Genomic DNA, 71,931 nt, shown 5'->3' with positions numbered 1-71,931 from the left:
GTATCCTGACTCACTCCCCATTGACTCCTTATCCCGACTCGCTCTCCATTGACGCCTGTATCCTGACTCACTCCCCATTGACACCTGTATCCTGACTCACTCCCCATTGACTCCTGTATCCTGACTCATTCTCCATTGACTCCTGTATCCTGACTCACTCCCCATTGACTCATGTATCCTGACTCACTCTCCATTGACTCCTGTATCCCAACTCGCTCTCCATTGATTCCTGTCTCCCGACTCGCTCTCCATTGATTCCTGTATTCTGGTTCACTCGCCATTGACTCCGGTATCCTGACTTATTCCCCATTGACTCCTGTATCCTGACTCACTCCTGCAGCCTGTTCCCATTTAACCATACCATCTGGAGCCTGGCCCTGTTCTCCATTGCTCATTATGGCTTGGCCCCGTTGCCCATCGCTGAGCTGAAAAGCAACCAGCCAGCACAGGCCATGGCCCAGAAGAAGAGAGTAGGACCCAGCATCATGTGTCCCTCTCACCAATGTAGCAAGCACCTGCACTCTGACACACATCCTGGAGGACGGAGTTATAGATCTTGGGTAGGTAGCATCAAATGAGGCAGTGTGTGTTGGTGAGCAGGAGCAAGTGCTAAGTGATCATAATGAACGTGCTGGCTTGATGGTCCCATGGATGCCATTAACGACCATTGTACTTTCCCAAATGCGCCAGTATGGTGAAATTGAGGAGCTGAATCATGCTGCTATTACTATTCAGTGAGAAAAGCGAGGCAACGGCTGCTCACAATCAATGCTGCATCCGTCGTCTGTTTGATATGAGGTAGCCAGGACATTACCTGCTAAAGCTGTGCCAACCTGGATTGAGCTGACGGCAGAATGGTTTAGGCCAGTGGCAAACTTGGCTGCCACTGGAGAGGCCTTGCCAATGTTGCAGGTTGGTTAAAGGTATCCTTGCAGTAGTCAGAATACTAAAGAATAAGGGAAGTGAGCAGAAAAGTGGGATTAGACTGGTTGGGAAATTATGAGGTATGGGGAGTGAGCAGGAGAGCGGGATTAGACTGGGTGAGATATTACAGGGTATGGGGAGTGAGCAAGAATGTGGGATTAGACTGGGTGGGATATTACGGGGTATGGGGAGTGAGCAGGAATGTGGGATTAGACTGGGTAAGATATTACGGGGTATGGGGAGTGAGCAAGAATGTGGGATTAGACTGGGTAAGATATTACGGGGTATGGGGAGTGAGCAGGAATGTGGGATTAGACTGGGTGAGATATTACGGGGTATGGGGAGTGAGCAGGAATGTGGGATTAGACTGGGTGAGATATTATGGGGTCTGGGGAGTGAGCAGGAAAGTGGGATTAGACTGGGTGGGATATTACGGGGTATGGGGAGTGAGCAGGAAAGTGGGATTAGACTGGGTGGGATATTACGGGGTATGGGGAGTGAGCAGGAAAGTGGGATTAGACTGGGTGGGATATTACGGGGTATGGGGAGTGAGCAGGAATGTGGGATTAGACTGGGTGAGATATTACAGGGTATGGGGAGTGAGCAGGAGAGCGGGATTAGACTGGGTGAGATATTACGGGGTATGGGGAGTGAGCAGGAATGTGGGATTAGACTGAGTGAGATATTACGGAGTGTGGGGAGTGAGCAGGAGAGCGGGATTAGACTGGGTGAGATATTACAGGATATGGGGAGTGAGCAGGAATTGTGGGATTAGACTGGGTGAGATATTACGGGGTATGGGGAGTGAGCAGGAGAGCGGGATTAGACTGGGTGAGATATTACGGGGTATGGGGAGTGAGCAGGAATGTGGGATTAGACTGGGTGGGATATTACGGGGTATGGGGAGTGAGCAGGAGAGTGGGATTGGACCCTCATCAACACAAATCTCACCAACTTTTTTTTTGAAGGCAAATATCTCATGCCGCAGTTATATATGGCGATTATTGATTGAAACCAATACTAAAAATTAATTGTTCGGATAAAATCTACAAATACTGGAAATCAGAAATAAAAACAGAAAATTCCGGTAATCGACAGCAGATCGATCGGCGACGGAAAGGACACAGGCATTACACTCGAGGAGTTCACCTGCCTTTTCTCTTTCGGATGCTCAACGTCCCGTTGTGTGTTTCCTCATCTTCAACTTTTATTTAAAATTATTTTGCTTAGTCTCGTCCTTTGTCCTTGGGAGGAGCTGCCTCACACACAATCACATCCGCCTCAGGCATTTTCAGAAGGTGGCGGGACGTCTTTCGATGCCTGATGGAGGTGAAATTCCACTATGCAATGAATGACCCGCTAAGAAATTATGGGGCTAATATTACTGATTGTGTGGAGCGACTCCTTGTGGGAGAATGAGATGCCAAATCGCACACGTCCATCTTGGAAATGGCCAGCTGCTCGGTCAGCATCTGGCCAGATGTGCGAGGTACCAGATGAGAGCCGATGCCTTTAGGACCATGCATGAGGGAAGATCTCAAAAAAATAAAGTTGTGGGGGGGGGTGGAAAGAGGTGGAGGGGAGCATGTTCTCTTGTACTGCAGTGAAAACGTTAGGAGAAAATTGGAGGCGGTATAAACTGTGAGGGTAAATAAATGCAATTTGCAACCAAAAAAATTGCCAGAGGAAATTAAACTGGTAAAAAACCCAGAGGGGCGAAGAGGAAAACATTTTTTTTACTCAGCCAGTTGTTGCGATCTGGAATGCACGGCCTGAAAGGGTGCTGGAAGCAGATTCAATAGTAATTTTCAAAAGGGAATTGGATATATACTTGAAAAGGAAAATAAAATGACAGGGCAATGGAGAAAGAGCAGGAGAGTGACTCTAATTGGATCGCTCTTCCCGAGATCCGGCACAGGCACGAATGGCCTCCTTCTGTGCTGTGTGATTCTATGATTCTATGAAATAGAGCCAATCTGTCAATTCAGCCTTGCTGTGGTGAACTGTTTGGTGTTGAAAGGGTAAAACAACGCACCAAAAACATATCAATATTCTGTTGCAGTAATATCAGAGTTCTTAGACGGACATTAGCATGCCGAGCTAAAACACAATCCCCGCTGGTCAGATTACTGTCAAACTCATTATTAATGTGCTTGGTTATAGTCTCTAGCAGTGAAAAATGTAGTAATTAGGACAACAGAATGGGAACCTCCTCTGGGGATGGTGTGCTTATACAGATGACCATGCGTTAGCTACCGTTCGCAACCCCATGACTTCACCCACACACCACACCACCACCCCCTCCCAGCCTAACACAAACAGTCTTCCTGGTACCTCAATTGGACACAATGGTCTTATGCAATGCAAGGTGAAAAACATTGCAGATAGTAACTTACTATTTCAATTAAAGTCGCAACCAAATGGAAATATAATCTTCTGAAGACTAAGGATTACAGTGAGCAATGTTAGCTCAGGAATGGTTAGCAACAGCAACTTGCCTTTTCACAGCACCTTGAACCTACAAAACCACCCCAAGGTCATTCATTCAAGAGTGAGTTAAAACACACCAGAGGAGATAGAGAAGGTATAAGACATAAGAAATAGGAGCAGTAGTAGGCCTTACGGCCCTTCGAGTCTGCTCCGTCATTAAATAAGATCATGGCTGATCATCGACTTCAACCCCACTTTCCCGCCCGATCTCCATATCCCTTTATTCCCTTTAGACTCCAAAAAGCCTTGAATGTATTCTGATACTCAGCATCCAAAGCACTCTGGGGCAGAGAATTCCAAATATTCACAACCCTCTGAGTGAAGAAATTCCTCCTCATCTCTATCTTAAATGGCCTACCCCTTATCCTGAGGAGAGGCAGCCTAAAGCCTGACCAATGAGGGTGGGTTCCAAGGAGGGTCTTAAAGGAGAAGAGGGAGATAGTTGACAAAGGGATTTAGGGATGCAATTCCAGTGCAAGGAGCCCAAGGGCTGAAGGGACAGCTGCCAATAGTGGTATGAAGGGAGGTGGTGCGGAGGCGAGGATACAGGCTAGAGTTAGAGCAATGAAGAGTTTTGGGTGGGGCAGGAGAGGGTGTAGCACTGGGAGAGGTTATAAATTTAGAGAGGGGCAAGGTTATGATGTGAGTTAAAGACAAAGGGGGTAATTTGAATTAACGGGTTGCTGATCTTATCGCGTTAGCTTCTTGTTAGGTGGGATGGGTTAAAATTACCCCCATGGTTGAGTATTTTAAAGTTGAGGCTTTGGGGGCCAGGAACCATTGTAGGTTGGCGAGGGTGAGGGAGATGGCAAGACTTGGTGCAGGATAGGATATGGGGAGCAGAGCTTCAGATGAGTTGAATTCTGTAGGGAGAACGGCGTTGTTCTCTTTAGAGCAGAGAAGGTTAATAGAGTATTAAATATTATGAATGATTTTGATAGAGTAAATAAGGAGAAACTGTTTCCAGTGGAAGAAGGGTTGGTAACCAGAGGACACAGATTTAAGGTGATTGACAAAAGAACCAGAGGCGACATGAGGAATCATTTTTTACACTGTGAGTGGTTATGATCTGGAATGCACTGGCTGAAAGAATAGTGAAAGCAGATTCAATAATAACTATCAAAAGGGAATTGGATAAATGCTTGAAGGGGAAAATTTTCAGGGGTATGGGGAAGAGCAGGGTAGTGGGACTAATTGGATAGCTCTTTCACAGGCACGATGGGCTGAATAGTCTCCTTCTGTGCTTTATCACTCTCTAATTCTATGACTATACAGACAGTTGCATCAAGGTCCTCAATCCACTTAATGCAGCCATTATCTTATTTAGAATAAATAACTTAAATCTTCTGCTACAGTAACAGAAGAAGGGATTTGATACCAAGCATGTTATGTCATTCACAGTGATATCCCGATAGAGATACTGGAAAAATCATTAATAACGAGGCATTATACAGGTGAAACATTTCACCAACACAATCCAGGTCTTTGAAACATATTCTACTGTGATGCTCCAGTGCAGTACTGAGGGAGTGCAACGTTGTCAGAGGTACTGTTCAATATATAAGGCATCAAACCGGGGACCTGTGTATCTGTTCAGGTAGACGTTAAACATTCCATGATGCTATTGGAAGAAGAGAAGAGCATTCTCCTGGTGTCCTGGCCAGCATTCCTCCCTTAACCAGCACCATCATTCTTCTCATTGCTGTTGTGGGATCTTGCTGTATGCAAAATGACTGCTGTGTTTGCTTGATAATAGCAATCATTGCACTTCAAAGTAATACAGTGTATGTGTAGGAGCATGCATTCAAGCACAAAGCCAGTAGGCTCGATGGGATACAAACTGGACCTCGTTGAGCCTGTTTTATGGGTGTAAAACAGGTATCATAGAAACATAGAAAATAGATGCAGGAGTAGGCCATTCGGCCCTTCGAGCCTGCACCACCATTCAATATGATTATGGCTGATCATGCAACTTCCGTACCCCATTCCTGCTTTCTCTCCATACCCCTTGACCCCTTTAGCCGTAAGGGCCACATCTAACTCCCTTTTGAATATATCCAATGAACTGGCCTCAACAACTTTCTGTGGTAGAGAATTCCACAGGTTCACAATTCTCTGAGTGAAGAAGTTTCTCCTCATCTCGGTCCTAGATGGCTTACTCCTTATCCTTAGACTGTGACCCCTGGCTCTGGACTTCCCCAACATCGGGAACATTCTTCCTGCATCTAACCTGTCCAATCCCGTCAGAATTTTATATGTTTCTATAAGATCCCCTCTCATTCTTCTAAATTCCATTGAATATGCCTAGTCGATCCAGTCTTTCTTCATATGTCAGTCCTGCCATCCTGGGCATCAGTCTGGTGAACCTTCGCTGCACTCCCTCAATGGCAAGAATGTCCTTCCTCAGATTAGGAGACCAAAACTGTACATAATATTCAAGGTGTGGCCTCACCAAGGCCCTGTACAACTGTAGTAAGACCTCCCTGCTCCTATACTCAAATCCTCTTACTATGAAGGCCAACATGCCATTTGCTTTCTTCACTGCCTGCTGTACCTGTATGCCAACTTTCCATGACTGATGTACCATGACACCCAGGTCTCATTGCACCTCCCCTTTTACTAATCTGTCACCATTCAGATTATAATCTGCCTTCCTGTTTTTACCACCAAAAGTGGATAACATCACATTTATCTACATTATACCGCATCTGCCATGTATTCGCCCAATCCCCTAAATTGTCCAAGTCACCCTGCAGCCTCTTAGCATCCTCCTCACAACTCACACTGCCACCCAGCTCAGTGTCCTCGCAAACTTGGAGATATTACATTCAATTCCTTCGTCTAAATCATTAATGTACATTGTAAATAGCTGGGGTCCCACCACTGAACCTTGCGGTACACCACTTGTCACTGCCTGCCATTCTGAAAAGGACCTGTTTATTCCTACTCTTTGCTTTCAGTCTGCCAACCAGTTCTCTATCCACTTCAGTACATTACCCACAATACCATGTGCTTTAATTTTGAACACTAATTTCTTGTGTGGGACCTTGTCAAAAGCCTTTTGAAAGTCTAAATACACCACATCCACTGGTTCTCCCTTGTCCACTCTACTAGTTACATCCTCAAAAAATTCCAGAAGATTTGTCAAGCATGATTTCCCTTTCATAAATCCATGCTGACTTGGACCGATTCTGTCACTGCTTTCCAAATGCGCTGCTATTACATCTTTAATAATTGATTCCAACATTTTCCCCACCACCGATGTCAGGCTGACAAGTCTATAATTCCCTGTTTTCTCTCTCCCTCCCTTTTTTAAAAAGTGGGGTTACATTAGCTACCCTCTAGTCCATAGAAACTGATCCAGAATCTATAGAATGTTGGAAAATGACCACCAATGCATCCACTATTTCTAGGGCCATTTCCTTAAGTACTCTGGGATGCAGACTATCAGGCCCTGTGGATTTATCAGCGTTCAATCCCATCAATTTCTCTAACACAATTTGCTGGCTAATAAGGATTTCCTTCAGTTCCTCCTTCTCGCTAGACCCTCAGTCCCCTAGTATTTCCAGAAGGTTATTTGTGTCTTCCTTCGTGAAGACAGAACCGAAGTATTTGTTCAATTGGTCTGCCATTTCTTTGTTCCCCATTATAAATTCACCTGATTCTGACTGCAAGCGATCTACATTTAAAATGCGCTAGAGGAGGACAAAGGGTTTAATTAGGAGGGGGTAATAATCTTTTTCTCTTCAAATATCTATAGAAGCTTTTGCAGTCAGTGTTTATGTTCCCTGCAAGCTTACTCTCATACTCTATTTTCCCCCTCCTAATTAAACCCTTTGTTCTCCTTTGCTGAATTCTAAATTTCTCCCAGTCCTCAGGTTTGCTGCTTTTTCTGGCCAATTTATATGCCTCTTCCTTGGATTTAACATTATCCCAAATTTCCCTTGTTAGCCACAGTTGAGCCATCTTTCCTGTTTTATTTTTATGCCAGACAGGGATGTACAATTGTTGAAGTTCATCCATGTGATCTTTAAATGTTTGCCATTGCCTATCCACCATCAACCCTTTAAGTATCATTCGCCAGTCTATCCTAGCCAATTCACGTTGCATACCATCAAAGTTACCTTTCTTTAAGTTCAGGACCCTAGTCTCTGAATTAACTGTGTCACTCTCCATCTTAATAAAGAATTCTTCCATATTATGGTGGGATCAAGGACCAATTTTGGGGATCGACATTCTGTGCCCCAAGAACAGCAGAACTGGGCCTGTTCTGCTGATCCTTCCTCAGTGACCATCAAAAGAAAATGTTTTTAATTCCCAAGGAGGCAGAAGGACCAGGAGTGATCCCCATCTCCACGAGTGTGAGAGTGTGGGTCACAGTATTTTTGGGTAGCCAAAAGAAAAAAAAAGGCTTGAGGCCCTTTGGCGAGCGTCTTAAAGAGCACTGGTTGGGCCATTTACTGCCTGTCAAATGGACAGTGCATTGGAGTTACAGTGAGCGCTATCGATGGGTTAGATTTAGATCAGAGTTGGTGTTGGATTTAGGATCAGGGTTAGAGTTACGATTAGGGTTAGAGTTGGGATTAGAGTTAGGATTAGGTTTAGATTAAATTTGGTATTGTTGGTTTCGGGTTAGGATTAAATTTGGTTAGGTTTAATAGTAAATTTGGTTAGGGTTAGGGTTTGGATTAGGATTAAATTTGGTTCGGGTTCGGGTTTGATTAGATTTGTTTAGGGTTAAGGTTTGATTAGTGTTGGTCACAGTCCCACTCCACTCACCTTACCAAAAATCAGCAACTTTGTCTCACATAAAGTAATGAAAGAAAGCAAACACACATTCAATGACAGTGGTTTGATTGTGACTTGGTCACTCCTGGATCAAAAATAACCGGGCAGGAAGTTTCTGCTGGAGCCACAATCAGCAAAGGGTGCCCAGAATGCATGAGACACAGCACCGGTTTTGACAAAGTGAAATTAACGCCCAAGTTTCCGTGCAAACTCATTAGCATAAGCCCAAACGTAAAACCTCGCATGAAATCAGTGCAATCGAGGAGCGTAATCAATCGTAATCCATTTGAAACTGGAACTATGTATTCCCCAGCAACACAGAGGAGTGGGATTGCCAGGAAATGGGTCACTCTTCAACTGACTCATTTAAGGCCTCTGGCCTGGCTTTTTAATTGGCTTCAATTAGCTGCCGGTCAGTGCTGTCTTCAATGAACTAATTATTGCAGCAAAGCAGGGAACACCTGTGTGGCTTCAATTGACTGCAGGTTCCAGGTCTTGGGTATCAAGGGCAGATCAACTGACTGAATTTAAAATAAATTAAAGTGATTGCAGCAGGAGAAACAGACCTGGGTCAGGCTTCACTTGACTCCTGGTCACTGCAGCTACAAGCGATTATATTGCTGGATTCACGTGACCCGAGAGCACAATGTGATGAACATCCCTGGATGGATGCAATCGATGGAATCTCTCCATTCTGCCCTGGGGGCGTGGCCAGTTGTATGGGCGGAGTCTGCTTCGGGACAATGAACATTTAAACCAGTGTAAAAGATCCTGGATGCTCCAGCGTAAAATGGTTGTGGGCGTAACTCACGCTTAAAATTCCACAATTTTTTCACACTATTTCCTTCGATCCCATCCAGATTACACTGATCTCTGGCAGAAATCATACAGAAACTCCAAGCATCGATTTTCAGTGTGTGATGACCCACCGAGTGTGTGGTGCTTCCACTGGGCTTTGCCAGAGCAGCAGGGCAGAGGCTTGACTATAACGTCCCATGAGGTCGTTACTGTTCTCATCCAGGTCACTGATGAGCAAAGCCTCCCCATTGAGAGCGATGGACCGGCAGACTTGGGTGCTGGCTACAGATAGCACAAAAGGAAACTAAGGGATTAAAGAGTTTACCGTCAAATACCCTCCATTCTCCACCTCTCTGCTGCCTACACTGGCCTCAGCTCCAGGCTCCAAAGTGAGACTGCTGTTTTTTTAATAGCGGGTTTATAATTTACAAAGGACTCAAGACTTGACTCTGTTCAGTACTGCAGTTGAATTTCAGATATGCCAAAGAAAATCCTCAACATTTCAGCGAGTATGTGAGTGAGAAATTGAGTGAGTGTGGGTAAGTGAGTGAATGAGTGTGTGTGAATGAATGAGTGAGTGTGAGAAGATGTATGAGCGAGTGAGTGGATGAATGGGTGAGTGAGTGACTGGATGAGTATAAGTGAGTGAATGAGCAAGTGAGTGGATGAATGGGTGAGTGAGAGTGCGTGAATGAGTGAGTGAGTGACTGGATGAGTATAAGTGAGTAAGTGAGTGGATGAGTGCGAGCACGTGACTGGATGAGTATAAGTATAAGTGCCATCAAAAACGAGCTGGTCGACTGCCTCAAGGACTCCCCCTGTGGGGTTAACGAACGCCTCATGACTCTTCAACTCACCCTATCCCGGAATCAATGCGCCCCAGTCATCAGTGTGTACGCCCCAACACTCGATGCAACAGATGAGACCAAAGAGGGTTTTTACTCCAACCTCGAAAAATCCCTGTCCCGCGTCCCCGCGGGTGACAAACTGAACCTCCTTGGTGACTTCAAAGCCAGGGTCGGCAAGGACACAGCCCTCTGGGGAGGCGTGATTGGCAGAGAGGGGGTAGGGAAAGCCAACTCCAATGGTACCCTAATCCTGACAAAATGTCTAGAACCTGAACGTGATCACCAACATCTTGTTCCGCCAGAGGGACAAATACAAGGCATCGTGGCAATACCCTCGTTCCAAACACTGGCACCTGCTCGACAATGTCATCATCGAAGCCAGGGATCGCAAGGATGTGCACATCACCCGCGCCATGACAGGAGCTGACGACTGCTGGACCGCCTAATCCGATCCATCATTGACATCAACATAGCCCCAAAGCGGAGGGGGCAGCAGAAGCAGTGCCGCAAAAAAGTCAATGCTGGAGCACTTAAAGACCCAGCTAAGAGAGTCCTATACAGCCAGTGCCTCAGAGCTAGCCTGGCGTGCCTTGATGACCCCGCGATGAAGAATGCCCACAGCGCTTGGTCTGCCCTCCAGGCCTCCATAACCAGTGCCTGGAAAGAGATGCTCGGTCACTCAACCAAGAAACACCAGGACTGGTTTGATGAGAATGATCAGGAGATCCAAGAGCTAATAGATCGCAAGCGCAAGGCATTTCTGAGCTTTAAAGAACCCAACTCGGGAGCGGAAAAGCAGCATTACAGACGGCCCAAGGCTGAGGTTCAACAAAAAACACAGGACCTAAAGAACAAGTGGTGGATGGACAAAGCACAGGAGATACAGCAGCTGGCCGACAGCCATGATGTATGAGGATTCTTCACCGCAGTCAAGGCCACCTACGGTCCAAACAGCCAAGGCCCCACCCCACTGCTGTCCAAGAACAAGGAAACACTCATCAAGGACACCGAGGCAGTCAGAGCCTGCTAGAAGGAACACTTCAAAGATCTCCTCAATCGAGACTCTGCCTTTGACTCAAGTGTTCTCGACTCCATCCCGCAACATGCTACCCGCCACCACCTCTGTTGTATATCTGTAAAGCATGCACTCCCATGTTCTGCCACCAGGGAGCGCATCCCCTGAAGTCCCAAGAGATCCCAGCATCCCTTGGGGGCACTGTATATAAGCCGGCCGCTAAGGCCTGTTCCTCACTCTGGAGTGTCTTAATAAAGACTGAGGTCACTGTTACTTTAACCTCCCTATGTGCAGTCTCATCTGTGTTAGGAACACAATAACTGGCGACGAGTATACGAATCCAATGCAAAGATGCAGCAAACTGTGGGCATCCTGGAGAAGTTCTTGGAGGGTGAGGACTGGGAAGCCTAAGTCGAACGGTTAGACCAGTACTTTATAGCCAACGAGCTGGACGGAGAAGGAAGTGCTGCAAAAAGGAGAGCAGTCCTCCTCACGGTCTGCGGGGCACTGACCGACAGCCTCATGAAGAATCTTCTGGCTCCGGTGAAACCCACAGATAAGTTGTATGAGGAGCTGTGTACACTGGTTTGGGAGCATCTTAATCTGAGGGAGAGCGTGCTGATGGCGAGGTATCGGTTCTACACGTGCCAGCGATCTGAAGGCGACTTGCAGGACAATGTGCGTTCGATGGCTACCTGTAGCAAATGCTCAGAGACTTTTTTGTACTGGGCCTTGGCCACGAGACCATCCTACGAAAACTTTTGACTGCAGAGACACCGACCCTCAGTAAGGCCATTGCGATAGCACAGGCGTTTATGTCCACCAGTGATAACACCAAACAAATCTCTCAGCACACAAGTGCTAGCAATGTTCATAAATTAACTGGAACTATGTTTGCAAGCAGAAATATACAGGGCAGAACCCATGAGTCTGCAACTGCCAGCAGACCTCAGGTGACCCAGATGACTCAGAGTCTGCAACAAAGGATGAATGCAAGGCAATTCACACCTTGTTGGTGTTGTGGAGGCTTCCATTCAGCCTATTCATGCCGCTTCAAAGGGTATGTTTGCAAGAGCTGTGGAACAAGCTGCAAGTTCTGCAAAACCTGCTAACCACCACGTGGCAGAGGAAGATCGGTCCATGGTGGATCAAAGCAATTTCGAGCCTCAGAGAGAGGAGACAGATGCTGAAGTACATGGGGTGCACACATTTTCGACAAAATGTCCACCTATAATGCTAAATGTAAATTTAATGGCTTACCCGTAGCCATGAAACTGGACACTGGCACTAGCCAATCCATCATGAGTAAAAAGACGTTTGAGAAGCTGTGGTGCAACAAGCCACTCAGACCAGCCCTGAGCCCCATCCACAAAAAACTGAGAACGTACACCAAAGAGCTCATCACTGTCCTGGACAGCGGCATGGTGCACAAACTGCCACTCTGGATTGTCCCGGGCGATGGCCCCACACTGCTTGGAAGGAGCTGGCTGGGCAAAATCTGCTGGAACTGAGATGACATCCGAGCATTATCACATGTTGATGGGACCTCATGTGCCCAGGTTCTTAAAAAATTTCCTTCCCTTTTTGAGCCAGGCATTGGAAACTTTTCCAGGGTGAAGGTGCAGATCCACTTGGTCCCAGAAGCATGACCCATTCACCACAAGGTGCGAGCGGTACCTCACATGATGAGGGACAGAGTGGAAATCAAGCTGGACAGGCTGCAACGCAAGGGCATCATCTCCCGAGTGGAATTCAGAGAGTGGGCCAGCCCGATTGTTCCAGTACTCAAAAGTGATGGCACGGTCAGGATTTGCGACGATTATAAAGTAACTATTAATCGTTTCTCGCTACAGGACCAATACCCGCTACCGAAGGCAGACGAACTATTTGCGACGCTGGCAGGAGGCAAGACGTTCACCAAGCTCGACCTGACTTCGGCCTACATGGCGCAGGAGCTGGAGCAGTCTTCGAAGGGCCTCACTTGCGTCAACACGCACAAGAGACTGTTCATCTACAACAGATGCCCGTTTGGAATTCGGTCGACTGCAGCGATCTTCCAGAGAAACATGGAGAGCCTACTCAAGTCGGTACCACGCACGGTGGTTTTTCAGGACGACATATTGGTCACGAGTCGGGACACCGTCGAGCACCTACAAAACCTGGAGGAGGTCCTCCAGCAACTAGATCACGTAGGGCTGCAGCTGAAGAGGTCGAAATGCGTCTTCATGGCAACAGAAGTGGAGTTTTTGGGGAGAAAGATCGCGGCGGAGGGCATTCGGCCCACAGACGCCAAGACAGAGGCTATGAGGAATGCGCCCAGGCCACAGAATGTCACGGAGCTGCGGTCGTTCCTGGGACTCCTCAACTATTTTGATAACTTCCTACCGAGGTTAAGCACCCTCTTAATGCCCCTACATGTGTTATTGCGTAAACTGGGTATGGGGAAAAAAGCAAGTCATTGTTTTTGAGAAAGCCAGAAACATTTTATGCTCCAACAAGCTGCTTGTATTATATAACCCGTGTAAAAGACTTGTGCTAGCATATGATGCGTCGTCGTACGGAGTCGGGTGTGTATTACAACAAGCTAACATTGCGGGGAAGTTGCAACCTGTCGCCTATGCCTCCAGGAGCTTGTCTAAGGCCGAGAGGGCCTACAGCATGATTGAGAAAGAGGCATTAGCGTGTGTGTTCGGGGTAAAGAAAATGCATCAGTACCTGTTTGGCCTCAAATTTGAGCTGGAAACTGATCACAAGCCCGTCATATCCCTGTTCGCTGAAAACAAAGGGATAAATACTAATGCCTCTGCCCGCATACAAAGGTGGGCACTCGCGCTGTCAGCGTATAACTATACCACCCGCCTCAGGCCAGGCACTGAGAACTGTGCAGATGCTCTCAGTCGGCTACCATTGCCCACCATGGGGGTAGAAATGGCGCAGCCTGCAAACTTGTTGATGGTGGCGCAGCCCGCAGACTTGTTGATGGTCATGGAAGCGTTTGAAAATGATAAATCACCTGTCACGGCCCGCCAGATTAGGACTTGGACCAGCCAAGATCCTCTGCTGTCCCTAGTTAAAAACTGTGTACTGCATGGGAGCTGGGCCAGCATCCCCGTTGAAATGCAAGAGCTAATCAAGCCGTTCCAGCGGCGAAAGGACGAGCTGTCCATTCAGGCAGACTGCCTGTTGTGGGGTAACCGCGTAGTGCTACCCAAAAAGGGCAGGGAGACGTTCATCTCGGATCTCCACAGCACACACCCGGGTGTAGTAATGATGAAAGCGATAGCCAGGTCCCACGTGTAGTGGCCCGGTATCAACTCTGACTTAGAGTCCTGTGTACAGCAATGCAGCGTGTGTGCTCAGTTGAGCAATGTGCCCAGAGAGGCACCACTAAGTTTGTGGTCCTGGCCCTCCAGACCATGGTCAAGGATCCATGTCGACTATGAGGGCCCGTTTCTCGGTAAAATGTTCCTGGTGGTGGTGGATGCGTTTTCAAAATGGATTGAATGTGAAATAATGTCGGGAAGCACTACCACCGCCTCCATTGAAAGCCTGAGGGCCATGTTTGCCACCCATGGCCTGCCTGACATACTGGTCAGTGACAACGGGCCATGTTTCACCAGTGCCGAATTTAAAGAATTCATGACCCGCAATGGGATCAAACATGTCACCTCGGCCCCGTTTAAACCAGCCTCCAATGGGCAAGCAGAGCGAGCAGTACAAACAATCAAACAGAGCCTTAAACGAGTCACAGAAGGCTCACTCCAAACCCGCCTGTCCCGAGTACTGCTCAGCTACCGCACGAGACCCCACTCACTCACAGGGGTGCCCCCAGCTGAGCTATTCCTGAAAAGAACACTTAAAACCAGACTCTCGCTGGTTCACCCCAACCTGCATGATCAGGTAGAGAGCAGGCGGCAGCAACAAAATGTAAACGATGGTCGCGCCACTGTGTCACGGGAAATTGATCTGAATGACCCTGTGTATGTGCTAAACTATGGACATGGTCCCAAGTGGATTGCGGGCACGGTGATAGCGAAAGAAGGGAGTAGGGTGTTTGTAGTCAAACTAGACAATGGACAAATTTGCAGAAAGCACCTGGACCAAACGAGGCTGGGGTTCACAGACTGCCCTGAACAACCTACAGCAGACACCACCTTTTTCGAGCCCACAACACACACCCAAAGTATCAGCGGCACCATCTCAGACCAGGAAATCGAACCCATCATGCCCAACAGCCCAGCAAGGCCAGGCTCACCCAGCAGCCCTGCAGGGCCAACAATACGCCAGCCCAGCGAGGACACAGACAACACACCAGAACAGATATTTGTACCGAGGCGGTCCACCAGGGAAAGAAAGGCTCCCGACCGCCTCACCTTGTAAATAGTTTTCACTTTGACTTTTGGGGGGGAGTGATGTTGTATATCTGTAAAGCATGCACTACCATGTTCCGCCACCAGAGAGCGCATCCCCTGAAGTCCCAAGGAATCCCAGCATCCCTTGGGAGCACTGTATATAAGCCGGCCCCTAAGGCCTGTTCCTCACTCTGGAGTGTCTTAATAAAGACTGAGGTCACTGTTACTTTAACCTCCCTGTGTGCAGTCTCATCAGTGTTAGGAACACAATAACCTCAGTCAAACCCCAACACTGCACGAGGTAGAAAAAGCCATAAGACAGCTTAAGAAAAACAAGGCTACGGGAGCAGATGGAACACCTGCTGAGGCACTGAAGTATGGCAGAGAGACACTATTGGCGTGAATACATGACCTCATTTTTCTCATCTGGATGAGGAGAGCATGCTGGGAGATCTCAGAGATACAGTGACCGTGACCATCTTAAAAAAAGGGCATAAGTCCGACTGCGGCAACTTCAGAGGAATCTCCCTGCTATCAGCCACTGGGAAAGTCGTCGCTAGAATCCTCATCAACCGTCTTCTCCCTGTGGCCGAGGAGCTCCTCCCGGAGTCACAGTGCAGATTTTGTCCCCTACGGGGCACAATGGACATGATTTTTGCAGCACAACAGCTGCAGGAAAAATGCAGGGAACAGCGCCAGTCCTTATACAAGGCCTTCTTTGACCTTACAAAGGCCATTAACACTGTCAACCGCGAGGGGCTATGGAGCGTCAACCGCGAGGGGCTATGGAGCGTCCTCCTCCGTTTTGGATGCCCCAAAAAGTTTGTCAACATTCTCCGCCTGCTCCACGACGATATGCAGGCTGTGATCCTTAACAACGGAACCATTACATAGAAACATAGAAAATAGGTGCAGGAGTAGGCCATTTGGCCCTTCGAGCCTGCACCACCATTCAATATGATCATGGCTGATCATGCACTTCAGTACCCCATTCCTGCTTTCTCTCCATATCCCTTGATGCCTTTAGCCATAAGGGCCACATCTAACTCCCTTTTGAATATATCCAACGACTGGCCTCAACAACTTTCTGTGGTAGAAAATTCCACATGCTCACAACTCTATGAGTGATGAAGTTTCGCCTCATCTCGGTCCTAAATGACTTACCCCTTATCCTTAGACTGTGACCCCTGGTTCCACAACATCGGGAACATTTTTCCTGCATCTAACCTGTCCAATCCCGTCAGAATTTTATATGTTTGTTTGAGATCCCCTCTCATTCTTCTAAATTCCATTGAATATAAGCCTAGTCGATCCAGTCTTTGTAAGTCCTGTCATCCCGGGAATCAGTCTGGTGAACCTTCGCTGCACTCCTTCAATGGCAAGAATGTCCTTCCTCAGATTAGGAGACCGAAACTGAACATAATATTGAAGGCGTGGCCTCACCAAGGCCCTGTACAACCGCAGTAAGACCTCCCTGCTCCTACATTCAAATCCTCTCGCTGTGAAGGCCAAAATGTCATTTGTCTTCTTCACCGCCTGCTGTACCTGCATGCCAACTTTCAATGACTGATGTACCATGACACCCAGGTCTCGTTGCACCTCCCCTTTTCCTAATCTGTCACCATTCAGATTATAATCTGCTTTCCTGTTTTTACCACCAAAGTGGATAACCTCACATTTATCTACATTATACCGCATCTGCCATGTATTTACCCACTCACCTAACCTGTCCAAATCACCCTGCAGCCTCTTAGCATCCTCCTCACAGCTCACACTGCCACCCAGCTCAGTGTCATCTGCAAACTTGGAGATATTACATTCAATTCCTTCATCTAAATCATTAATGTATATTGTAAATAGCTGGGGTCCCAGTGCTGAACCTTGCGGTACCCCACTAGTCATTGCCTGCCATTCTGAAAAGGACCCGTTTATTCCTACTCTTTGCTTCCTGTCTGCCAACCAGTTCTCTATCCACGTCAGTACATTACCTCCAATACCATGTGCTTTAATTTTGCCACTAATCTCTTGTGTGGGACCTTGTCAAAAGCCTTTTGAAAGTCTAAATACACCACATCTTGTCCACTCTACTGGTTACATCCTCAAAAAATTGTAGAAGATTTGTCAAGCATGATTTCCCTTTTATAAATCCATGCTAACTTGGACTGATCCTGTCACTTCTTTCCAAATGCGCTGCTATTACATCTTTAATAATTGATTCCAACATTTTCCCCACCACCGATGTCAGGCTAACCGGTCTATATTTCCCTGTTTTCTCTCTCCCTCCTTTTTTAAAAAGTGGGGTTACATTAGCTACCCTCCAGTCCATAGGAACTGATCCAGGGCCTATAGAATGTTGGAAAATGACCACCAATGCATCCACTATTTCTAGGGCAACTTACTTAAATACTCTGGGATGCAGACTATCAGGCCCTGTGGATTTATCGGCCTTCAATCCCATCAATTTCCCTAACACAATTTGCTGACTAATAAGGATTTCCTTTAGTTCCTCCTTCTCGCTAGATCCTCAGTCCCCTAGTATTTCCGGAAGGTTATTTGTGTCTTCCTTAGTGAAGACAGAACCAAAGTATTTGTTCAATTGGTCTGCCATTTCTTTGTTCCCCATTATAAATTCACCCGAATCCGACTGCAAGGGACCAACATTTGTCTTCACTAATCTTTTTCTCTTCACGTATCTTTAGAAGCTTTTGCAGTCCGTTTTTATGTTGCCTGCAAGCTTACTCTCATATTCTATTTTCCCCCTCCTAATTAAACCCTTTGTCCTCCTCTGCTGAATTCTAAATTTCTCCCAGTCCTCAGGTTTGCTGGTTTTTTTTTGGAAACTTTATATGCCTCTTCCTTGGATTTAACACTATCCCTAATTTCCCTTATAAGCCATGGTTGAGCCACCTTCCCCGTTTTATTTTTACTCCAGACAGGGATGTACAATTGTTGAAGTTCATCCATGTGATCTTTAAATGTCTGTCATTGCCTATCCACCGTTAACCCTTTATCATTCGCCAGTCTATCCTAGTCAATTCACGTCTCATACCATCGAAGTTACCTTTCTTTAAGTTCAGGACTCGAGTCTCTGAATTAACTGTGTCACTCTCCATCTTAATGAAGAATTCTACCATATTATGGTCACTCTTCCCCAAGGGTCCTCGCACAACAAGATTGCTAATTAATCCTCTCTCATTACACAACACCCAGTCTAGAATGGCCAGCTCTCTAGTTGGTTCCTTGACATATTGGTCTAGAAAACCATCCCTTATACAATCCAGGAAATCCTCCTCCACGTATTGCTACCAGTTTGTTTAGCCCAATCTATATGTAGATTAAAGTCACCCATGATAACTGGTGTACCTTTATTGCATGCATCCCTAATTTCCTGTTTGATCGCATCCCCAACCTCACCATGACTGTTTGTTGGTCTGTACACAACTCCCACTAGCGTTTTCTGCCCTTTGGTGTTCTGCAGCTCTACCCATACAGATTCCACCTCATCCACGCCAATGTCCTTCCTTACTATTGCGTTAACCTCCTTTTTAACCAGCAACGCTACCCCACCTCCTTTTCCTTTCAGTCTATCTTTCCTGAATATTGAATACCCTTAGATGTTGAGTTCCCAGCCTTGGTCACCCTGGAGCCATAATTCCAATTACATCATATCCATTTACAGCTATCTGTGCAGTTAATTCATCCACCTTATTACGAATGCTCCTCGCATTGAGACACAGAGTCTTTCGGCTTGTTTTTTTAACACTCTTTGTCCTTTTTGAATAATGTTGTAATGTGGCCCTTTTAGATTTCTGCCTTTGATTTTTCTGCCCTCCACTTCTACTTTTCCCCTTTATAGCTTTTGCTTCTTACCCCATTTCACTTCCCTCTGTCTCCCTGCATAGATTCTCATCTCCCTGCCCTATTAGTTTAAATCCTCCCCAACAGCACTAGCAAACACTCCCCCGAGGCCATCGGTTCCAGTCCTGCCCAGGTGCAGACCGTCCAGTTTGTACTGGTCCCACCTCCTCCAGAACCGGTTCCAATGTCCCAGAAATTTGAATCCCTCCCTCTTGCACCATTCTTCAAGCCACGTATTCATCCTAACTATCCTGCTTTTTCTACTCTGACTAGCACGTGGCACTGGTAGCAATCCTGAGATTACTGTCTTTGAGGTCCTATTTTTTAATTTAAATCCTAGCTCCCTAAATTCAGCTTGTAGGACCTCATTCCGCTTTTTACCTATATCATTGGTACTTATATGCACCACGATAACTGGCTGTTCACCCTCCCCCTCCAGAATGCCCTGCAGCCGCTCCGAGATATCCTTGACCCATGCACCAGGGAGGCAACATACCATCCTGGAGTCTCGTTTGTGGCCGCAGAAATGCCTATTTATTCCCGTTACAATATAATCCCCTACCACTATAGCTCTCCCACTCTTTTTCCTGTCCTCCTGCACAGCAGAGCCAGCCACGGTGCCATGAACTTGGTTGCTGCTGCCCTCCCCTGATGAGCCAACTCCCTCAACAGTACCCAAGGTGGTACAGACCCAATTTACATCCGGACCAGGGTCAAATAGGGCTGCATCATCACCCCAACCCTCTTCTCAATCTTCCTCGCTGCAATGCTCCACCTCACAGTCAACAAGCTCCCCGCTGGAGTGGAGCTAAACTACAGAACCAGTGGGAACCTGTTCAACCTTCGCCGTCTACAGGCCAGGTCCAAAACCACCCCAACCTGTGTCGTCGAGCTACAGTATGCAGACGATGACTGCGTCTGCGCACATACAGAGGCTGAACTCCAGGACATAGTCGACGTATTTACTGAGGTGTACGAAAGCATAGGCCTTATGCTAAACATCCGTAAGACAAAGGTCCTCCACCAGCCTGTCCTCACCACACAGCACTGACCCCCAGTCATCAAGATTCACGGTGCGGCCCTGGACAACGTGGACCATTTCCCATACCTTGGGAGCCTCTTATCAATAAGAGCAGACATTGACAACGAGATTCAACACTGCCTCCAGTGCACCAGTGCAGCCTTCGGCTGCCTGAGGAAAGAGTGTTTGAAGACCAGGCCCTCAAAACTGCCACCAAGCTCATGGTATAGAGGGTTGTAGTAATACCCGCCCTCCTGTATGGCTCAGACACATGGACCATGTACAGTAGACACCTCAAGTCGCTGGAGAAATACCACCAATGATATCTCTGCAACATCCTACAAATCCCCTGGGAGAACACAGATGCACCAACATTAGCGTCCTCGACCAGTCCAACATCCCCAGCATTGAAGCACTGACCACACTTGATCAGCTCCGCTGGGCAGGCCACATTGTCTGCATGCCAGACACGAGATTCCCAAAGCAAGCGCTGTACTCGGAACTCCTTCACAGCAAACAAGCCAAAGGTGGGCAGAGGAAACGTTACAAGGACACCCTCAAAGCCTCCCTGATAAAGTGCAACAGCCCCACTAACACCTGGAAGTCCCTGGCCAAGGACCACCCTAAGTGAAGGAAATTCATCCGGGAGGGCACTGAGCACCTCGAGTCTCATTGCAGAGAGCTTGCAGAAATCAAGCGCAGGCAGCGGAAAGAGCGTGCGGCAAACCTGTCCCATCACCCTTTCCCTCAACTACTATCTGTCCTACCTGTGACAGGGACTGTGGTTCTTGTATTGAACTGTTCAGCCACCTAAGGACTCATTTTAAGAGTGGAAGCAAGTCTTCCTCGATTCCGAGGGGCTACCAATGATGATGATGATGATGATGAGTATAAGTGAGTGAGTGAGTGACTGATGAGTGCAAGTGAGTGACTAGATGAGTATGAGTGAGTAAGTGAGTGACTGGATGAGTATGAGTGCGTGAGTGAGAGTGAATGAGTGAGTGAATGGATGAGTGTAAGTGAGTGAGTCAGTGGATGAGTGAGTGTGAGTGAGTGTGTGAGTGGATGAGTGAGTGTGAGTGAGTGAGTGTGAGTGAGTGTGAGTGGGTAACTGGATGAGTATGAGTGCATGAGTGATAGTGAGTTGATGAGTGAGTGAGCGAATGGATGAATGTAAGTGAGTGAGTGGATGAGTGAGTGAGTGGATGAGTGTGAGTGGGTAAGTGTGAGTGAGTGGGTGAGTGTGAGTGAGTGAGTGAGTGTGAGTGAGTGGGTGAGTGTGAGTGAGTGGGTGTGTGAGTGAGTATGTGAGTGAGTGGGAGAGTGGGCGTGTGTGAGTGAGTGAGAAAGTGAGTGAGTGAGAGTGTGGGTGAGTGGGTGAGTGAGTGGGTGTGTGAGTGAGTGGATGAGTGAGTGAGTGGGTGTGTGATTGGGTGAGTAAGTGGTGAAGTTATGGCATTTTGAAGTTTGAGGCAAGACAATGAAGGCTCGAGCTTGTAGTGTATGTGTGTGGGCGGCTGAGCGGAGAGGGGACGAGAGTTGGGCAGGGGAGAGATAACAGGAAATAAATAGTAATATAAGCTAGCAACAAGACTGAGTGACAGGGTTATGTGCCTTTTAAGTCAAGAGAAAGGCAGTTGGCAAATGCCTGCAGTCACAATAAGGCTTTGTGGAATTATTATTCGGAAAAGATTTTAAGGATGGTATTTCTTGGCCAGTTTTTGAAGTTCAGTTTATGACTATATGTCATGGCGGCAAATTGAACTTTAATTTCTGAAGCTAATAAATGGTAAAGGAAAAACTGTACGGGATAATAGACTAACAACAATGCTGTTAATGTTTTTCATTTCTGTAACTAAAAGCTGGTAACGGAATGATTGTCATGGTACAAAGGAATGAATATGATCTTTAATTGTGTTTAATGTTGAATAAATTCAATAAAGCATTTTTTAAGCATTCAACCTGGTCTGATCTGGAGAAACGAAGCAGAGTAAGCCTGATTAGTCCCTGGGAATACTGAGTGCTGTTGGCTATTGTTGCCAGCAGAGGCTGCTCACGGCTCTGCGCATTCACACTGCTGGTAATCAATACCAACTTATTTACTGCTCATTCCTGCACACTCACTCTCTGTTTCTCTCTCTTTCTGTTTCTCTCTCTGTGTCTCGGTCTCTCTCTCTCTCTCTCTCTCTCTCTGTCCCTCTCCGCCCTCTCGCTCTCTCCCCCCCCACTCGTTTCTCTCTCTCTGTCTCTCTCTCTCTCTTTGTCCCTCTCCTCTCTCACACTCTCCCCCTCTCTCTGTCTCTCTCCCCCTCCCGCTCTCATCCCCCTCTCGCTCTCTCACCCCTCCCTCTCTTTTCCCCCTCTCTCCCCCTTGCCCTCTCTCTCCCCCTCTCTTCTCTCTCTCTCTCTCTCTCCCTCTCCCTCTCTCCCCCCTCTCTCACCCTCTCTCTCCCCCTCTCTCTGTCTCTCTCCCGCTCCCGCTCTCTTCCCCCTCTCTGTCTCTCCCCCCTCTCTCCTTCTCCCCTCTCTCTCTCCCTCTCCTTCTCTAGCCCCTCTCTCTCTCCCTCTCTGCCCCCTCTCCCCTCTCAATCTCTGTCTCCCTTTCCTCTGCCCATTTCTTTGCTGCACAGTCTCCTGCTGCCAGACAAAGGGACGATGGTCGAGATACAGTAAAAAAAAAACAAAGAAAATAAGCTCAGGAAAAGCAGGCAGCCTTAAATTAAAGAGATCCAAAGCAGGCTATCACCCACTGACATGATTCTGGAGTATCCCCAATCCATCTGATCTCAGACGCTAAGCAGAGTCAGGCCTGGTTAATACTTGCTTGGGTGACCAATTGAGAATACCAGGTGCGGTACATTGTTCTGCACATTGACACTGCCTCATTTGGATATCTTTTCGCTGCTCTCTCACGCGCGCTCGCTCCCTCTGTCTCTCTCTCTCACACTCGCTCTCGCACTCTCTCTGTCCGTCCCTCACTCTCTCGCTCTTTCTATCTCTTTCGTTCTCTCTTTAATCTTTGTCGCTCTCTCTCTCTTGCTTTCTCTCTCGCTCTCATTCTCTCTCACTTTCTCTATCGCTCTTTCATTGTTGCTCTCTCATTGTCGCTCGCTCCGTCTCTATCTCTCTAACACCCTCTCTCACGCAGTCTCTCACTCACTCTCTCTCATTCTCTCCAAGTCTCGCTCTCTCGCTCTCTCTCTTGCATTCTCTCTCTTTCTCGCACGCTCTCTTCCTCTCTCTCTTACACTCGCATTCCTCAGCTCATTTGTTTGCATGTTCTCCTGCACTGGCCAAATTGGGGCCTAGGCTCCTTTTTACCCTTGAGGAAAGGCTGGCTTCTTTTTCAACAATGAGTTTTAGGTCAGAATCTAACAGATCTGTGAGCCACATTCTGGTGAAAAAAATTCAACTCCACACAAGAGTGGTGTTTACACTGCGGGGACCCTGTGCAAGTATTCAGTTTTGGGCCCTTCCATTTTACTAGACAACAATACTAAATATTGTCAGGTGCCACTAAATCTGGTGTCAAATCCACAACAAGTGTTGAGAAATGGATATTCTAATCTTTTCTGAGGATAATATTTATTTGTATTACTACATTTATAAGATGTATATGTGCATTGTTTTTTTTTTGATCTTCATACCTCTTTTCTCATTTCCTATTTAAGATTGGTTGTATTATTAGACTGAAACATAGCCTTCTATTTTTGATTATAGACCTATGTTGAATTTTTATCCAATTAAAGCAGCAATTATTTTTATTTCAGAAATTCAGTCGCCCTCTATCAGGTATTTCCTCGCTTGTGGTACATAACCAAGAACCTCAGAGGAGAAAGGCTGCAAGGCACATCCTAGATCTTTGCCAGTGATACTCTGAAGCCAAGTACTCCCCTCCCCCAATCGGCAAAATTCCCTCTTTGCAGGGAAAGGCTTCTTATAAGCACAAAATAATGTAAAGATTCTCAGGAATGGGTTCTCTATAGGTGTCAGCTGTGGCTCCTATATGGCTCATAGACATGGACCATACACAGCAGACATTTCAAAGCCCTGGAGGAATACCACTAACCCTGCCTCCGCAAGATCCTGCAAATCCCCTGGGAGGATAGACACACCAACGTCAGTGTTTTCGCTCAGGCCAACATCCCCAGCATCGAAGTACTGACCACACTCGACCAGCTCCGTTGAGCGGGCCACATCATCCGCATGCCCGACACGAGACTCCCTAAGCAAGCGTTCTACTCGGAACTCCTACATGGCAAGCGAGCCCCAGGTGGGCAGAGAAAATGTTTCAAGGACACTCTCAAATCCTCCTTGATAAAGTGCAACATCTCCACCGACACCTGGGAATCTCTGGCCAAAGACCGCCCAAAATGGAGGAAGAGCATCCGGGAGGGCGCTGAGCACCACGAGTCTCATCGGCGAGAACATGCAGAAATCAAGCGCAGACAGCGGAAGGAGCGTGCGGCAAACCAGACTCCCCACCCACCCTTTCCTCCGACCACTGTCTGCCCCACCTGTGACAGAGGTTGTAATTCCCGTATTGGACTGCACAGCCACCTGAGAACTCACTTTTAGGGTGGAAGCAAGACTTCCTCGATTTCAAGGGACTGCCTATGTTGATGATGAGCAGGTAGCAAACTCGCCTCTGAGTCAGAAGGTTGTGGGTTCAAGTCCCACTCTAGGAACTTGACACAATAATCCAGGCTAACACTGCAGTGCAGTGCTGAGGGAGTGCTGCACTGTCGGAATTGCTTTCTTTCAGATGAGATGTTAAACCGAGGCCCTATCTGTCCTCTCAGGTGGATGTAAAAGATCCCATGCCACTATTTTGAAGAAGAGCAGGGGAGTTAGCCCCAGTGTCCTGGCCAATGTTTATCCCTCAATCGACATAACAAAAAAAAACTGGTTATCTGGTCATTATCACATTGCTGTTTGTGGGAGCTTGCTGTGCGCAAATTGGATGCCGCGTTTCCCACATTCCAACAGTGACTTCATTGTACTTCATTGGCTGTAAAGTGCTTTGAGACGACTAGTTGTCGTGAAAGGTGCTATATAAATCCAAGTCTTTCTTTTTCCTCAGGAATAGGAAGAGTCCATTAGACTGGTCTCTTTTTGATTGATCTCAACCCCATCTACTTGCCTTCTCAACCATATCCCTCAATCCCTTCTCTACGAAGAAACACATCAAGATGGTTATTTAACTCTTTTGTCATCTTCAATGATCTACCCTGGTAATTTATTCAACTACTTGATTATCCCATAGATGCAAAATTTGTTCCTGATTCCACATGGGGGAGACCAAAACTAGTGGTCATGAATATAATATACAGGCAACTCTCAATTATCCGCACACGGATGTAACGGGAAACCGTTGTAACGGCATTTAAAATTCCGTGTCTGTGCGCGCTGCTGCAGCCGCTGACGTCGGAGTCCTTTCGGCCGGGGAAGGCAGTGCGCACCCAAACCCCGGAGCTAAACAATCTCCTCCTCGAGGCCGCCTCCATGCATGCTGGTAATGTCCACACTTAACTGCCTTGTTACTGTTTGGAGCTGATTGCACAGTACTTATTCATTGAAGTTTTAACTTTATAATGTCAACTCGCTCTAACGGAGAAATCGTTTACCCGGCATAGCCCAATCCTCGAGGGACCCGGATAATCGAGAGTTGCCTGTAGTAACTAATAAATCCAATACGAAATTCAAGGGAAACCTCTTTACCCAGAGAGTGGTTAGCATATAGAACTCACTTCCGCATGGTGTGGTTGAGGTGAATAGCATAGATGCATTTAAGGGGATGCTAGATAAACATATGAGGGAGAAAGGAATAGAAGGATATGTTATGGGGTGAGATAAAGTAAGGTGGGAGGAGGCTCGTGTGGTGCATAAACACCGGCATGGACCAGTTGAGTCAAATGGCCTGTTTTTGTGCTGTAAAATCTATGTAATTCTATGATTTCTGATCTCATTAACTTCCTACATTTTAATTGGTTCTCCCTGCTATTTGAACACATTGTCAATCCTTTTCAAAAATCCAGAGTAGTTTAGACAGCCATATATAGAAACCGCCATATATGAAGGTGAGCATGGATGGAGGTTGTCACACAAAGCTTACCTAAATATAAAGTACTTTGCCCACAGAAGGATTGTGAGATATTTGAGAGGTGACAGAGCGCATTGTAATTTTGATCCCTCTGTGCTGTTTTCAACCTTGTTTACTGGCCCCTCTAATGGTCATTTGCAGCAGGTTACAGGATCAAGTAGATCACAATCCAAGCAAATGCCTGCCATCTTGGCATCAGGGGAGGCCTCTTCTCTGGGCATCTTCATATATGACAGCCTTTAAATATGGCCATCTTCATTAATGGCCATATATGGCAGCCTTTATATATTGGCTCCTTATATGGGAGCCTCCATATATGACCACCTTATATGTTTCAGCCTGTATATATGGCAGGCTATGTTTATCCACACATTCTCATTTTAGGCCCTGGTCCCCTTACTCAAACCCAGATACCCGCTCAGGCTCCGTGGGTACGTGGCCTCATGCTATTCCCCTACATGATCCTTACTGTGCAGCCTCCCTCCTCTGGCCATTTGTGCCCTACCCATCAGTTGGACAGAGGGCACTTTGTGCTGGGTCCCATGCCATCTACTTTGATAGTATAGCTTGCTTTGTGTCTTCTGTTATCCCTTCACTTCTCACATAAATTGCACTCTCCACAACAGGATTGAATGCTAGTTATGAGGCAGATTAGCTAGTTCAGCAGCAATCTTTAGCACCTTTCCAATTGGTCACCCAGTTGCGCTTCTCTAGAGCACACCCTAGCGCATCTGAACAACCAGAAAATGCCGAGAATAAAGTTAATAAAGCATGTTAAAGAAAATAACTGTTTTAACTCACATTGAACACATCACCTGTACACTGAGAATAATTTCACCCTCAATGCACAGCTCATGCAGCCCAATTCAGTTTAAAACAAACCGTTCAGGATTGTTTATGGGACAAAATTGTGTAATGCAAAATGAATAGCTTATGTAAAGTTCCTTTATCTGTGACTTTAAATGTAGACACACTTAATCAACCACACTGATCCCTGGAAGGGTGGTGCTTACAATACCCACACAGATACTTTTAAAGACAGACTTTCAAACAAAAGAAATGCAATAACTTCTTAAACATTCAAGATCAGGAAACCTACTGCAATGATTTAACTTGAAGCTGTGTTCCAGAACACAGAAATTCACCAAAGCGTGGACGAAATTACTGATGATAAGGTCCATTTTAAATAGTGGCTGTAGTTTGAACTCTTGACTTCCCATTCATTTTCTCCCTCAGTCTGTCAGTTTATAACCACATCAACTCATCAATGTTTCTTGTTTATAGCCTCAGTGGGGTTCTGAGCTGTGGGCCTCAGTTTCTTCTCCTCTGTCTCGCAATACTAAAATAATTAGTTGCAGAAACAATTTCTGCTTCTTTGAATGAAAACAAAAATTAAAGGCTGCATGCATGTGAAAATATTCTAATCTCGATTTATCTGATACTTGGATGGTGATATCAAAAATGGAACCCCTCTCTCTCAGTGCAATGAGACAGTTTTACTAAAGTCAATCCCCCCCACTAAACAGAAATAAAATTTAACATCAAAAATGTTTGACCGAAACATGATGCTTAATGGAAAGTGTAATGACAAAGATGGCAGTTATTAACATTAGTAATGATTGCAGAATACATTAGGACAGTTTAGCCTTCCAGGCGTTTTAGAGTCTGATGGAAATTTTTCAGAACTCTATCCCATTTGAGACAGCCTGGGGATTATTCTAAATTGGAGGTAAGTTACTGGAAGATACTGGCAACCTTTAGAGGTCAGCGTTTTGAGTTTAAAGATTGTTTCATGTGTCACTCACTTTAATCACTTGGCATACTTTCTGCTTAGTTCTTTCACTCTTTCTCCCCTCCTCTTCTGAAGGTGCAGGTTGAAAAAAATCCTTCCTGGATTCACTCCTAGATAGCCGAGCTCTAATTTTAAGATTGAGACCTTGGTTCTGGATTTCCCCACTACATTACAACAGTGATCATGCATCAAAACTACTTGACTGACTGTAATGCGCTTTGTGACATCTTGAGGTCATGAAAGGCGCTGAATAAATGCAAGTTCTTTATTTTCTTTGATCTGCTTATTGATTATAGGATTGAGCATAGGAATTGCTAGACGATAAAAAGACCAAGGTCCATCTAGTTTGTGTCCTACCATCCTGGTAGTCTCTCCTTTATGTAATTCTTTTTACTCTCCAGTTTTATGGCTGCTGTTTGGCTCTGGAGATGCCATTTTCCCTCCATCACCACCAAGTGGCCCTGTATATGCCTAAACAATGAGTGTCAGTGAACTATTTGAACACGGGGAGGAATCGTGGACGAAGCCAATTCCTGACGACCATTCACAATAATAATAACTTTTATTTATATAGCGCCTTTAACGTAGTAAAATATCTCAAGGTGCTTCACAGCAGTGTTACAAGACAAAACAGATAAATTTGACACCGAGCCACAAAAGAAGAAATTTGAGAAGATGACCAAAAGCTTGTTTAAAGAGGTAGGTTTTAACGAGCATCTTAAAGGAGAAACGAGAGGTAAGAGAGGCAGAGAGGTTAAGGGAGGGAATTCCAGAGCTTAGGGCCCAGGCAGCTGAAAGCACGGCCACCGATGGTTGAGCAGTTATAATGAGGATTGTTCAAGAGGCCAGAATTTGAGGAGCACAGATATCTTGGGAGGTTGTGAGGCTGAAAAAGATTACAGAGATAGAGAGGGGTGGGGCCATGGAGGGATTTATAAACAAGGGTGAGAATTTTGAAACTGAAGCATTGTTTAACCAGGAGCTAATGTAGGTCAGAAAGCACAGGGGTGATTCGTGAGCGTGACTTGGTGCGAGTTAGTACACGGGCTGCTGAGTTTACGTAGTGTGGAATGTGGGAGGCTGGCCAGGAGTGAGTTGGAGTAGTCAAGTCTAGAGGTAACAAAGCCATGAATGAAGGTTCAGCAACAGAAGGGGTCATCGGATGGAGGTCAGGAGTGGGAGCCCTGGCTGGTCACTCCATTTCCCTAGCTGAACAGTCCTGCAGTCAATTCCTTACTGTTGTATAGAGTCCCTATTATTGCTCAAACTGAGAGAAGCCATCTTAACACAGACACAGCATCCAGCCTGGGGCTTTCCTGGCCCGTATGGTTCAGTACCCATTTGTGTTGCACATTCTGGTGGTTTAGTGGTTAGGATTTGATAATCTCATTTTTAGAAGGTTAGATGAAGAAGGATGGGAGGAGGCTAGTGTTGAGCATGAACACCGGGTGTTTCTGTGCTGTACTTTCTATGCAATGCTACGCAATTCATCTCCTAAGCATCCTTTTTTGATATTGTGCTTTTTTCCATTGAAAAAAGTTAACTTTAAATTGCAAAAAAGAATCACATTTGGGAAGCAGGCAGTTCCCGCACTGTGCCGAAAGAGGGCGCTGTTACGGCTCATTTCAGCGGCCGGGGCGGGCGCGGTGCACTGTGGGGGTTGTAGTCCCCCGCACACCGTGGCCAGAGCGAGGCGGGCGGTTGGAAAACCTACAACTCCCGGCGTGCCCCGCGCGGGCAGGGCGGGTTCAGCTCCGAGCGAGGAAGCGCTGCAGCGACAGGTAGGCTGCAGGTAAGCGGAGGGCAGCAGGACACCACCCCACCCCCTGGGCAGGAGGAGATTTCCTTGCAACAACTTCCAAGAATATAGTTTTGGAAAAAGTTGGCTGAAGTTTCATGGAGTTTGGGGAAACTTTAACAAGCTAAATGTTGTTTAAATATGTTTCACATATTTGACCACAATGCCGCTTGTTTTTAAAGGGGCAGTGACTTCAGCAAGGACATGTTTGGCCAAAGGTTTCATGGTTGTTTGCAAGCAAACAATAAGTGAAATAAAAAATGAAAATGCTGGAAATACTCAGCAGGTCAGAAGAGAAAAACAGCGTTAACGTTTCAGCTCGATGGCCCTTCGACAGAACCGGTGGAGACTGCTACCGAGGAAGGGGGAAGAGAGGGGAGATGGGGAAGGTAGGGTGGAGAGGGGAGAAGAGAGATTTGGTGGGTGGGGTGTGTTGATGAGAAAAGGGGAAGGAGAGCGAGCACTCATAGTCCAAACTCGGAAGAGTGGAGGGGAATGTTCGATACAGGGCTATACATTGTGTTTAAATGCATCATTGCCGTATTTATATGTTGCTCATTGTAGCAAGTATTATGCAATGGGTCTTTGTGTCCAAGTCAAAAAACAAATTTGTTTTACCGAGTGTGTTTTGTACTGATGCCCCTGAAAGAGAGTGCAATCTGTATGGAGATATACAGAGAAGCTGCAACATAGAGACAGGCCATTCAGGCCAACCTTTGTTGTCGCTTTACTGGCCACACAGGTAAACAGTTCTAATAAGTATTGGATAAATGTTTTCTTCGTGGCTGTTGTTTCAAAACACTGATGATGTTTGTCTCGAAAACATCTCTTTGCGTCATGAGAATGTTACGTTGTGCTATTGTGATGACGGTGCCTCTTTTAAAAAGAAAATGAACGTGTGAGAAGCTGCTTTTGCCCACACTCATCTCCTTATTGTTAATACCTGTATTGGCTTTTTTTAGAAACATAGAAAATAGGTGCAGGAGTAGGCCCTTCGAGCCTGCACCGCCATTCAATAAGATCATGGCTGATCATTCCCTTAGTACCCCTTTCCTGCTTTCTCTTCATACCCCTTGATCCCTTTAGCTGTAAGGGCCATATCTAACTCCCTCTTTAATATATCCAATGAACTGGCATCAAAAACTCTCTGCGGCAGGGAATTCCACAGGTTATCAACTCTCTGAGTGAAGAAGTTTCTCCTCATCTCAGTCCTAAATGGCCTACCCCTTATCCTAAGACTATGTCCCCTGGTTCTGGATTTCCCCAACATCGGGAACATTCTTCCCGGATCTAACCTGTCCAGTCTCATCAGAATCTTATACGTTTCTATGAGATCCCCTCTCATCGTTCTAAACGCCAATGAATAAAGGCCCAGTTGTTCCAGTCTCTCCTCATATGACAGTCCAGCCATCCCTGGAATCAGTTTGGTAAACCTTCGCTGCACTCCCTCAATAGCAAGAATGTCCTTCCTCAGATTAGGAGACCAAAACTGTACACAATATTCCAGGTGAGGCCTCACTAAGGCCCTGTACAACTGCAGTAAGACCTTCCTGCTCCTATGTTCAAATCCCCTAGCTATGAAAATCAAATATATTTGTATTGTATTAAAAAAATTATATTTTTCAGTATCAGGACTGGGTCCCTGCATGCCGCTGTTTCATTGGGTACTGTCGTGGTTAGAACATCAACTGCAGCCAACTGAGTGAAACATTCTTGCAACGTGCTGAGAACTCGCTGAACACTGTCTGCTCTCTGTCCATTTACTGGTACGTCAGTAATCCACCTGTTGGGATTTTCTTCAATGCTTTTCCTGCTGTACTGAGTGGCAGTTCCACACACTATAGCTCCATGTGACGTTAAGCCAATTGGAGCAGATTCTCCAAAATAAAGGAGCAAATAATTGAGCACTGCCATGAGTTGGGTTTCTGGGTTTGGTACAGTAAATATCCTCAGCACAGGGATCACAAGAACGCCTGGAGACTGAAGGGAGGAATTGGTAGCACTGTCGTCTCTGAGTCAGAAGGTTGTGGGTTCAAGTTCCACTCCAGTGATTTGAGCCCATAATCTAGGCTGATACTCCCAGTGCAACGCTGAGGGAGGGCTGCCGCTTATCGGTTGGATGTTAAACCAAGACCCTGTTTGCCCCCTCAGGTGCACATAAGATCCTAAGGCACTATTTTGAAGAAGAGGAAGGATTTTCTCCCCAGTGTCCTGGGCCAATATTTATCTCTCTACCAACATCACTAAAAACAGATTATCTGGTCTTTATCACATTGCTGTTTGTGGGAGCTTGCTTTGTGCAATTTGGCGGTGGCGTTTCCTTTATGAGTGACTACACTCCAAAAAAGTATTTAAATGTCTATAAAGGGTTTTAGGTCATCCTGAGGTCGTGAAAGGCGCTATAGAAATGCAAGTTAGTTCCTTTTTAAGATAAATATTTTTATTAACTCTGGGTTGTTGGGATGTTAAATGCCATACCAGAAACCATGGTGGGTGGGAGCAGAATCCGGAAAAGTTTTCAATGAGGGAAGTGGATAAATATTCAAAGAAAAACTTAGCAGAGTGTAGGGACTGGGTTTGTATTTGAGTATAAGAGTAAAGATGTCTTTGCACAGTTTTGGTCTTCTTACCAAAGGAAGGCTACAATCATAGAATGGTTACAGCACAGAAGGAGGCCATTTGGCCCGTTGAGCCTGTGCTGGCTCTCTATCAGAGCACTTCAGCTAGTCCCACCCCCCACACCCTTTCCCCGTAGCCCTGCACATTTGTTTCCTTTAGGTACTTATCCAATTCCCTTTTGAAAGCCACAATTGAATCTGCCTCCAGGATATGCTTGCCAGAGAGGGAGTGCAATGAAGGTTCACCAATTGATAAGAACATAAGAATTAGGAACAGGAGTAGGCCATCTAGCCCCTTGAGCCTGCTCCGCCATTCAACAAGATCATGGCTGATCTGGCCGTGGACTCAGCTCCACTTACCCGCCCGCTCCCCATAACCCTTAATTCCCTTATTGGTTAAAAATCTATCTATCTGTGATTTGAATACATTCAATGAGCTAGCCTCAACTGCTTCCTTGGGCAGAGAATTCCACAGATTCACAACCCTCTGGGAGAAGAAATTCCTTCTCAACTCGGTTTTAAATCGGCTCCCCCATATTTTGAAGCTGTGCCCCCTAGTTCTAGTCTCCCCGACCAGTGGAAACAACCTCTCTGCCTCTATCTTGTCTATCCCTTTCATTATTTTACATGTTTCTATAAGATCACCCCTCATCCTTCTGAACTCCCAACGAGTAAAGACCCAGTCTACTCAATCTATCATCATAAGGTAACCCCCCTCATCTCCGGAATCAGCCTAGTGAATCGTCTCTGTACCTCCTCCAAAGCTAGTATATCCTTCCTTAAGTGAGGTGACCAAAACTGCACGCAGTACTCCAGATGCGGCCTCACCAATACCCTGTACAGTTGCAGCAGGACCTCCCTGCTTTTGTACTCCATCCCTCTCGCAATGAAGGCCAACATTCCATTCGCCTTCCTGATTACCTGCTGCACCTGCAAACTAACTTTTTTTGGGATTCATGCACAAGGATACCATCTTGCCGTCCGGAGGAGGCGGGGGTCCCCGATGGAGGGCACTCTACGCAGGGGTCCTCCCACTATTCATCGGGGACTTGGCCTGGAGGGTGGTGCACGGAGCAGTGCCGTGCAACAAATTTTTAAGCCGGTTCACGGACTCCCAGGCCGCCTGCAATTTCTGCGGTCTGGAAGAGTCCGTGTTCCATGTTTTTATGGAATGCACGAGGTTGCAGCCCCTGTTTTATTATTTGAAGGGGCTGCTCCTGAAATTCTGGCTGCACTTCAGTCCCACTCTCCTGATCTTTGGGCACCCTGTGCGGAGGGGAGCGGGTAGGTCCGAAGGCCTCCTCGTAGGACTGCTCCTGGGCACGGCCAAGGGTGCCATCAGCCGGTCCAGGCAGCGGGCGGTCGAGGGGGTCGTTCAACCTGACTGCCTGCCTCTCTTCCGCTCTTGCATCCGGTCCAGGGTGTCCTTGGAGATGAGCACGCGGTGTCCACCGGTACGCTCGCGGCCTTCCGTGAGAGGTGGGCACCGGAGGGACTGGAGTGCATCATCACGCCCGGCAACCAAATTTTAATTTGATTTTACGTTTTAAAGTTTAATTTGTTTTAATTGCCGGTGCTTTTAGTGTCCCCTTCCCTTTTATAGGGGGCACTGGGAAAATTGTGATTTTAGTGCCCAAAAAAAAAAAGAAAAACACAAAAAAAGGAAAAAAGGGCCTTGTAAATGTCTGGTGTGTCACCCAGGTCGGGTGGCACAGTTTAATGTTTTTTGTTTTGCAGATAAACTCCAAAGAGTTTCATGCACAAGGACCCCCAGGTCCCTCTGCACCGCAGCATGTTGTAATTTCTCCCCATTCAAATAATATTCCCTTTTACTGTTTTTTTTCCAAGGTGGATGACCTCACATTTTCCGACATTGTATTCCATCTGCCAAACCTATCTAAATCTCTTTGCCGCCTCTCTCTGTCCTCTACACAACCCGCTTTCCCACTAATCTTTGTCATCTGCAAATTTTGTTTCACTACACTCCGTCTCCTCTTCCAGGTCATCTATGTATATTGTAAACAGTTGTGGTCCCAGCACCGATCCCTGTGGTATACCACTAATCACCGATTTCCAACCCGAAAAGGACCCATTTATCCCGACTCTCTTCTTTGTTAGCCAGCCAATTCTCGATCCATGCTAATACATTTCCTCTGACTCCGCGTACCTTTATCTTCTGCAGTAACCTTTTGTGTGGCACCTTATCGAATGCCTTTTGAAAATCTCTATCCACCATGCTCGTTATATCCTCAAAGAATTCCAGTAAATTAGTTAAACATGATTTCCCCTTCATGAATCCATGTTGCTTCAGTTTGATTGCACTATTCCTATCTAGATGTCCAGCTATTTCTTCCTTAATGATAGCTTCAAGCATTTTCCCCACTACAGATGTTAAACTAACCGGCCTATAGTTACCTGCCTTTTGTCTGCCCCCTTTTTTAAACAGAGGCGTTACATTAGCTGCTTTCCAATCCGATGGTACCTCCCCCGAGTCCAGAGAATTTTGGTAGATTATAACGAATGCATCTGCTATAACTTCCACCATCTCTTTTAATACCCTGGGATGCATTTCATCCGGACCAGGGGACTTGTCTACCTTGAGTCTCATTAGCCTGTCTAGCACTACCCCCCTAGTGATAGTGATTGTCTCAAGGTCCTCCCTTCCCACATTCCCGTGACCAGCAATTTTTGGCATGGTTTTTGTGTCTTCCACTGTGAAGACCGAAGCAAAATAATTGTTTAAGGTCTCAGCCATTTCCACATTTCCCACTATTAAATCCCCCTTCTCATCTTCTAAGGGACCAACATTTACTTTAGTCACTCTCTTCCGTTTTATATATCGGTAAAAGCTTTTACTATCTGTTTTTATGTTTTGCGCAATTTTACTTTTGTAATCTATCTTTCCTTTCTTTATCGCTTTCTTAGTCATTCTTTGCTGTCGTTTAAAATGTTCCCAATCTTCTAGTTTCGCACTAACCTTGGCCACTTTATACGCATTGGTTTTCAATTTGATACTCTCCTTTATTTCCTTGGTTATCCACGGCTGGTTATCCCTTCTCTTACCGTCCTTCTTTTTCACTGGAATATATTTTTGTTGAGCACTATGAAAGAGCTCCTTTAAAAGTCCTCCACTGTTCCTCAATTGTGCCACCATTTAGTCTGTGTTCCAGTCTACTTTAGCCAACTCTGCCCTCATCCCACTGTAGTCCCCTTTGTTTAAGCATAGTACGCTCGTTTGAGACACTACTTCCTCACCCTCAATCTGTATTACAAATTCAACCAAACTGTGATCACTCATTCCGAGAGGAGCTTTTACTAGGAGATCATTTATTATTCCTGTCTCATTACACAGGACCAGATCTAAGATAGCTTGCTCCCTTGTAGGTTCTGTAACATACTGTTCTAAGAAACAACCCCGTATGCATTCTATGAATTCCTCCTCAAGGCTACCCCGTGCGATTTGATTTGACCAATCGATATGTAGGTTAAAATCCCCCATGATTACTGTCGTTCCATTTTCACATGCCTCCATTATTCCCTTGATTATTGCCCGCCCCACCGTGAAGTTATTATTTGGGGGCCTAAAAACTACGCCCACCAGTGACTTTTTCCCCTATCTCTAATCTCCACCCACAATGATTCAACATTTTGTTCATTAGAGCCAATATCGTTTCTCACAACTGCCCTGATATCATCCTTTATTAACAGAGCTACCCCACCTCCTTTCCCTTCTTGTCTATCTTTCCGAATTGTCAGATACCCCTGTATGTTTAATTCCCAGTCTTGGCCACCCTGCAACCATGTTTCTGTAATGGCCACCAAATCATACCCATTTGTAATGATTTGTGCTGTCAACTCATTTACTTTATTTTGAATGCTGCGTGCGTTTAGGTAGAGTGTTTTAAAACTAGTTTTTAAACCATGATTTTTAGTTTTGACCCCTCCTGCAGCCCCTTTATATTCATACATATTGTTCCTTCCTATCATCTTGTGGTTTACACTTACCCCAGTGCTACTCTGCTCTGTTGCCTCCTGCCTTTTGCATTCTTTCTTGGGGTCCTGTTCACCTGAGCTCTCACCCACTCTAACTAGCTCAGAGCCCTCTCCTGGGTTCCGAATACTCCTCGCATCGAGCTTTCAGGCTTGCCTTTTTAATACACTTTGACCCTTTAGAATTTTGCTGTACAGTGGCCCTTTTTGTTTTTTGCCTTGGGTTTCTCTGCCCTCCACTTTTACTCATCTCCTCCTTTCTGTCTCTTGCTTTTGTCTCCATTTTGTTTCCCTCTGTCTCCCTGCAATGGTTCCCATCCCCCTGCCATATTAGTTTAACTCCTCCCCAACAGAACTAGCAAACACTCCCCCTAGGACATTCCTGCGATGTGGGGGTTGTCCTATGAGGAGAGATCAAGTAGACTAGGCCTATATTCTCTAGAGTTTAGAAGAATGAGAGGTGATCTCATTGAAACATACAACATTTTTACTAGCTTGACAGGATGGATGTTTCCCCTGGCTGGGCAGTCTAGAACCAGGGGATCAGTCTCAGAATAAGGGATTGAGATGAGGAGAAATTTCTTCACTCGGAGAGTTGTGAATCTTTGGAATTCTCTATCCCAGAGGACTGTGGATGCTCAGTCATTGAGTATATTCAAGTAAGGGATTGATAGATTTTTGGATATTAAGGGAATCAACGGATAATACTGAAAAGTGGAGTTGAGGTAGAAGATCAACCATGATCTTATTGAATGGTGGAACAGGTTTGAGGAGCTACTATTTATGTCCTTATGACTGGTTCACAAGGGCTTTCAAAACCTTTTGTAGGTGGACAGGGAAAAAATTACATGCTGCGATAGTGTCACACAATAGGAAAAAACTTGGCAGTACCGTGTCTGGAATTGTTCAATCTCTCTATCGTAGTTATTTACAACACTTGATCAACGAGGGGAAACAATAACTTTTTTTGTTGTTCAGTGCGTTCCAGGGAGTGGATCCAACGCTGCTGGATCATGGGGAGCGGGCAATCGCTAGGACTGCCTTCTGCGAAAGGACCCCATAAAGTGGGCTGCATGGACATCATGGCTGATCACACGAGGCAGGTACGGTGGAGTTTGAGCGGGGGTTTAAAATTAATAAATAATTGTGGGAATTGTACTTCTGTTGTATAGTAAATGAGTTATCGGTCGAGAAGCTGGTGCTTTCACTGCCCTTGAGGCTTTCTGTTGTGCTACTCTGGCAGCACAGGTGTAGAAATTAATGAGAATAATTTTTCATTCATTCTTCGGATGTGTCCGTCGCTAGTTGTCCTTGAGAAGGTGGTGGTGAGCCACCTTCTTGAACCGCTGCAGTATGTGTGGTGGAGGTATTCCCACAGAGCTGTTGGGGAGAGGTTTCCAGGATTTTGACCCAGCGATGTTGAAAGAATGGCAATATATTTCCAAGTCAGGATGGTGTGGAACTTGGAGGGGAACTTGGAACTGATGGTGTTCCAATGCACCTGCTGCCCTTGTCGTTCATGTTGGTGGAGGTGATGGGTTTAGGAGGTGCTGTCGAAGAAGCCTTGGTGAGTAGCTCAGTACACCTTAATAGATGGTGGAGGGAGTTGCTGTTTAAGGTAGTGGATGGGGTTGCTTTATCCTGGATGTTGTTGAGTTTCTTGAGTGTTGTTGGAGCTGCACCCTCCCAGGTTAGTGGAGAGTATTTCATCACACTCCTGACATGTGCCTTGCAGGTAGTGGAAAGGCTTTGTGGAGTCGGGAGGTGAGTCACTCACCACAGAAACCCAGCCTCTGATCTGCTCTAGTAGCCACGGCATTTGTGACTGGTCCATTTGAGTTTCTGGTCATTGGTGCCTGTTGGGGTTTGTCGCGCTGTGTGAAATCGCTTGTAGTTTCTGTATTGGGTGACCAGGGCCAGGTACCCAGTGAGAGCCATGCCCTGTGTAGCAGCACTCTGCCATGATGCATGGATGTGGAGAGATGCAAAGTTCTCATCCTCTGCCCACGTGTGAGATCGGTTCCTGATGGGGCTGTTGGAATTCTTCCTCTTTGAGTGAAAATCCACAGGCGAATAATGGACTCTGCATCCATCCAGCCCCGACTAATGGACTGCTAGCGGCATGATCCAAGGCCTCGATCACCCGATGGGATGGAAACATAATAAAATGGAGGTATGGCTGAGCAGGACCCTTTCATAGAAACATAGAAATTTACAGAGCAGAAGGAGGCCATTTCGGCCCATCCACGCTGGCCGACAAAGAGCCACACTGCCCTCGGTCAGCAGCCCTGAAGGTTACATATAAACCTATGAACAATGGCGGAAAGGTAAAGAGCACCCTGCCCAACCCCACACAACTGCAACATCCCTTACACTGAAACATTCTACACTCCACCCCAACCCGAGCCATGTGATCTCCTGGGAGAGGCAAAAACCAGATTAAAAACCCAGTCCAATTGGGGGAAAAAAATATTGTCTCCAACCAATTTCCCCCCCCCCCCCCCCCCCCCACTCCCGTGAAGCCGTTGGCACTTGGAACAAGGTCCTACAGATGAGACAGCCTTCTGATCCTCGCCCAATGTGACCCTTCTTCACCCGTGACCCCTGACGCTGAGCTATTCGACTGTGGTAGGAACCGTGGCAAGTCTTTTCTTCTTTTGGCACCCGCACATGCGGGTGGTGCTGAGGCCCATTTCAGCACCACCATCAGTGCCCGGCTAACTCAGCACAGACAGATGGTCTGTAGGGCTCAAACCACCCCAGCCAGTGCACTCCCACTCGTTTCCTTATGCCTTCCTTTCAAGGAGCAAAAAGGGATGCAGTTTTGTGTTATTGGTGGAACCACTAACCCAATTCTGCTTCCTACCTTATAAACACTAAACTGAAAAACCACATAATCTGTGCCAGCAAAATGGTTTTTCAAGACAGTTGCTGTATCTGGGTGGGTAAGAGCGATATGTGATTCAGGTAGAGTACAGGTGCGATGTAGTCAGATCGGGGCCTCGATGGAATGATCTGGGTGGTCTGTTTAATCTCAACGCTCGTAGAAAGAAGATAGGAATGGGTGTAGACCATTCAGCCCCTCAATCCTGTTCCGCCATTCATTGAGATCATGGCTAATCTGTTGCTGCAGCATCTGGTTTTTCTTGGCCTGTGCCTGTAAAGGTGGGGAATGGTGTTTGATGTTCACGAATTCTATTGACATACAATTTGATTAATGTGACCGTGAAAAGGAAGGTGGGTAGATTTTTTAATGCAGCTTAATGCAAGACTAAAGGAAATGTGCAATTTCTTAACACTTTCACCAACTCCTGTTTAATTGCACATCTGGATCCTTTAGATCTTGGTCTAATCTGTTCCATTCCAACATTTGAAGCCCATTGAATCTCTGGTTGAAATATGTGTAGCAAAGTCAGTCTCTCGGGTGATTTACAATTAAAGTCAGTATTTTTGGGATCTGGTCCATGTGACAGAATGAAGTGTGGTTTGTGCTCTCTCCCTGCTCTCTCCTCCCCCCCCCCCCCCCTTGTCAGTGACATCCCTACTGCAAATAGTTAGAAAGAAAGGACTTTCATTTCTTGAGTGCCTTTCACAACCTCAGGATGCCCCAAAGCGCTTACAGCCAATGACATACTTTTTGAAATGATGTCACTGTGGGGAAACGCGGCAGCCAATTTGCACACTACAAGGTTCCACAAACAACGTCTCATCCAAAAGACGGCACCTCTGACAATGCAGCACTCTGTCAGTACTGCACTGGAAGTGTCAGCCTATATCATGCGCTCAAGTCTCTGGAGTGGGGCTTCAACCCACGACCTTCTGACTCGGCCTTGGCTCCGTGACAGCACTGTTCTACGATTCTCACAGACCAATCAAATCACTGGAATAATCGAGGTGTGATGTGGTTCCAATTGATCATTCAGATTGGGTTGTTCAGACCATGTTTCGACCAATCAGATTCCCAGAAGAGTAGCTCAACCCAACAGTTGCAATCACATTGTTACTGGGGAGGTGTTTTTTCTTTACTATTTATTGAGACAGCAGGTGAAAAGACAATGTCCAAATCACAGGACACAAACCAAGTGAAAACAACACTAAAGATGAAATAAGTCAAGATTTGATGGTAGTTGATAATAAGATTGTGTTTTTAAAAACCTGTAGCTAATCAGAAGAGGGGAAGATTGATGGAGGTGAGGAGTTTGATAGTTTTGAAGGCTCCTAGACTGACTGGCTTCATTTAAAAATTCCCATCCTTTTGTTCGAATCCCCCCTTGGCCTCGCCCCTCCCTATCTCTCTAACCTCCTCCAACCCTCCAAGATCTCTGCGCTCCTCCAATTCTGGCTGCTTGTGCATCCCCGATTTCCTTTGCTTCACCATTGGTGTGCCTTCAGCTGCCTAGGTGCTAAACTCTGGAATTCCCTCTCTAAACCTCTCCCTCTCTTTACCTCTCTCTCCTCCGTTACCACTCTCCTTCTTTCTCTTTGTCCAAACTTTGAGTCCCCTGTTCTAATATCTCCTTATGTAGCTTGGTTTCAAACTTTGTTAATCATTCCTGTGAAGTACCTAGTAATGTTTTATTGCATTAAAGGCGTTAGAGAAATGTAAGTTGTTTTTAGAGGGATAGACTTTGATGGGTGTGTTGATTACTAGACCGATGGACTTCGATGGGGGAGAGTTAGGGGACTAGAGGGATGGGCTTTGATGGGCTGGATAGCTTTTCCCTGTCGTTGTTTCTTGTACTGTGACCTGTGAGACTGATTTACTTAAAATGCCCCAAGGAACGAATCTGCAGTAAACATAATTTAAAAGTTGATCTCCCCACCACACACCCCCCATTCCCACCATCCCCAAATGGGATAATATTACGGACATGCTGCATGTCCCAAATCATATTGATTCCCTGGTAAACTGTGAGCTTGCAAGTGTTAAGAATGTGTTTTGGGATCAGCCACTCTGAAGAACGGAGGTGATTGTGGGATATATTTTTCTGCAACAACTAAGCAACAGTCATCCTTTGGAGCAAGGCGGTGGGGCTGAGACCTTGGAATTGTAACCTGTGACTCTGAGGTTTGTGAGCTCGCTGTCATGGCCAGTTATGCTGAACAGTCCATTTTGTGCTGGCTGGTGAGTCGGTGCGCTCTATGTAAATTAAATCACTGAGTTCCGTCGCAAAATGCATTGCCCATTTTTGTACCGAACCATACAAACCGAGCAAGTCTCTGCTCCCATTCCTGCCCATGCTTGATTGCCTGATCTCAGCTGGCTGCATTCGAATGGGAGAAATATGAAGCGATACATTTTGGGCAATAGAAATAAGGAGAGGTTATATACATTAAATGGGAAAACTTCAAAAGAAGTAGAGGAACCAAGAGAGACCAAAGGGCTCATATTCACAAATCTTCAAAAGTGGAAGAAAATGTTGTTAAAGCTGTTTGTAAAAAAAAACATGAGTAACTAAGTTTAGTTTCTATAGCAGGAAGGGGGTACTGAAGTTTCATGTTCAGCCATGAACTCATTGAATGGCGGTGCAGGCTAGAAGGGCTGAATGGCCTGCTCCTGCACCTATTTTCTATGTTTCTATGTAAGGTTGAAGAGTACAACACAAGATCACAAAGTACTTCATAATTGTAAAGAGAAATGGGACTAAGTAGATAGCATGATGGGACAGGCTCGATAGGCTGAATGGTCTCTGTGCTGTAAAATTCTATGATTCTAGAGAGACACAAAGTTAGTCTCAGTGCCCTAGGTTGGGGGACAGAAATTAGTCAGGGCTTCCGATCACTCTGGCTCCTGCTGGGAATGACACAACACGAGTGCAGGAGCGAGAGGAGCAGGTTGAATGCCCTCGAGTTGTATAATCTGAGAGCCGTTGCTTGGATTCACGTGTGAATAGTGGCCCAGTGGTTGATGTACTGGGAATCAATCGAATCGAATGGATGAGTCAAAACCTTGGGGCTGGAGCAGAAACTTGATGAGGGAAGTGAAACATGCTGTTTGTCGACAGGCACGCACAAGGCTGCAAGGGTTTTGTGGGCTGTGTAGCAGTTAGGCTTTGCTCTTGCAATACCTGTGGGTAGAGTTGACTAACACAAACGTGATGACTTGCTAGACCAGTTCCACAATTTCATTCCCCGGCTGTGTCATATGATCTTCGACTCAGGCCTCAGACCTCAAACTCTGCTCCTTCCAGTATCTAACCCGTGCTGTACCTGCCCTGTGAGTGTTTGATGGGGCAGTGTAGAGGGAGTTTTACTCTTCATTTAACCCGTGCTGTACCTGCCCTGGGAGTGTTTGATGGGGCAGTGTACAGGGAGCTGTACTCTGTATCTAACCCCGTGCTGTACCTGCCCTGGGAGAGTTTGATGGGGCAGTGTAGAGGGAGCTTTACTTGTATCTAACCCCATGCTGTCCCTGCCCTGGGAGTGTGATGGAGCTGTGTAGAGGAAGCTTTACTCTGTATCTAACCTGTGCTGTTCCTGACTGAGTATTTTATGCTGATACTGTGTGCCTAAAATGGACATTGGCATTGCTCAGCTTGACGAGCACAAAATTTATCAAAAGGAAAAGTGAAGCATTGTAAAAGACAAATCCTTGTAAGAAGAACATGGTGCTGGTCATTGTTGGCCCTGAATCTTGACATTCATTTCATCGTCCTAACGTAACGTAAAAAGTCATCCCCTAGCTCTCTGAAGGTTTTGACAGAAACATTTGTGAAAAACATGGAGGTGGTTTCTGGCTTTGATTTGTCTCCGCTTCTGAAAGGAGTGCTGCTGTATCTTAAATGGCTGGGTCTTGGATGTTTTTTTTTCATAGTTAGCAGAAATCAGGCACACGAACATCTTGTACATTTGAAATGATAAAAGCACACAGGATAGTAACTGGAGAAACAACACTAGTTGGGTAAGATCAAAGGTCCGATCTTTAACCAATACAAGACCCGATGTAAGGCTGTCAGAGATAGGGAAGTTCCTCTGGCTCCATCTTCTTGGCCTAATTTGAAGTGATAGTAAACCATCTGCCCTCTCAGGTGGACGTCTGCTGTGGCTCAGTTGGTAGCACTCTTGCCTCTGAGTCACCAGATTGTGGGTTCAAGTCCCACTCCAGGGAATTGAGCACAACAAAAATCTAGGCGGATGCTGCAGTGCAGTGCAGAGGGAGTCATCATCATCATAAGCGGTCCTAATGAGTGCTGCACTGTCGAAGGTGCCAGCTTTCGGATGAAATGTTCAACTGAGGCCCCGTCTGCTCTCTCAAGTTGACGTAACAAGATCCCATGACACTATTTCTAAGAAGAGCAGGGGAGTTAACCCTGGTATCCTGGGCCAATATTTATCCCTCAATTAACATAACAAAAACCAGATTATCACATTGCTGTTTCTGGTAGCTTGCTGTACGCAAATTGACTGCCGCGTTTCCTACATTACAACAGTGACCACACTCCAAAAAAAAGTACTTAATTAGCTGTAAAGCACTTTTGAGATGTCCAGTGGTCATGAAAGGCGCTATATGAATGCAATGCTTTCTTTCTTTCATAAAATCACATGGCTCTATTTCAAAGAAGAGCAGGGGAGTTCTCCCTGGTGTCCTGGCCAATATTTAGCCAAGCAATAACACGAAAAACAGATTATCTGGTCATTCTAACGTTGCTGTTTGTGGGACCTTGCTGTGCACAAATTGTCTGCCACATTTCCTAAATTATAATAACTACTAAACTTCAAAAGTGTTCAATTTGCTGGGAAGTTTTTTAGGACTTCCTGAAGTCGTGAAAGGCGTTGTATAAATGCAAGGTCTTTCTTTCTGTCTTTTACTCACCTTACAATCAACTCTCTCAATGATGCTTGTTTCAGGGAAGTTTCTTTCGGTTATATTATCCCTGTGAGGCTGATCAGGATTTGAAGCAACCGCTGTGGATTCCCCGATACGAGTACTGCAGCGGACTTGCGGACTACCTGAAGAGGAGCAAGAAGTGGTGCGCCCCTCTACTCAGCTTTGCCTTCGGTGAGTGAGAACCAACAGCATAGCTGGGCTACACAACCCAGTGGAGCAGAGGTTCCCGAACTGGGAGATGTGCCCGCCAGGGAGAGGGGGCGTGTTGGGGGGGGGGGGGCGGGGGGGAACGGGGGACGCAAGGAGGTCAGATTGTCTAAGAATGAGAGCCACCAATGCTGCTGTGCGTAGCCAGAGAAGGTCATTATGAGGCACTCTCGGCATGTTCTATAAGTGGCTGTTGGACCAATCGGAGCTGCTTCAGGGTGCAACAGTCATCAGTTAATATGCATGTCTGATTGGTCCAGTGACCATGTCTAGAAATAGGCTTGGATCCAAACATGTCCGCGCTGTGCTGAGATTGCCCCATTTAAGGTCTCAGCTGTGGCTCAGTGGGTAGCGCTCTTGCCTGAGTCAGAAGGTCGTGGGTTCGAGTCCCACTCCGGAGACTTGAATGCAAAATCCAGGCTGACACTCCCAGCGTGAGTACTGAGGGAGTGCTGCACTGTTGGAGGTGCCGTCTTTCGGATGAGATACCAAACCGAGGCCATGTCTGGCCCCTCGGGTGGACAAAAAGGATCCCACGGCACTTTTCGAAGAAGAGCAGAGAAGTTCTCTTGGGTAACTGGGCCGATATTTATCCTGCAACCGACATCACTAAACACAGATTATCTGATCGTTTATCTCATTGCTGTTTGTCTGCTGCGTTTCCTGCATTACAGCAGTTCAAAAATACTTCATTGACTGTGAAGCCCGTTGAGACGGCCTGAGGTCTTTTAGAGTGCTACACTGTGGAATAATGGGACTTGGGTCTGTATTATAAAAAATATATTACAGGTTTAATAGCCCATGTGATCTGGAATGGTTTTAATTGCCTGAGGGGGGGGGGGTTAGAGAGGAATTTTCCTGTTTTGTTTTTCCCCCTTTCTCTTATTGGCCCTGGGTTTTTGTATAGCGCTGTTAACATAATAAAACGTCCCAAAACGTTTCTCGGGAGTGTTATCAAACAGAATTTAACACCGAGCCACATAATATATTGGGACAGGTGACCAAAAAGCTTGGTCAAAGAGGTAGATTTTAAGGAGTGTTTTAAAGGAGGAGAGAAGGGTAGAGAGGCGGAGAGGTTTAAGGAGGTGGTTTCAGAGCTTGGGGCCTAGGCAGCTGAAGGCACGACCGCCGATGGTGGAGTGATGAAAATTGGGGATACATAAGAGGTCAGAATCGGAAGAGCGCAGAGATCTCGAGAGTTGTACGGCTGGAGGAGGTTGGAGATAAGGAGGGGTGAGGGCATGGAGGGATTTGAACACAAGGATGAGAATTTTAAAATCGAAGCGTTGCTGGCCCGGGAGCCAATGTAGGTCAGCGAGCATGGGCGGTGGGTGAACAGGACTTGGTGCGAGTTAGGATACGAGCAGCAGAGTTCTGGATGAGCTTAAGTTTATGGAGGCTGCAAGTTGAGAGAGCGTTGGAATAGTTGAGTTTGGAGGTAACACGGGCATGGATGAAGGTTTCAGCAGTGGGATGAGCTGAGGCAGCTAACCTCACAGGAAGAGAAGGGGGAAAAAAGCTGCAGGATTGCTGGTTTCATTCGAATTGCAACCCTGCAGTACTGATGGAGCCTTTTAGGTTGCAGCACAGATGCTGAGGTGGGGCAGCTTTATCTCACTGGACAGCAAGAGGTGGCGAGAAAGAGACAATGCATGGTCTGGAAAATTAGAATAGTTGGTTAGGCCACGAATGGAGGGCTAGAGAGCAGTAGATCTTGCCCAGAGTCACAGGGGGAAGAACTCTGGGCCGCATGCCCAGAGCCAGCCGTGTATGCTGACTGAACATGGCATCGAAGCCTCATTATAATCATACAAATTATCGCCAACTCGGCTCAAAACATCATCCATTGTGAGTCTGTGATTTTAAGAAGGAACTTTAATATAGACCCAAGTATTCATCCCACTGGCCATGGTACATTTTATAAAAGTAGAAGAGAAATGAGCTTTAGCAATGGGTTTCTACATCTCAATAACAAGCATAAAATGTTCATGCACCCTTCTTTTTTTTTTAATCCTTTAGGTTATTATGAAGTTCCGGTTGGATGGAACGCTCCATTCAAAGCGGTGGGCAAGTACCCGCTGATTATCTTTTCTCACGGCCTTGGGGCTTTCAGGTAGAGTGACGATCCCGGCGACACATAGTTTTCATATCTGAACTTTAACCTCTGTCAGTTTCCCCGCGCTGCCCCTCCGCGTTAAGTTCCACGACAGAGTGTCCCGGGTCTGCCCAGGGCCTGTCCCTCTCTGACTCTCTCCCTCTCCCTCGCTCGCGCTCTCTCTCTCTGCCTCTCCATGACTTTCTCTCTCTCTCTCTCTCTCTCTCTCTCTCTCTCTCTCTCTGCCTCTCCATGACTTTCTCTCTCTCTGTCTCCCCGTGACTGGTTCCCCCTCTCTCGCGCTTCCCCCCCCCCGCCCGCACGCTCTTCCCCCTCTCACCCACGTCTTCCTCCCTCCCTACCCCCCACCCCAAGCACCTCCTTCCCCACCCCCCCCCCCCTTCCCCTACTACTCCCTGTGTTAGCGAGTTCCACATTCTAACCACTCCCCCCTGCGTAAAGAACTTGCTTCTGAAGTCCTGATTTGATTTATTGGTGACTATTTTTATATTTATGGCCCTTAGTTCTGGCTTGTCTGCAAGTCTCCTCTACAGTTCCCCCATAAAAGCCTTTCATAATCTTGACGACCTCCATTAGGTCACCCTTCAGCCTCTTTTATAGATAAAAATAGCCTCAGCTTGTTCAGCCTTTCCTGACATAAATATATCCTCCGTTCTGGTATCATTCAAGTAAATCTTTGCACCTTCTCTTGTGCCTCTTTATCCTTTTTTATAATATGGAGACCAGAACTGTGCACAGCACTGCAAGTAATATCCCAGTATTCCTTTCTCCCTCGTGTTTATCTAGCTTTCCCTTAGACACAGATATACAGTTTGCCTGAGCCACTCCCTGTGGTGGGGAATTCTTGGTCTGTTGGGCTCACTTCCTGAATCAAGGGTGTTGCATCCTCCGCTCACTCCTCAGGTGTGTGTGTGATGGAAGGTACTTCTGTTTTTATTATTGTTTTTGAGCCCCCCCACCCCGCATACAGGGAGAGGGCGTCCAGTACGGATGTGCTGGGATGTGGGTCGAGGGTCGCGGTGCTCCAGCCTCTCACTGCTGATCTTGTTCTTGTCACAGGACCGTGTACTCCGCTGTCTGCATCGAGATGGCTTCCCAGGGATTTCTCGTCGCTGCTGTCGAGCACAGGTGAGTGTCTGTGAGGAGCCCGCTGCACACTTGCAGTGTTCGTCAACACGAGCCCGCTGCCCTGCCACCATTCCACAGGGGCTGTCAAAGGATTGTCCAAGCGGTGGGCCATGCATTGTGACTCCACCTGGCGCACGTGTAGAGGGAGCTGTACTCTGTATCTAACCCCGTGCTGTACCTGCCCTGGGAGTGTTTGATGGGGCAGTGTACAGGGAGCTGTACTCTGTATCTAACCCCGTGCTGTACCTGCCCTGGGAGTGTTTGATGGGGCAGTGTACAGGGAGCTTTACTCTGTATCTAACCCCGTGCTGTACCTGCCCTGGGAGTGTTTGATGGGGCAGTGTACAGGGAGCTGTACTCTGTATCTAACCCCGTGCTGTACCTGCCCTGGGAGTGTTTGATGGGGCAGTGTACAGGGAGCTGTACTCTGTATCTAATCCCGTGCTGTACCTGCCCTGGGAGTGTTTGATGGGGCAGTGTACAGGAAGCTTTACTCTGTATCTAACCCCGTGCTGTACCTGCCCTGGGAGTGTTTGATGGGGCAGTGTACAGGGAGCTGTACTCTGTATCTAACCCCGTGCTGTACCTGCCCTGGGAGTGTTTGATGGGGCACTGTACAGGGAGCTTTACTCTGTATTTAACCCCGTGCTGTACCTGCCCTGGGAGTGTTTGATGGGGCAGTGTACAGGGAGCTGTACTCTGTATCTAACCCCGTGCTGTACCTGCCCTGGGAGTGTTTGATGGGGCAGTGTACAGGGAGCTTTACTCTGTATCTAACCCCGTGCTGTACCTGCCCTGGGAGTGTTTGATGGGGCAGTGTACAGGGAGCTGTACTCTGTATCTAACCCCGTGCTGTACCTGCCCTGGGAGAGTTTGATGGGGCAGTGTACAGGGAGCTTTACTTATATCTAACCCCATGCTGTCCCTGCCCTGGGAGTGTGATGGGGCTGTGTAGAGGGAGCTTTACTCTGTATCTAACCTGTGCTGTTCCTGACTGAGTATTTTATGCTGATACTGTGTGCCTAAAACGGACATTGGCATTGCTCAGCTTGACGAGCACAAAATTTATCAAAAGGAAAAGTGAAGCATTGTAAAAGACAAATCCTTGTAAGAAGAACATGGTGCTGGTCATTGTTGGCCCTGAATCTTGACATTCATTTCATTGTCCTAACGTAACATGTTAAAAAGTCATCCCCTAGCTCTCTGAAGGATTCGACAAAAACATGAAGGAGGTTTCTGGCTTTGACTTGTCTCAGTTAGTGAAGGGAGTGCTGCTGTATCTTAAATGGTTGGGTCTTGGATGTTTTTTTCATAGTTCGTAGAAATCAGGCACACGAACATCTTGCGCATTTGAAATGATAAAAACACACAGGATAGTAACTGGAGAAACAACACTAGTTGGGTGAGATCAAAGGTCAGATCTGCTCTGGGAGTGTTTGATGGGACAGTGTAGAGGGACTTTTACTCTCTATTTAAGAGTTTATTGAGATAATTTCCCAAGTCCTTTCACTCTTCTCGTTGTGTTTTGAATCAGAGATGAATCGGCTTCCACTACCTATTTTTTCAAGTCTCCAGTTGAGGATGCAGACCAGCCGATTGGGGGAGAGGCTCCAGTGGAAGAAAGCTCCGAGGGACCCAGGTCACCCTCGGCCTGCCCGCCTGGGCTGGAGGAGGAATGGCTCCCATATCGGTGTTTGGAGACGGCCGAGGAAGAATTCTCCTTCCGCAATAAACAGGTGCTCTTAGAATCCAAGAAATAAAACCAAGGTCCAGTAGACTTGCTCCTGTGACCATTCCTGCTTCAGATTTGGGATGTGGGACGGGGCACAATGTGTTGGGGAATTTGCTCTGTGATTCCCTGGTTATATTTCCACACTGGAGCACGATTCCCGGTCCAGTTACCAGCTGACTTTGGGGGTTAATTTTAAGCATCGGAAGAAACTTTCACAACCAGATTATCTGTAGTCTCTCAATTGGCATCTGTAAAAACTCAGCCAGTGTTTACTTAACAGCAAATTAGACTTTGGGAGTTCAACGGGATATGTGCCTCAGCTTTAGCATTGTGTTTACCTGCTGCTCAACACGCTGTATCCTCTACCTCATTGGCAGTGGTCTGAAAGAAAGAGAAACTTGCATTTATACAGTGCCGTTCATGACCTCAGGACATTGCAAAGCACTTTACAGCCAATTAAGTATTTTTTTTAAAGTGTTGTCGCTGTTGTAGTGTAGGAAATATTTGTGCAGAGTGAGCTGGTTTTCATGTTCCAGCATCTGAAGTGAGTCTTGAACCCACGCCCTTCGACTCAGAAATGAGTGCTACCCACTGAGCCACAGCTGGCACAAGATTGCTGATGTATTAAAAATTAGAGAGGGAAAGAAAAAATAGGCAAACGTCAGATTTTATTACGGATACCAAACAATCTTTATAAGGAGTAACGATGTCTGTTGAAGGGGTTGGCCATTTAGGACTGAGATATGAAGAAACTTCTTTACTGAGTTGCGAATCTTTGGAAATCTCTACCCCTGGGGCCTATGAATGCTCAGTCGTTGAGTATATTCAAGACCGGGAGCGATAGAATTTTGGACACTAAGTGAATCAAGGGATATGGGGATCGGGCGGGAAAGTGGAGTTGAGGTAGAAGATCAGCCATGATCCTGTTAAATGGCGGAGCAGACTCGAGCGACCGAATGGCCTACTGCTGCTTCTAATTATGTTCTTGGTTCGAGTTACTGTGAGCAATTTCGAAGGAGATCTGGTAACTTCCCCTTTCTTCACCTATTTAATAGTTATAAGCGTTTATAAAACCAATTGTGACACCTTCCAAAACTAGGGCATGGGTGTTAAAGATTAGGAAGGGGGGATTAAGAAGTGTGCAGTCATTTGGAATGTTTTCACACAGGTTAATGGAGAAAAAGGAACAAGTTACCCGAGGAAGGTCATCGAAGCTGATCGTACAAATGGGTTCAAAAGATAATTTTACGTGTTTCTGAAGAGAGATGATGTTGGAAGTTATGAGAAGCTGGCAGTGATCTCTGGGGGGAAAAATTGACAAGCTTATTTTATCTTGGGGACAGGAGGCCATTCAGCCCCTCGAGTCTGTTCAGTCATTCAGTTAGATCATGGCTGATTGGCACCTCAATTACCCGCCTTTGCTCCATATCCCTTGATGCCCTTATCCTAATAAACGTCCTTTGGTCTGGGTCTTGAAAGCTCCAATTGACCCCCAGCATCCACATCTTTTTGGGAGCAGACAGTCTGAGATTTCCATTACCCCTTGTGTGAAGAAATTCTTAATGATTTTAAGATTGTTCCCCTTGATCTGTATTACCCCCACCAGAGGAAATAGTTAATCTCTCTCTAACCTATTGGATCCTTTCAACATATTAAACACCTCAATCAAATCACCCCTCAACCTTCTAAACTCGAGGGAATACAAACCAAGTTCATGCAACCTGCCCTCGTAATTTAACCCTTTGAGCCCCGCCATTCTGGTGCTGTCTATCTGTGCTGTAAATTCTCTGATTAAGTACCTATACCTAGGAAAGAAAGCTGGAAGCTTGGCCCTCTCCCCGAGGTGAGACATGAGTGATCCAAAGCTTAGTTTCCGATTGTCTGAGATGTCAGATCGAAGGAGACTGGAATATTTGGGAAATGCAGCACTCCTGACCTCTGATGGCAGATCCCAGTACTGCAGCAGTGCAGTGAAATGCAGAGCAAGTCTGCATTAATGCTTTCCCCACAGGAGCCACCCGGTCTAATCGCGCCTCTCCTCATTCTCCAGCCATGTTAATATTTTTCAAAGCAAATATCTTCCCTTCCAAGGACTGTATCTCCTTCATAAGGTCCGGGGTCCAAAACTGAATGCAGTACTCCCAATGGAATCTGACTAAGAATCTGTACAACTGAAGCATAACTTTGTATTCCAGCCCCCTTGAAATAAACGCCAAAATTCCATTAAGCCTTGATTACTTTTGGCACCAGTGTACGAGCTTTTAGTGATCTGTGCACGTGGTCACCCAAATCTCTGAGTCCCTACAATTCCCAGTCTCTCACCCTTGAGAAAATATTATGGTGCAGCATCAAAATTAGTTGTCTGTTCCCGGGCAAGTTACATAGATTTGTTTTGCCCCCGCTCTCAGGTGTGTCAGCGAGTGGAGGAGTGCAGCCGGGCCTTGAATCTTCTCACAGACGTCAACGATGGGAAGCCCATCAAAAACGTCCTTCCTGGTGACTTGGACCTCTCCGTTCTGAAGGTGGGTACAGTTGAGAGCCAGACGCTTCCCTCTCAGGCCTTGGCACTGCCAGCTGCCCCAGCGAGCAGCAACGTGCATTTCCTCACGGACAGGGGGTGTTGCTTTAGGAGGACCAAGCAGGGATGCCAAGTGTGAGGGGGGAAAGGGGGAGAAAAACTTGCAATTATAAGGCGCCTTTCATGACCACAGGATGTCCCAAAGTGTTTTACAGCCTTTGAAGTACTTATTTGAAATGTAGTTACTGTTGTAATGTAGGAAATGCGGCAGCCAATTTGCTCACAGCAAGGTCCCCCAAACAGCAATGTAATAATGACCAGATGATCATATAGTGATGTTGATAGAGGGATAAATATTGGTCAGGTCACCTGGGAGAACTCCCCTGCTCTTCTACGAAATAGTGCCGTGGGATCTCTTACAGCCAGCTGAGAGAGCAGACGGGGCCTCGGTTTAACGTCTCATCTGAAAGCTGGCACCTCCAACAGTGCAGCACTCCCTCAGCACTGCACTGGGAGTGTCGGCCTAGATTTTGTGCTGCAATTTCTGGAGCGGGACTTAAACCCACGACCTTCTAACTCTCTGGCAAGAATGATTCTCACTAACACTTTGAGGGTTGGGGGTTCCCAAAGGAACCGTGTCCTGAAGTCCAATGCTGGATCCCCTTCAGTTCATTATCACATTGTTTGTGGGAGCTTGCTGTGCGCAAATTGGCTGCTGTATTTCCTACATTACAACAGTGACTACACTCCAAAAGTACTTCATTGGCTGTAAAGTGGTTGTGAAAGGCGCTATATAAATCCAAGTCTTTTTTTCTTAATGATGGCGATGTGTACAGCACAGTAATCCCATTTACTAATGACATCTTACTGGCTGGACCTTGCTGGAGCGGGGCACCTTGCCACGTACACAGTTACAATTTAATTGGATAGCTCGACCAAAGAGCCAGCACAGGCACCATCCTGTGCTGTATCCTTCTAGGATGGGTGCCCATAAAAAGGACCCATGGGTGCTGGAACCAATTGTGCTGAGACCTGCTACCTCGACAGGGATTGAATCCGTGATCCTCGCTTAGTGGCACACTGGGTTTGTGGGGGGGGGGGGGGAAGGTGGCTGTTGCCAAGCCACCTCCCCCCCCCCCCCCCCCCCAATCTGGATGCAAAGGAATCTGAGATGGTGGTCCTTATTCCCACAGGACGGCATCGATCTGCAAAGGGTTGCGGTGATGGGCCATTCGTTTGGAGGCTGCACGTCAATCCTGGCAGTCGCTAAGGACTCGCGGTTCAGGTGCGTTTCAGTTGTCATTTTGGGGAAAATGTAATCGTAAAGCTATCGCCGGGAATACAATATCCTGATAATACAGCAATGTGATGAGGCATGTTGGCTTAATGCCACGTAACAATTCAACCAGGGAAGTTGTGATCGCCACGTCGCCATTAGTTTCACAAGGTATAGAATCTAAGAGCCAAGCGGTAATGATGAACCTATGTAAAAACTCAGAGTACTGTGTGTCGTATTGGACACAACACTCAATAGTCGCTCGCCTCCTGACTCCCCAAAGCCTCTCCATCATCGACAAGGCACAAATCAGGAGTGTGATGCAATACTCCCCACTTGCCTGGATGAGTGCAGCTCCAACAACACTTTGAAGAAGCTTGATACCATCCAAGACAAAGCAGCCCGCTTGATTGGCACCCCATCCACCATCTTAAATATTCACTGCCTGCACCACTGGCGCAGCTTGGCTGCAGTGTGTACCCTCTACTGTAGCAACTCGCCAAGGCTTCTTCAGCAGCACCTCCCAAACCTGCAACCTCTTCCACCTAGAAGGACAAGGGCAGCAGGCGCATCGGAACACCATCACCTCCAAGTTACACACCACCCTGACTTGGACAGACATCACCAATGTTCCCTTTAATTTTTTTGGGGGTGGGGGGGGGGGGCCACACGGCCCCTTTAATGGGCTGCGCGGCCCATTCAAAATTCCATGCGCGGTTTTTGCATTTAAAAGCCGGTGAGCCGGCTGCACGGCAAGTCCAGACAGCTGCTTAAAGGGAACATTGTACATCACCCGATCCTTCTTCATCGCCGCTGGGGAAATCCCATGAAGGCGTTTGAGCTTGGGGAAGGCCAATAAGGAAAGCGTTGGAGAAATCGCCCTTCTTGCTGATGAAAGCATGGGTACATCAAATCCGATGGCCTTTGTAAACCACAGAGTGGATAAACGAGAAGCAAGTGCACTGCTCCTTCAGTGTCCCTGCTGAACAGTCATTCGTTCACACCCAACCAATGGGAAGCATTGAGAAAGCTGCCCAGAGCCAGTGTTTTGAGATCCCTGAATGGCTCTCCTTTATCTGTGGGATGTATGTGGCCTTGCCCCTGGCCCCCGCCCATCTCCCCCACTTCCTGCCTGTAACTGTACTCTTTCCCTGCAGGTGTGCGGTGGCCCTGGACAGTTGGATGTTTCCGCTGACGGATGACGTTTATTCTGAGGTGCTGAGTCCTGTGCTCTTCGTGAACTCTGCGAAATTCCAGACCCAGGTCAGCCTTGGTAAGATGAAGAGGCTGCAGTCCACTAACACAGAGATCAAGATCGTCACTATATTGTAAGTACAGGAGAGGTCTAATTAAACTGACGCTATAGAAAGGGTTTTGAGGCTTTAAAGAGGGTCCAATGCAGATTCTCTGGGATGCTGCCTGGTGTCAGGAAATACAAGTACTTCAAAAAAATGTTAATTGGAACACAGATTATGGGACGATACAGTGTTTAAAATTAGGAAAGGATGGAGTACTGTGCCCAATTCTGGGCACCACACTTTAGGAAGGATGTGAAGGTCTTGGAGAAGGTGCAGAAAAGATTTATGAGAATGATTCCAGGAATGGGGGACTTCTGTAACATGTTAGAGTGGAGAAGCTGGGGTTGTTCTCCTTGGAGCAGAGAAGATCGAGGGGAGATTTGATAGAGGTGTTCAAAATCATGAGGGGTCTGGACCGAGAAGATAGAGAAATTGGCGTAAGGGTGGAGAACCAGAGGACACAGATTTAAGGTGATTGGCAAAAGAACCAAAGACGACGCAAGAAAAAACTTTTTTACGCAACGAGTGGTTGGGTTCTGGAATGCACGGCCTGAAAGGGTGGCGGAGGCAGACTCAATCTTATCTTTCAAAAGGGAGTTGGGTAAGTATCTGAAGGAAAGACATTTGCAGGACTATGGGGAAAGGGCGGGGGAGTGGGACTAGCTGAGAGTCGGCGTGGGCTCGATGGGCCGAATGGCCTTCCATGCTGTAACCACTCTGATTCTATGGGACAGTAGATAGAAGCAGATTGTTTTCAGTGGTTCAGAACCAGGGGCCAACAATATAAGATTAAATGTGAGATTTAGAGCAGAGGGCAGAAGGAACTTCTTCACGCAGAGAGTTGCACTTGTGAGGAGTCCATGTGTGGGGGTGGGGAGGCATGGACCACAGTGGGGGAAGGGGGGTGGGTTGGGAGCACTGGTACCCGTGGGCGACCCCTGGACAAGAGCTCACCATGGTGAACCTTCCTCCAATGCTTTAAGATGTGCTTAAAATGTTAAACGGATGCAATAAGATGGACACGGAGAAACTCATTCTTCTGGTGGGACAATCGGGAACAAGGGGACATCATAAAATTAGAGCCAGGCTGTTCAGGAGCAAAATCAGGACGCACTTTTAACACAGCTGGTAGAAATCTTCCAACTCCCCCCCCCCCCCCCCCCCTCCCAACACCCCTGAAAACTGGTGGATTTGGGGGTCAGTTGGAGCTTTCAAGACTGAGATCGATAGATTTTTGTGGGTAAGTGTATCGAGGGATATGGAGCTAAGACGGGTAAATGGAGTTGAGGTGCCGATCAGCTGCGATCGAATTGAATGGCGGAACAGGCCCAAGGGACTGATGGCTTCCTCCTGATCCTAATGTTGTTGTGTTACTATGATTCTCACCTTCCTCGACTCCGCTACTCCCACCCCAGCACCTGGCCTCTGCTTGACCCCTTCCCTGACCGCATTGCTCCTTATTTTCAGTCTCATTCCTGAGTGAGGATTTTTTTTACACACAGTGGAAAAGGAAAGTGTGTCAGAATTGAGCTTTATTCAGAACCTGGTAACTGTACCAAAGACTGCATTGTACTTCTTCAGAGAATGAAAGTGGGTCACTTTTGAACGACTCAATTTTAAAATACTCATCCTTGTTTTCAAATCCTTCCATGGCCTCACCCCTTCCTATCTCTCTAACCTCCTCCAGCCCCACAACCCTCAGATCTCTGCGCTTCTTGAATTATGGCCTCTTGTGCATCCTGTATTATAATCGCTCCTCTATTGGCAGCTGTGCCTTCTGTTGCCAAGGCCCTAAGCTCTGGAATTCCCTCCCTAAATCTCTCCGCTTCGCCACATCTCTCTTCTTTTCATTCGTTCCTAAAACCTTCCTCTTTGTCCAAGCTTCTGGTCACCTGTCCTAATATCTCCTTATGTGGCTCGGTGTCAAATTGTGTTTGAGAACACTCCTGTGAAGGGCCTTGGGATGTTTATATGTTGAAGACGCTGTATAAATACATGTTGCTATTGCCATGGAATCAAGAAACTTGGGTTCTAAGGAAAGGTTTTGGTGGGGGAGGTGGGCGTGGTGTGGAGAAAGCCCTTTGGCAGAGAGATTGATTGAAGTTTTCAGGATTAGGGAGAGGATTAATCCAGGCAAATTGTTCACCATTGGGAAGGGTTCAAGGGAAATGAGCAGAACGTTAGGGAGTTGGAAGGGGAATGGGAGCTTCTACCCAAAGTATGATTGAGTTGTTCAGTACGGAAAGAATGAGGGACTTCCATTTATATAGCGCCTTCTGATATCTGGGAAATGTCTCCCAAATGCTGCTTGTACAGCGACTGTGGGTGTGGGTAAATGCAGCAGCTATTTTTGGACACAGCAAGATCCCATAAACAGCAATGAGATGAATGACCAGCTGATCAGTACCTGGGCAAGGCCACTAAAACGGGCAGTACGAATTAGTGATGGGCATGTGCTTGCAGAACGAGAGAGAGAGAGAGAGAGAGAGAGAGAGAGAGAAGGAATTGTTGGGATGTGGTGAGAAGGTTGGGTTTGGCACCGGTCAAAAAGAGAGGGGATTGTGGGCCCCTCAGCCTCGCCCTGTTCCCAAAGGCTGCTCTCGGTAATTGCTCTGTCGATGCTTTGTTTTCAGAGGGTCAGTACATCAGAGCCAGACGGATTTCACGTTCCTGACTGGTCAGTTGCTCAGCATGGCTTTCGAGACAAAGGGAACCATCGATCCCGCAGTGGGCCTCAACATCACCAATCAGGCCGCTCTGGCCTTCCTGCAGAAACACTTGGGTACGGCAGTTCTAAACTATCATTACATAGAATGATACAGCATAGAAGGAGGCCATTTGGCCCATCGCATCTGTGCCGGCTCTTTGAAAGAGCGATCCAACTAGTCCCAACCCCCGGCTCTTTCTCCATAGCCCTGCATTTTGTTTTCTTTATAAGTATCCAGTTCTCTTTTGAAGGTCGGTATTGAATCTGCTTCCACTGCCCTTTCAGGCAGTGCATTCCAGATCATCATAATTCGCTGCGTAAAAAAATGTTCTCATCTCTCCTTTAGTTCTTTTGTCAATTATCTTAAATCTGTTTCCTCTGGTTACCGGCGCCTCTGCCAGTGAAATTGTTTCTGTTTGATTATAATTGGAACCCCTTCTTCGACCACACCTCCCAAACCCGGGACCTCCGCCACCTAGAAGGACAAGGGCAACAGGTGCAGTGGGAACAACATCACCTCCCAGGTACTTTCCAAGTCTCTCACCATCCAGACTTGGGCATGTATCGCCTGTTTCTTCATTGTCGCTCGGTCAAAATCCTAACAGCACAGTGTGAGTACCTTCGCCACACAGACTGCACCTTCACCATAGCATAGTGGTTATGTTATTGGACTAGTAATCCATAGACCGGAGTTCAAATCCCACCATGGCAACATTAATTTCAGTTCATTAAATAAATCTGGAATTAAAAAGCATAGTAATGGTGGACCATGAAACTGCTCGAAAACCCCATTTGGTCTTTTAGAGAAGGAAATCTGCCATCTGTGACTCCAGACCCACAGCAATGTGGTTGACTCTTAACTGCCCTCTGGAATGGCCTAGCAAGCCACTCAGTTGTACCAAACCACTACAACAAAGTCAGCACTATGGGAGTACCTTCACCACAAGGACTGCAGCGGTTCAAGAAGGCGGCTCACCACCACCTTCTCGGGTGTGGAGGGGGGGGGGCAATTAAGGACCGGCAATAAATGCTGGCTTTGCCAGCGACGCTCACATCCCAGGAACGAATAAATAAAACTGCAACAGTTTAAGATAGGCGGCTCACCTGTGCATGGGCAATAAATGCTGGCCTTGCTAGCGACGTCCACATCCCAAGAATTAATCTTTAAAAACCCTCAACATACCACACGTGATTGAACAATGCCATTTAAGTCTGATGACTCTGGTATCTTCAGTGCACTGAGTAGGGTGCTGTGCTATGGGTGCACAGTCAGCTGATCTCGGCCTGGTTAGAGTGCTACATTTGGTCTCACCACCTCTGGGCTTGGAGGGGGTGGGAATCCAAACTGACTATTGGCACCACTGTCAGCCAATGAATTGGAGGTGGGGCGGGACTCACGGCAGGACGTGTAGAAAACTGTCTTTCACAGCAAAGTCTATTTACTCAGCAAACAGTCTATTTGCACTCTCCTGTTTCCATTCTTATCGATCTAATCGTAACCAGAGAATCACCTACAATGGCTTCTCTTCTCATCCCTACCTCTCGTGTCTCCCCACCGATCTATCCTTGGGCACCCTCCTATTTCTCATCTACATGTTGCCCCTTGGCGACATCATCTGGAAACACAGTGTCAGTTTCCAAATGACACCCAGCTTTACCTCACTACCACTTCTCTCTACCCCTCCAGGGTCTGTAAATTGTCAGACTGCTTGTCCGACATCCAGTTCTGGATGAGCAGAAATTTTCTCCAATTCAATATTGGGAAGACCGAAGCCATTGTTTTCAGTCCCCGCCACAAACTCCATTCCCTAGACACTGATTCCATCCCTCTCCCCAACTCCTGTCTGAGGCTGAACCAGACTGTTCACAGCCTTGCTGTCATATTTGACCCTGAAATGAGCTTTCGACTACATATCCACAGCATAACTAAGAACACCTATTTCCACCTCCATAACATCACCTGTCTCTGCCCTTGCCTCAGCTTTTCTACTGCTGAAGCCCTCATCCATGCCTTTATCTCTGGACATTACTATTCCAACGCATGCCTGGCTGGCCTCCCACATTCTGCCCTACGTAAACTAGAGGTGATCCAAAATTTAGCTGCCTGTATCCTAACTCGCACCAAGTCCCACTCCCCATCACCCCTATGCTCGCTGACCTACATTGGCTTCCGGTTAAAAAATGCCTCGCTTTCAAAATTCTCATCCTGATTTTCAAATCCCTCCATGGCCTCGCCCCTCCCTATCTCTGTAATCTTCTCCCAGCCTCACAACCCTGCCCTCTTTCCCCCCCCACCCCACCCCAAATACAAGTTGTTGTATTTAAAAAGAGTCTCTATGAACTACAGCAATCAGAACTCGTGACGGAAACTACAGCAAAGTCTCCCGATAATAGCAGGGTTATTTTTCCAGCAAAATGTAGTGAGCAGAGGATGATGTGTGCATAAAATCAATCCTGGCCACTTACAGGAGTGCAGTCTCCAGGCGTGATTGACAGGGAAATACTCAATCGTCTTCTAGCCAAGAATAGTAGCGTTACTGTATGCGACCAGAAAAAAATTTGGGTTACTATCCAGTGACCTCTAGTGGACAGTGCCTGGAAGTGCAATCATGGTGAGTCCAGTGATGCACCATGTGACTGCCAGTTCGTGCAAGAGAATCTGTTAGAAAATACTTTGGCGAAAGTTAAATTTATTCCACCTTTTCTGTCCGGATTTTTAGATCTACGAAAGGATTTTAACCAATGGGATGACCTCGTGGAAGGACGTGGAGATCATGTGGTTGCCGAGGTGCCCGTGATATGAGCCTCGTTTTTCAGACTTGAACTGTGCAGAAGTTTGTCGTGGAATCCAACTGGTTCTTAATGTGAAGGCTGCTGAGATTGATTTTCCGAGGGTTAAACACTCGTCGTACCTTGTGCGGAGGATCTTAAATGCCGCAGCGAGCACCATTGTTGTCAGTAGCGTGACGCAGCCTGCGGCCTGCCTCTAAACCAATCCACTCACTCCCCCATCAAACATTCAGCACGAAGAATTCGGCACGCAACGAACAAACCGTATCTAGCGCGCGTACTTAAAAGAACATCGCTTTCATTTTGCGAGTGATGGGGGAGGTGAGTATTTGGGTTGAGTGCAATGCATATTACATCAAGGTCCTGTCACCCCCTACCCCACCAAAGGCTTTATGAATGATTGGACCTCCCAGCGTTTTGCTGTGTGGCACAGATCAGTCAGCCCCGGGTTCATTGGCTGGTCTTTGTTGTGTCAACAAATCTCAACTATGGGGGACCGTAAGGAGTCCGTTCCCCTGGGTTAGGGAGGAGAAACGCAGCCAGAAGACCCCTTCCCATCATCCTGTGGTGACCCCCACCTGCTGCAAAGTCTGTGGTCGAATAGTCTGCTGACACACGCTGTCTGAGCTCACTCACAAAGTAAAGCCACTTGGAGGGTACTATTGAATAATGAGATCCTTCTCTTTACCCTGCCTCCCACCCCATCTCCCCCTCCCCCCCCCCCCCCCCCCAATGCTCTGGCATGGACTTGAGCTGGCACAGGCCAGACCAGGCTGATGCAGGCACTGGACTTGAGCCCCAGCAACAGTTAGTGCTATAAGAATTAGGAGCAGGAGTAGGCCATTCGGCCCCTCGAGCCTGACGCGGGGGCTAGCAAGGAACATAATTTTCCAGTGTTTTCATGGGCTCATGGTTACAGTAGAAAACTGCGTTTTTATGGAGAAGCTATCTGGTGAATGCTGGGAAATGGAAACATTTGAAGATTGCAAAGCTTCACAGTGGACAATGTCAGCACCTGCTGTCTAGGGAATGTCGGGAGATATGACCCTTATCTGTGTTTGTGTTGTAGATTTCTCAGGTACAATTGGGATCTCACTGCTCCCTCCAGCAGTAAATGGGACAGGATTGTGCTGTTTTAAATATAAGAATTGAAAGTCTTCCCTAAGATTTATTTAAATGTAATTTTCATGCAAGAAATTCTGAGGTTGGATTTCTATATTTTTGTGGTCTGAAACTTCTGGGCAAAACCAGTCCCCAGGGGTTTGGTCTCCGCTTTAATCTATTTGCTTATCTTGGGGTGGAGGGCTAGGAGGAGGAAGAAGAGGAGGGGGAAACTTGACTCCTGAGGAGTTAGTGGGCCACCTCCTTCAGTGATTGTACAACTTAAAGGCTTCTTCAGAGAACATTAAAAGTCAATCGTATAGTGTAGAACTAGAGTTGCGTGAAAGAAAGAAAGACCTTGTATTTATATATATCAACCTCAGGACATCCCAAAGCACTTTACTGCCACTGAAGTACTTTTTGAAATGTAGTCACTGTTGTAAATGTAGCTAATTTGCACACAGCAAGATCCCACGAACTGCAACGACCAGATATTCTGTTTTAGCGATGTTGAAGACGAACTCTCGTGCTGCTCTTCGAATAGTGCCATGGGATCCTCTACAGCCAGTCCGGGTAAGGATGTCAGGTTTCCTTCCCTGAAGGATGTTGGTGAAGCAGTTACGTTTTTACAACAATCCGGCAGCTTTCATGGTTATTTACCAGATTTACGAATTACAATTGATAATGAGAACTGGTGGGATTTTAATTTTCTCATTCTAGAGATGTGGGCATTGCTGGCACGGCCAACCCTAGTAACCCTGAGAAGATGGTGATGGGCCACTTTGAACCATTTAGAAACATAGAAATTTACAGCGCAGAAGGCGGCCATTTCGGTCCATCATGTCCGTGTCGGTAGACAAAGAGCCGCACAGCCCTTGGTCAGCAGCCCTAAAGGTTACATATAAACCTATGAACAATGACGGAAAGGCAAAGAGCACCCAGCCCAACCAGTCCGCCTCACAACTGCGACACTCCTTATACTGCAAACATCTACACTTCACCCCAACCGAAGCCATGTGATCTCCTGGGTGAGGCAAAACCCAGGCCAATTTAGGGAGATAAAATCTGGGAAAATTCCTCTCCGACCCATCCAGGCGATTGAAACTAGTCCAAGAGATCACCCTGGCCTTATTCGATTCCCTGCAGTACTAACCATTATATCTGCGCCATCCAACAAAAGGTCATCCAGTCTAATTCCAATTACCAGCTCTAGGTCCGTTTAAGTGCCCATCCAACCATCTCTCAAAAGTGGCGAGGGTTTCTGCATCCACCACTCTTCCAGGCAGTGAGTTCCAGATCCCCACAACCCTCTGTGTAAAGAAGCCCCCCCCCCCCCTTCAAATCCCCTCTAAACCGTAAAACTATGCCCCCTCATAATAGACCCCTCCACCAATGGAAATAGGTCCTTACTATCTACTATGTCCAGGCCCCTCAATATTTTGTACACCTCAATGAGGTCTCCTCTCAACCTCTGTTCCAATGAGAACAAACCCAGCCTATCCAATCTGTCCTCATAACTAAGATTCTCCATTCCAGGCAGCATCCTAGTAAATCTCCTCTAGTGCAATCACGTCCTTCCTATAATACGGCGACCAGAACTGCACGCAGTACTCCAGCTGCGGCGTAACCAAAGTATTATACAATTTAAGCATAACCTCCCTGCTCTTGCCTTTATTGGCCGAGGCATAGAATACAAGCATTCCGTTTGCTGCCTTAACCACCTTATCTACCTGGCCTACTTTCAGGGATCTGTGGCTAAGCACTCCAAGGTCCCTTTGTTCATCTACACTATTAAGTGGCCTAATGTGTATACCCTTTCCTTTATTAGCCCTTCCAAAGTGCATCACCTCACACTTCTCTGAATTAAATTCCATTTGCCACTGCTCTGCCCATCTGACCAGTAGATTGATATCCTCCTGCAGCCCATGACTTTCCTCTTCATTATCAACCACACAGCCAATTTTAGTGTCGCCTGCAAACTTCGTAATCATACTCCCTATATTCAAATCTAAATCGTTAATATATACCACAAAAAGCAAGGAACCCAGTACTGAGTCCTGCGGAACCCCACTGGAAACATCCTTCCAGTCACACAAACATCCATCAATCATTACCCTTTGCTTCCTACCTCCAAGCCAATTTTGGATCCAACTTGCCACTTTGCCCTGGATCCCATGGCTTTAACCTTCATGACCAATCTTTAGCTTTGCTAAAGTCCATATATACATCGTATGCATTACTGTCTTCGACCCTCTTGGTTACCTCCTCAAAAAATTCAATCAGGTTAGTCAACACTATCTTCCCTTAACAAATCTGTGCCGACTGTCCCTAATTAATCCTTGCTTTTCCAAATGTAGATTTATCCTGTCTTTCAGGATTTTTTTCAAATAATTTTCCCACCAGTGGGGTTAGGCTGACAAGCCTGTAATTACTCGGCCTATCCCTTTCTCCCTTCTTAAACAAGGATACTACATCAGCAGTCCTTCAATCCTCCGGCACCATGCCCAGATCCAAAGAGGACTGGAAAATGATGGTCAAGGCCTCTGCTATTTCCTCTTTTACTTCGCTCAACAGCCTGGGATACATCCAGGCTTGGGGACTTATCTACTTTCAAAGTTGCTAAACCCCTTGATACTTCCACTCTCTATATATTTATTTCATCCAGAATATCATGCTCCTCTTCGATAGCAGTATCTGCATTGCCCCTTTTTTTTGTGAAAACAGATGCAATGTATTTGTTAAGAACCCTCCCAACATCTTCTGCCTCCACACAAAGATTACCCTCCTGTTCTCTAATAGGCCCTACCCTTTCTTTCGTTACCCTCTTACTCTTAATATATTTATAGAACATCTTGGGGTTTTCCTAAATTTTACTCGCCAAGAATTTCTCATGCTCTCTCTTAGCATTCCTAATATCCTTTTTAATTTTGCCTCTTAACTTTCTATATTCCTCTAAAGATTCTATAGTATTTAGCCATTGGTATATGACATGAACTTTTCTCTCTTTTCTTAATCCTCCCCTGTAAATCCCTAGACATCCAGGGGGCTCTAGAATTATTATTCCCAACCTTTTTCTTTAAGGGCACATGTTTGGCCTGAGCCTGCCGGATCTCCTCCATGAATGCTTCCCACTGTTCCAACACTGATATACCCACAAGTAGCTGTTTCCACTATGGCCAAATCACTCCTTAACTTAGCAAAATTAGCTTTTCCCCAATTCGGGACTTCTATTCCAGGCCTATACTTGTCCTTATCCATAACCAACTTGAATCTGACTGAATTATGGTCACTGGCACCCAAGTGCTCTCCCACTAGTAGCCCTTCATTCCTCAAAATTAAATCCAAGACCGCCCCCTCTCGTGTTGGGCTAGCTACATACTGACTTTAAAAAAAAGTTCTCTTGAATGCATTTTAAGAATTCCGCACCCTCTATATCCTTCACACTATATTTGTCCCAATCAATATTAGGATAGTTAAAATCCCCTACTATTACTACCCTATGGTTTTTGGACTTCACAGCAATTTGCCTACATATTTGCTTTACTATCTCCCTCCCACTGTTTGGGGGGGTCTACAATACATGCCCAGCAGTGTGATCGCCGCTTTTTTATTTTTCAATTTGACCCATATGGCCCCATTTGATGATCCCTCTCACTTTTCATCCCTCCTCACTGCTGTAATAGTTTCTTTAATCAGTGCCGAAACCCCGCTTCCCCCCCTTTTTACTCCCCTCTCTATCTTGTCTAAAAAATCCTATAACCAAGAATATTGATCTGCCAAACCTGCCCCTCTTTCAGCCATGTTTCTGTAATGGCTATAATGTCATACTCCCAAGTGTTTGCCTGTGCCTCAGCTCATCCGCCTTAGTCGCTATACTCCTTGTAGTGGTTTTTGATACAATAGTGTGTCTAGTTCAGCCACTTCAGAGGGCAATTAAGAGTCACGTGGAGGCCCAACCGGGGAAGGACAGCAGGTTTCCTTCCCTAAAGGACATTAGTGAATTAGTTGGGTATTTGACAATCTGACAGCTTCATGGCTGTCGGACAAGGGCCGGAACAAGCTCCGAGGCGATGCCACCCATGTTGAATAGCCTGCAGAGACTCCATTTCTAACATTACTTTTGAATGAGGGAATCGTACTCGGGTAGGCTTCAGCATCTTCAGGAAGATAATGGAAGATGGATTTTTAAAAATTACTCTCCACAGTGGCGAAGATGAAATAATTTATCGTCAAAACAATAAATTTAAAGGCTATTAAACCCTTTATTTTGCAACTGCAAGCAATACATCACTAGTTTTTGCACGTAGCCTGTACTTTTTTGTAATTTATATATGTAATTAGTGCCATTTTAGGAAAACAAAATGTAAATATCAATACTGTAGGAATTTCTTCCTCTGCCAGAAAGCTAATTAGCTTAAAGTTCCCACGGGGTTAAAATACAGAACATAGCAGTTCCCTGAATTAATCCTGTCGTTCTCGGCTGGGTCTGAAATAAACTGGAGTGCAACGCGTTTGATCTAATTGCTGACGTTCCTGCTCATTCATGAGTTGCTGTCTGTGGCCAACCCTCCCTGGAATATTACACAGTAGTTCGCTTTCCAACAGACACGTACACTGGAGAGACGCATACGCCGAGAGACACAAACTCAGACACATACACAGGAGAGACGCTCTGACACATACTGGAGAGACTCCGACACATGTACAGACACAGACAGACAGAGAGAGACAAACTCTGACACATATACACACGATAGACTCATACACAAAGAGCGACAGACATACAAGAGTGACAGACACATACATAGGAGATGCATTCACCGAGAGAGAGAGACAAAGACAGAGAGAGGGACACAGACAGACACACATATTCGGAGAAAGACATAGATGTACACAGTCACGCACTCAGCCTTGCACAGCTGCCCAGACACTCACCCATAATCAGATGCACAAACACATACAGCTGATTAACATGCAGCAGACACAGGAGAGCACGGGCTCACACGTGCCGTTTTCTCTCCTTTGTGAAGCCTTCACAGAGTTATGACTGACCCCTCAGTTACCATGGCAACGTATGTAATTGGTGTGAATGTGCAGCACCAGGAGACGGCTGCAAGCCAGCACACAGACAAAGACAAGCAGTGCCTTTGTGTGCCCGCGCGGCACGCTGCTTAAAGACACCGAGTACAAAATTAGCACAAGCCAGAGGGGAGAGCGAGGGGCCATTGGGATTATGCTTGGTTTCTGATTCAATAAAAATCTTAAATAGCTAAATTTTCCACATGAGACGGGTAAATAAAGAGGGGAAATTAATTACTTTTGTTACAAAAATCAACGGTAAAGTCTAGAGAACGGTTTTCATTCTAGAAATTTCAAGGAGGCAGGGGCAGGAGGAGAGGGGGCAGGAGCAGGAGGCCAGGGACAGGGAGGAGAGAGCAGGGGTTGGGGAGGGAGCATGGGGAGGAGGAAGGAGGGTGAGGCCGTGTGTGTGAGGGACTGAATACTGGAGCTGAGGGTCTTTAGAACATAAAATAGTGCCAGGGACCAAAGGCAACAGTGAACAAGCCTAAATAACACCGACTTGTTCGAGTTGCATTTATATTTTTTGTCTTTTTTTCACTTCAAATACAAGAACGAGGTACTCATTTCCACAAAACATGCTCACTGAGTAATTATATTTACACGGAGATTGGCATATACGATGGAGCTAATAATGGTTTTATTGTATTAAAAAGGATCCCTTGGCCAATGTCCCACGGGGCAAACTGAGAGTAAATTGAAGGATGGCAGAAAGCTGAACTAATTATAAAATATTATTTTACGCCTGGAGTCTCCCCTCCCTCATTGAACAATGTCCTTGAAATAACTCTACACAGCTGGCATTTTTTTAATATAGGAAGACATCACGTAAATACGAATTCTGTTCTGAACAAAACATTTAACCCAAAATGAGATTCATAAGGGTTTCCGAACAAAAAGTATATTTTCCCACCTCACAAGGAGTAGATGAGGCGAAAAGCATTGATGCATTTAATGAGAATCATAGAATCATGATACAGCACAGGAGGCCATTCAGCCCATCGTTCTTGTGTTGGCTTGTTGGTAGAGCTACCCAATTAATCCCACTCCCCTGCTCTTTCTCCATAGCCCTGTAAATGCTTTCCTTTCAAGTATTTCACCTGCAATGGCTTCTCTTCCCTCTCCGGCATTGTTACCTCTGGTGTCCCCCAAGGAACTATCCTTGGCCCCCTCCTATTTCTCATCTACATGCTGCCCCTCGGCGACATCATCTTCAACCACAGCGTCAGTTTCCAGACGACACCCCACTATCACTTCTCTTGACCCCTCTACAGTCTCTAAATTGTCAGACTGCTTGTCCGACATCCAGTTCTGGATGAGCAGAAATGTTCTCCAATTAAATATTGGGAAGACCTAAGCCATTGTTTTCGGTCTCTGCCACAAACTCCGTTCCCTAGCCACTGACTCCATCCCTCTCCCTAATATCTGGCTGAGACTGAACCACACTGTTCACAACTTTGGTGTCATATTTGACCCTGAAATGAGCTTCCGACCACATATCTGCAGCATAACTAAGACCACCTATTTCCACCTCCGTAACATCGCCCGTCTTCATCTTTGCCTCAGCTCATCTGCTGCTGAAGCCCTCATCCGTGCCATTGTTATCTCTAGACTTGACTATTCCAATGCACTCCTGGCTGGTCTTCCACATTCTACCCTACGTAAAATTATGGTGATCCAAAACTCGGCTGCCCATGTCCTAACTCTCACCAAGTCTCATTCACCAATCACCCCTGTGCTCGCTGACCTACATTGTCTCCCGGTTAAGCAAGGCTTCAATTTCAAAATTCTCATCCTTGTTTTCAAATCCCTCCATGGCCTCGCCCCTCCCTATCTCTGTAATCTCCTTCAGCCCACAATCCCCCCACCCCTGAGATATCTGCGCTCCTCTAACTCTGCCCTCTTGAGCATCCCCAATTATAATCGCTCAACCATTGGTGGTCGTGCCTTCTGTTGCCTAGGCCCCAAGCTCTGGAATGCCCTGCCTAAACCTCTCCGCCTCTCTACCTCTATCTCCTCCTCTTTAAAACATACCTCTTTGACCAAACTTTTGGTTACCTGTCCTAATTTCTCCTTATGCAGCTCGGTATCAAATGTTTTGTCTTATAATACTCCTGTGAAGTGCCTTGGGGCATCTTACTATGTTAAAGGCGCTATATAAATACAAGTTGTTATTGTTGTTATCCAATTCTCTTTTGCATGTTCTTGTTGAATTTGCTCCAACCACCCTTTCCGGCAGTGCATTCCAAAAAAGAACAACTCCCTGGGAAACTAGATAAATACATGAAGGAGAAAGGAATAGAAGGTCATGCAGATAGAGCTAGATGAAGAGGGGTGGGAGGAGGCTCGTGTTGCTGATCCTTCATCTGCACTAACTGGCCAAGAAACATGTTGATGACATGATTGGCTTAAATTGAGTAAAAGCGATTCATGGATTGATGAGGCTGGGGCAATGTGAAAAATAGCGAGGCACGGGGGCAGTGAGTCTGTCAGCTTGCTGCAGTTGTGAGGGGTGGATATTGTGTGTGTGTTGTATTGTGTAAGTGTGAGTGTATTGTATGTATCATGTGTGTCTGTATATTGTGTGTGTCTGTATATTGTGTGTCTGTGTAATGTGTGTGTGTCTGTATGTGTATATTGTGTGTCTGTATATTGTGTGTCTGTGTAATGTGTGTTTGTGTGTCTATCGTGTGTGTCTTTATATTGTGTGTCTGTGTAATGTGTGTGAGTCTATGTGTGTATCTGTATATTGTGTGTGTGTAATGTGTGTATGTCTATGTGTATCGCGTGTGTCTGTATATTGTGTGTCTGTGTAATGTGTGTGTGTGTAAAGGTTGTTCTTTGACTGCTATTGTTATTTCACTTTGATGAGGTTCCTATTGATTTGCCTCCAATTCACTTGCAAAATGCTGCACATATGAAAGACAAAAGGCTGAACAGAAATCTAGGTTAGACATGTCAGTGCAAACCCAAAGGGGAGTTTCTGCCGTTTAACTCTGCACTCAAACACCTCCTCCTCCCTTCACAGTCTGCCTTTACATTCCCAGATTTTTATTTTCAGCCATTAGCTTCTCTCTGTTTTTCCATGTCTAGCCTCTCTTTCTTGCTAACCCTCTGTCGCTCTCATTTCTTCCATCTCTGTCTCGCTCACTCCTTTTTCTCAGTCTCATTCCTTCCTTCTCTGTCTCTCACTCCTTTCTTTGTGTCTCACACGTCTTCCTCTTTTTTTCTCTGTGCTTTGAGCTAGCTGATCTGGAGAGGTGAAAGAAACATTACCATTGATCTCGGCTCTCCTTGGTTAAGGGGGTGGGGTAATATCAGCCAAACTCCTGGCTCCCTTCAATCTGGTGACCTGGGCTTGGCTGTGATACCCCCTGCAGTTGAATAGCCTTACAACACATGGGCTCCACTGACAAAGAATGTCTACTTGGGTTGCCTGGCATCTGTGTGATTTGGTCGGGGAAAAAAAAATAACAGGATTCAAATGGTGACAAATTTTCCTGTCATCACTCACGCCTATTATTTTCTCTCTCTGCTATCAGTAAACAAATTGTCGTTATTCTCACAGTCTCGCTTTTTTCTCGGTTCCCTCTCTTCCCCTCTCGTGTATATCTATGCACAAATTATAGCCGTTTTTCTCTTTCCTCTCCCTCTCTTTTGTATAGCTGTACAGATTGCATACATTTCTCACTCCTCCCCCTCTCTCCTGACGTCTGTGCAGATTATTGGCAGTTCCTCACTCTCTATCTGTACACATACTCTAGCTGTTAGCCAAGTGATTATAAGATAATAGAGCTCGAGGCCTGGTCCTATTTGCTGAATCACAATTAGAGGAACTGCTACCATTTCCTTCTGGAGAGGGTCCAGGCGCTGCTTTGAGCTGTTTGTGAGGCGTGGGGGGAGGTGGCGAGAGACTTCCGACTGCACAAAGCCTTTGTACGCACAACTTTAGAAATCTCCACTGGTAGAGACACAGGATAGAGCGTTCACCTGTCAGATGGACATGGGTTTGAATCCTAAGGCTGCCTGTCACCTGAACGGTGAGGAGCTTCTCCATCATGTTGCCAGTTGGGATTTGGTTCAGTTGTCACTCCCGGCTCTGAAATCTTCCACCTTGCTGCATCTCTCCCCACTTTCTTAGGCCTTGTCAACCACAGCTAGAGTTATCTCCCCGAACCTCCCAAACTGCACACAATGTCTCCACTCTGGAAATGCCTCAATTTAAAAAAAGTATCATCCTCGTGTTCAAATCTCTCCATGGCGTCCCTATCTCTGTAACCTCCTCCAGACCTACAACCCTCCGAGATCTATGCACTCCTCTGACTCTGGCCTCTTGCACATCCCCAATTTTCATTGCCCCACCATTAGCAGACATGCCTTTAGCCGCCTAGGCCCTAAGCTCTGGAATTCCCTTGCCAAACGTCTCTGCCTCTCTCTCCTCCTTAAAACCTACCTCTTTGACCAAGCGATTGGCCACCTGTCCTAATATATCCTTCTTGGGCTCGGTGTCAATTTCTGATTGATAACTCTCCTGTGAAGCACCTTTGGATGTTTCACTATGTTAAAGGCACTATATAAATGTAATTTGTTGTTGGTTCCTCTTTGTGAAGCCCCTTGGCCTCTTTTGCTGTGTTAAAGGTGCTGTGTAGTCCATGTTGTTGGTGCAATGGGGTACCTTGAATAGGAAGAGTATTTCCCAGAAAGAAGGTGGTATTGGCCAGCGTGAGTGCACCTTCCACCCCCTGGTCACATAGCAGGCCAGTGGTACTCAGAATATGATTGGGGGACCAATTATCATCCACCTCCGCTTCAGGGTAGAGATGGAGTTCTCCGTACTTGCCCAGCTGTGGGGCGTTGCCTGAGCTGGAGCTTAGATCTCTCTACCTTTGTTGCTCTCTAGCAAAAGAAGGCAGGAGAATGCTGTTGGGAGGCTGGGCTATCTCAGCTTCTATGCAACTGGTGTACAAGACACAACTATTATCATGGCGGCCCCGAGCTGCGAGAGACCATCAGCGGCAGGTCGGGGCCATAAAAGGAGCGGCGAGCGGCGGCCATGGGCAGCGTGTCGGCCTACCACTTCAAGGTACAGCGCGAGCTGGTGCAGGAGAGCGACGGCAGCGAAGACGGACATCATCAAGGTCCAGTCGGTGATTAGAAACATAGAAACATAGAAAATAGGTGCAGGAGTAGGTCATCCGGCCCTTCGAGCCTGCACCACCATTCAATAAGATCATAGCTGATCATTCCCTCAGTACCCCGTTCCTGCTTTCTCTCCATACCCCTTGATCCCTTTAGCCACAAGGGCCATATCGAACTCCCTCTTGAATATATCCAATGAACTGGCATCAACAACTCTCTGCGGTAGGGAATTCCATAGGTTAACAACTCTCTGAGTGAAGAAGTTCCTCCTCATCTCAATCCTAAATGGCTTACCCCTTATCCTACGACTATGTCCCCTGGTTCTGGACTTCGCCAACATTGGGAACATTCTTCCTGCATCTAACCTGTCCAGTCCCGTCAGAATTTTATATGTTTCTATGAGATCCCCTCTCATCCTTCTAAACTCCAGTGAATACAGGCCCAGTCGATCCAGTCTCTCCTCATATGTCAGTCCTGCCATCCCGGGAATCAGTCTGGTGAACCTCCGCTGCACTCCCTCAATAGCAATAATGTCCTTCCTCAGATTCGGGGACCAAAACTGAACACAATATTCCAGTTGGGGCCTCACCAAGGCCCTGTACAAGTGCAGTAAGACT

At 46.5% G+C, this 71,931-nt stretch overlaps 1 protein-coding gene across 3 annotated transcripts; it reads left to right on the top strand.

The window, feature by feature from the left end:
* Nucleotides 1–29,730: 29,730 nt before the first annotated feature.
* Nucleotides 29,731–63,930, top strand: LOC139279774 (platelet-activating factor acetylhydrolase 2, cytoplasmic-like). 3 transcript variants are annotated; one of them, XM_070898981.1, is made up of 12 exons: nt 29,731–29,781; nt 31,414–31,553; nt 37,374–37,498; nt 44,244–44,394; nt 46,450–46,543; nt 47,606–47,674; nt 49,209–49,410; nt 51,815–51,928; nt 53,118–53,209; nt 54,358–54,528; nt 57,132–57,280; nt 59,926–63,930. In XM_070898981.1, the coding sequence occupies exons 3-12, from the start codon at nt 37,409–37,411 to the stop codon at nt 60,006–60,008; spliced, it is 1,215 nt and encodes a 404-aa protein (XP_070755082.1). In that variant the 5' UTR covers nt 29,731–29,781; nt 31,414–31,553; nt 37,374–37,408; the 3' UTR covers nt 60,009–63,930. The 3 variants fall into 3 exon arrangements, with proteins under 3 accessions (XP_070755082.1, XP_070755084.1, XP_070755083.1); XM_070898983.1 differs by having other exon boundaries at nt 29,749–29,770; XM_070898982.1 differs by lacking the exon at nt 29,731–29,781 and adding an exon at nt 30,463–30,529.
* The last annotated feature ends 8,001 nt before the right edge of the window (nt 63,931–71,931 follow it).

This window comes from Pristiophorus japonicus, chromosome 14, assembly GCF_044704955.1.
Source record: "Pristiophorus japonicus isolate sPriJap1 chromosome 14, sPriJap1.hap1, whole genome shotgun sequence".
Taxonomy (NCBI): domain Eukaryota; kingdom Metazoa; phylum Chordata; class Chondrichthyes; family Pristiophoridae; genus Pristiophorus; species Pristiophorus japonicus.
This window is presented reverse-complemented; position numbering and strand designations above follow the sequence as displayed.

Coding starts and splice junctions, on each gene's coding strand:
- LOC139279774 (XM_070898981.1), top strand. CDS start 37,409: ATGGGGAGCGGGCAATCGCTAGGACTGCCTTCTGCGAAAGGACCCCAT. Junction 44,395..46,449: donor TCTACTCAGCTTTGCCTTCG/GTGAGTGAGAAC, acceptor TTAATCCTTTAG/GTTATTATGAAGTTCCGGTT. Junction 47,675..49,208: donor GTCGCTGCTGTCGAGCACAG/GTGAGTGTCTGT, acceptor GTTTTGAATCAG/AGATGAATCGGCTTCCACTA.